Source organism: Oncorhynchus masou, chromosome 19, assembly GCF_036934945.1.
Source record: "Oncorhynchus masou masou isolate Uvic2021 chromosome 19, UVic_Omas_1.1, whole genome shotgun sequence".
NCBI lineage: Eukaryota > Metazoa > Chordata > Actinopteri > Salmoniformes > Salmonidae > Oncorhynchus > Oncorhynchus masou.
Genome location: NC_088230.1, coordinates 11,239,621 through 11,301,076, shown reverse-complemented (window position 1 = coordinate 11,301,076; position 61,456 = coordinate 11,239,621). Strand labels below are relative to the sequence as shown.

General features: G+C 44.8%; 2 protein-coding genes across 2 annotated transcripts; one reads left to right on the top strand and one right to left on the bottom strand.

Moving 5' to 3' along the window:
• Positions 1 to 5,278: 5,278 nt before the first annotated feature.
• zfp36l1b (zinc finger protein 36, C3H type-like 1b) lies at positions 5,279 to 10,871 on the bottom strand. The gene is made up of 2 exons (XM_064924942.1): positions 10,677 to 10,871; positions 5,279 to 8,261 (listed from the first exon to the last, which is right to left on the bottom strand). The coding sequence occupies exons 1-2, from the start codon at positions 10,725 to 10,727 to the stop codon at positions 7,203 to 7,205; spliced, it is 1,110 nt and encodes a 369-aa protein (XP_064781014.1). The 5' UTR covers positions 10,728 to 10,871; the 3' UTR covers positions 5,279 to 7,202.
• A 45,988-nt stretch (positions 10,872 to 56,859) lies between these two features.
• On the top strand, positions 56,860 to 61,210 carry LOC135505541 (prostaglandin E2 receptor EP2 subtype-like). Its single transcript, XM_064924609.1, has 2 exons — positions 56,860 to 57,681; positions 59,787 to 61,210. Exons 1-2 carry the CDS (start codon positions 56,887 to 56,889, stop codon positions 60,078 to 60,080), a joined length of 1,089 nt encoding a protein of 362 aa, XP_064780681.1. The 5' UTR covers positions 56,860 to 56,886; the 3' UTR covers positions 60,081 to 61,210.
• The last annotated feature ends 246 nt before the right edge of the window (positions 61,211 to 61,456 follow it).

Below are 61,456 nucleotides of genomic sequence, written 5' to 3'. Positions count from 1 at the left end.
AATCTGCAAATTATAAGAGGTGTCCACATACTCTTGTATATATAGTGTATATGCTGAACAAAACATGCAAGATTTTCAAAAATGTTAGTCAGTTCATAAGGAAATCAGTCAATTTATATAAATAAATTAGGCCCTCATCTATAGATTGGGCAGGGGGGGAGCAGGGGGGGAGCCATGGAGTTACAGGCAGTCTGTGATGTCAGTTGGACTTATTGCCAAAATCTCTGAAATGGCTTATAGTAGAGGAATTAACATTCAATTCTGTCAACAGCTCTGGTTGACCTTTCTGCAGTCAGCATGCCTATTGCACACTCCCTCAAAATTTGGGAAAAATGGCGCCGGAGGAGATGGCCGCCGTTTTACAGTCTCCTAACCAATTGTGCTATTATGTGGGGGTTTTTGCGATATTTGTAAATTATTTTGTACATAATGTTTCTGCAACCATATCTAACGGAAGAAAAGAGCTTCTGGATATCAGGACAGCGATCACTCACCTCGGATTAGACAACGATTTTTTCAACAACAACAACAAGCAGGTCTCACACGATATTCTCCAAACACCCCGCAGGGCAGACATCCCAATTATTTACATAAGGAAGCGATGCAGAGGAAGTAGAGCTGGATGCCTCGTCCGGATCCACAGAAGGCGAGTAGGAAAGCTGCTGTTACCGTCAATAATCCTCGCCAATGTGCAATCATTGGACAATAAACTACACAAGGTACGATCACGAATATCCTACCAATGGGACATCAAAAACTGTAATATCCCATGTTTCAAGGGGTTTTGGCTGAATGACGAACTAAATATTCAGCTAGCGGGATACACACTGCACCGGCAAGATAGAACAGCACACTCCGGTAAGACGAGGGGGGGGGGGGGCGGTCTGTGCATATTTGTAAACAACAGCTGGTGCACAAAATTTTAAGGAAGTCTCTAGGTTTTGCTCACCTGAAGTAGAGTATATTGTGATAAATTGCAGGCCACACTACTTGCCTAGAGAGTTCTCAGCTATACTTTTTGTGGCTGTTTATTTACCACCACAATCAGATGCGGGCACGAAGACCACACTCAGTCAGCTGTATAAGGAATAAAGCAAACCGGAAACCACTCTCCCAGAGGCGGTGCTCCTAGTGGCCGGAGACTTTAATGCAGGGGAACTTAAATCAGTTCTACCAAATCTCTATCAACATGTTAAATGTGCAACCAGAGGGATAAAATTCTAGATCACCTGTACTCCACGCACAGAGACGCGTACAAAGCTCTCCCTCGCCCTCCATTCGGTAAATCCTACCACAACTCACAACTCTTAAAGCAGGAAGCACCAGTGACTCAGTCTATAAAGAAATGGTCAGATGAAGCAGATGCTAAACTACAGGACCGTTTTGCTATCACAGACTGAAACATGTTCCGGGATTCTTCTGATGACATTGAGGAATACACCACATCAGTCACTGGCTTAAATCAATAAGTGCATTGAGGACATCGTCCCCACAGTGACTGTACGTACATACACCAACCAGAAGCCATGGATTACAGGCAACATTCGTACTGAGCTAAAGGTTAGAGCTGCCGCTTTCAAGGTGCGGGACTCTAACCCAGAAGCTTACAAGAAGTCCCGCTATGCCCTGCGACGAACCATCAAACAGGCAAAGTGTCAATACAGGGCTAAGATTGAATCATACTACACCGGCTCCGACGCTCGTCGGATGTGGCAGGGCTTGCAAACTATTACAGACTACAAAGATAAGCACAGCCGCGAGCTGCCCAGTGACACGAGCCTACCAGATGAGCTAAATCACTTCTATGCTCGCTTCGAGGCAAGCAACACTGAGGCATGCATGAGAGCATCAGCTGTTCCGGACGACTGTGTGATCATGCTCTCCGTAGCCGACGTGAATAAGACCTTTAAACGGAGTCAATCACCACCTTCCGGAGACACCTGAAACCCCACCTCTTCAAGGAATACCTAGGATAGGATAAGTAATCCTTCTCACCACCCCCCTTAATGATTTAGATGCACTATTGTAAAGTGGCTGTTCCACTGGATGTCAGTAGGTGAATTCACCAATTTGTAAGTCGCTCTGGATAAGAGCGTCTGCTAAATGACTTAAATGTAATGTAATGTAAACAGGTCAACATACACAAGGCTGCTGGGCCAGACGGATTACCAGGACGTGTGCTCCGGGCATGTGCTGACCAACTGGCAGGTGTCTTCACTGACATTTTCAACATGTCCCTGATTGAGTCTGTAATACCAACATGCTTCAAGCAGTCCACCATAGTCCCTGTGCCCAAGAACACAAAGGCAATCTGCCTAAATGACTACAGACCCGTAGCACTCAGGTCTGTAGCCATGAAATGCTTCGAAAGGTTATTAATGGCTCACATCAACACCATTATCGCAGAAACCCTAGACCCACTCCAATTTGCATACCGCCCAAACAGATCCACAGATGATGCAATCTCTATTGCACTCCACACTGCCCTTTCCAACCTGGACAAAAGGAACACCTGTGTGAGAATGCTATTCATTGACTACAGCTCAGCGTTTAACACCATAGTACCCTCAAAGCTCATCACTAAGCTGAGGAACCTGGGACTAACCACCTCCCTCTGCAACTGGATCCTGGCAGGTCACCCCCAGGTGGTGAGAGTTGGTAGCAACACATCTGCTACACTAATCCTCAACACTGGAGCTCCCCAAGGGTGCATGCTCAGTCCCCTCCTGTACTCCCTGTTCACCCATGACTGCATGGCCAGGCACGAGTCCAACACCATCATTAGGTTTGCAGACGACACAACAGTGGTAGGCCTGATCACCGACAATGACGAGACAGCCTATAGGGAGGTGGTCAGAGTCCTGACTGGGCAGTGCCAGAATAACAACCTATCCCTCAACGTAACCAAGACTCAGCTGATATCTCAAAGTGCTGTACAGAAACCCAGCCTAAAACCCCAAACAGCAAGCAATGCAGGTGTAGAGGGCACACCAAGCCTATTCCCCCTAATGAAACTAAAAAGATTTGGCATGGGTCCTGAGATCCTCAAAAGGTTCTACAGCTGCCTGGTATGGCAATTGCTCTGCCTCTGACGGCAAGGCAGTTCAGAGGGTAGTGCGTACAGCCCAATACATCACTGGGCCAAAGCTGCCTGCCATCCAAGACTTCTACACCAGGCGGTGTCAGAGGACGGCCCTAAAAATTGTCAAAGACCCCAGCCATAGACTGTTCTCTCTACTACCGCATGGCAAGCGGTACCGGAGTGCCACGGCTAGGACAAAAAGGCTTCTCAACAGTTTTTACTCCCAAGCCATAAGACTTCTGAACAGGTAACCAATGGTTACCCAGACTGTTTACATTGTGTGCCCCCCCCCAACCCCTCTTTTAAGCTGCAGCTACTCTCTGTTTATCTTATAGGCATAGTCACTTTAACCATACATTTATGTACATACTACCTCAATTGGCCCAATCAACCAGTGCTCCCGCACATTGGCTAACTGGGCTATCTGCATTGTGTCCCATCTCCCACTAACCCCTCCGTTTACACTACTGCTACTCTCTGTTCAACATATTTGCATAGTCACTTTAACCATACCTACATGTACATACTACCTCAATAAGCCTGACTAACAGGTGTCTGTATAGCCTTGCTATTTTTTATATATATATATTTTTATATATATTTTTCTTATTTTCAAATGTATTTTTACAGTTTTTTTATTTTACTTACCCATACCTTTTTTCACACTATTGGTTCGAGCCTGTAAGTAAGCATTACCTGTTGTATTTGGCGCACGTAACAAATAAACTTCGATTTGATCTGTGGCATTGTGTTGGGACAAAACTGCACATTATAAAGTTGCCTTTTGTCCCCCTGCAGAAGGTGCACCTGTGTAATGATCATGCTGTTGAATCAGCTTCTTGATATGCCACACCTGACACTTGGATGGATTATCTTGGCAAAGGAGAAATGCTCACTAACAGGGATGTAAACAAATGTGCATATGGAACATTTCTGGAGTCTTATTTCAGCACATGACACATGGGACCAACACTTTACATGCGTTTATATTGGTTGAATATATATGAAACAGGAACATTTTGACTGCGCTGGACCATTAAAGGCACAGTGATCCTCCTGCAGAAGTCTGTTCAAAGGAATGAGAAATCACTGGTGTGCTAAGGATTCGCAGCACTTGAGTATTTTACTCCTTGTACCCCAGGCAACACCCACCCACTTGTTGAAACAAGTACACTTCTCTCTAGTAAAAAGTGTCACGCCTTGGGCGTTTCAGTCATTAGCAGGTAGTGGTTTGGTTTCTAGGCTACATTCAAAAGGGTTAAGGCAGCCGGGAGAGTACTAAACCAACAAGGTCGTAGCTGGCGCATGAGGTAAGTGAAATGAGATGTTTTTTCTTAGCATACTACAATGAAAACCTGAGTACCATTCCATGCAGCCCCACTGTTTTGCTTTAAGTTTGAATTGACTTAGACTAATGGAGCAGCCGGGTTCCTAACTTGTCTCTGTGAGGAAATTGGAGATAAGTCCAGGCCTCAGGGGAACCAGCCCTGCTCTGCCTAGTGTGGAATAACAAATGAACTGAACCTGCAATTCATCAGCTGTAACAGGCCTAACTGAGGGACTGGGAGAAATCTTGGCCAAAACACATGGGAGAGTCAACACTGTAAAAGCTAGTCTCCTACCTTACAGTAACCATGGTGAAAGGCTGATCTAGGGCCTCAAGACGAGAAGTAGCAACACTGAAAGTTGTGGCTGCTGTTCCTCAGTTTCTTTAAATCACAGTAGAGCAGCACACCAACCCTCAACAATAGTTTCAGAGAGAGAAAGCACAGGAGTTAGATTTCCTGTCTTGGAAATGTTTTCCTGGAAAATGGTTTAAGTCATTTTTTGGTCTGTGTGTGTGTGTGTGTGGTGGCTTTTCAATGGGAACTTTCAAACAAAGTTCCCCAGTTTGCTGGTGTAGACTGTAGCAAGATAAGTCAAAGATATGTGGTAGGATAACAAGCAGGGCTGTTTGCTCAAGATTTCAATAGCACCGCTTCACCCACATGAACTCTATGGTTCCCCTTCAATGCCCAGCCCAAATAGAGCCAGCTTCTAGTACATGGGCCGCTTTCTCCACTGATAAATATTCTCTCACCCTCATCATGTGATGTGAGGGTTGCTGTATATGATCATTACATAAACAGTGATAATACAACAAAAATGTTGCCAACCTAGGCCTCAAACAACCCTTGTCAATCAGGAAGACAGATGTTCAATAGAAATATGGGTTTTATTAGTTAAGTTTAAACTGCAATCTGTCATTAAAAAAAATATACATGAGAACAAATAAACTAATGTAGTGAACAGCAACAGCTGCTATAAAGAATACATTCAACTGTTGCTTTTCATGTCATGTGTCAATCCTGTTAACCTTTATACTGAACTACAAGTTTGGGCTTAAATCGGCTGTGTTATAAAACATGTGATAAAGGCACAACACTTGGGGATACCTGGAATGTATTCGATAGGCACTTATGGGAACGAGTGGTCCAACAAGACATCAACTAAAAGTGCTAGTAAATGTATGCATGGTATTGCAGAATAGGTGAGCATCCATAACTAATTAAAATAAGAGCTTTCCATTTGTTGTTTTCAGCATAACTGCTGGTTATATAGGCTAAGTGACTTCTTAAATACTAAAATGTATATTTTTTCCCCAGTCAAAGGGACAGTGAATTAACAGGAAGAGGACTGTTACTCAACTTCGTCTACATTCTAGAGGGCCTTCGAGAGCTGCTGCAGCCCACAACTGGAAGAGAAATTAAGACATCAAAATAGAGAACCTGAAAACCACAGTCCAATATCAGGGAAGAGGAAAAACAATAAATATAAACGCAAAAACATTTGCATTTTTGTATTTAAATTAAGATTCACTTTCAAAATAAATCAAAGTGTAGTTACAAAACAAAAAATGTCATTGCAGTATAATATATTACCTGTAAAAAAAAAAAAAAAAAAAAAAGTCTTCACAATCTTACGATTAATACGGAAGATCATAATTTAACATAAAAGAAAATATATTCTATCGTTTCATTATCCAGATAAATACAAAATAAAAAAAATGCTTTAAGATCAGCAATAAATACATTTTGATAAGTTAAATAAGCAGTGACAAGCAAACCTTCCGTTTGAAGGTTTTACAAAACAATATAGTTGAACAAGGTGGAATCAATGGGAGAGCTTGGCGCTCATGTGATTTTCGACAGCGGTGACTGAGGTGTCATCTCAGTCAGCTATTGAGCCGATTGGGGGCTAGGAGAACGGGGGGGCAGGCCAAGCTCACATATGAATGTTTAACGACCAGTTTACATTGATGAACAGTCCTACTCCTTCCACACAACTAAAGAAACCAAACAGACCAGTAGACATTTACTAAGGATTCTTAGTAGCGCCAAAAGAAAATGAAAAACTCTTCCAGCCCTGATTCTAAATTTTTTTTTTTAAACATCTGTGTTTTAGTCCTCATAATATATTTTTTTTAATCAAAAAAAATATATTTTTTGCAATCATTAGGACGTGGAAAAAGTAACAATTGTAGTCCCGCACATTGATCGGACAACACCAAGGCACTTCATTTAATCTGGTCGTCCAATCATTTTTTTTAATGGTTTAACTTTAAGAGAAATGTGACCCTTTTTAAAAATGGAGCACGAATTTGTCACAAGTCCTCTTGAGATGTAAAAGTATGGGATGTTTGAAGATAGCTGTGGCACAGGCAGCAATGGCAAAGTGAAGATATGCAGCACCGCTACACACAAAACGACAGGGAAATCCTGCCTTGGGACATAATGAAACTTCCCACAGACCTTATCCATCCCCTCTGAGTTCTACTGTTCACCGTTATTGTAGCACTTCACCCAGGGCCAACTTGCTACTCACGATTCTTGAGTGACCACTTGGCTGAATGATTGTTTGGGTAAAACAAAAACACCTTGATTGGGTAATTGGAGGCATCTGAGATGGAGGGGAGGGTAGCTGAGTTTTCTGATTGGACTCAGTGGCTACAACACTGCTACACAGAATCATGTCCACTTCTGGGTTGTAAACAAGGCCAGGAGACGAGGGGGACAGGACCGTGGGGAGACAGGCACTCACTTTCTCACTCCATGCATCCATCCCAGGGGGTGTAGGCTCTCTAATCATCAGATATGGAGAGCCTGCTGAAGATGGGCAGGCGGCGCGAGGCATCCAGGCTGGGGGATTCGGAACCGCTTTGACTGCCCAGGCTGCTCTGGTAGCCCTCCTGGTCGGAGAGAGAGTCCGGGGGGCTGGGGGGACACTCCGACATGGGCCGGAAGAAGCAGGGGGTAGTGGGGGAGTGCGGCGCCGGGGCCAGCAGGTTGGGCTCCAAGACAGGGGGCCCCCCTACTAGGCTCGGGCCAAACAGATTGACCAACTCCTGGCTGGAGTAGGTGAAGGGGTTGCTGGGCCACTCGCCCAGGTCCTCTGTGGAGAAAATGGGCGGCGGGGTGACCGAGGTGGGGCTGTCCTGTAGACCGCCCTGGCTGGGGAAACCGGCGAAGCTGAAGCTGTGCTGGAGGCGGGGGCGCTCCATCTTGTTGAAAGTGGAGAACGGTGGCGGCGGGCCGCGGCGTTCCTCTGCGTTGTGGATGAAGTGGCAGCGCGGGCCGTAGGGGCAGAAGCCGATGGTGTGGAAGGTGCGGCACAGCTCCGTCTTGTACTTTGGGTGGCGGCTCAGGCTACGCAGCTCGTGCATGCCGTGGGCAAACTGGCACTTGTCGCCGTACTTGCAAGTGCCGTTCTCCTCGAAGGGCCGGCACAGCTCCGTCTTGTAGCGGCTGGAGTTGACCTGCTGCTGCTGCTGGCCCTGCCCGCCGCCAAGACACTGGAGCTGGCTGCCTGGCTTGAGGCGATCCCCGGTCTCGGAGAAGGAGCGGTCCCGGAAGCGGTTCTCCTTGTTGTTACTGCCACCACCAATCAGGAGCGAGGAGGGGTCAGCCTTGAGACTGTTGATGAACTGATTCTGGTTGAATTTGGTGTTGGGGAGGGTGACCGAGTGGCGGCGCTGGAACAGCCCACTGCCCCCTGCAGAGGGGGCCCCCACTACCTTCCTGTCCAGCAGGGAACCAGTGGGGGGGCAAGAGGGAGAGTTGTTGGCACCAGTGCAGACTGGGACAGATGTGGAGTGGGGCCCACCGAAAGTATTGTTGTTGTAGTTAAACATCTTATTGTTCTGCAAAGAAAAGAAGTCATGCTTAATAACAGTGTCAATCATTACTGGAAAAAATAAAAAACAAAAAAAATAAAAAAATCCTCCCAAAAAGTTTGGAGCTAGCCGTGTTAGTTTTACAGTCCAGACCCATTACAAAAGCAGAGCCAGGATCTTAATGACATACTTACTAGTTCAACAGCACTATAGAAAGACTGGTCTCCAAAGTCACAAGTTAAAGATAATTGTGCAATCCATTTACTCTAACAAGCTGCCAATCGAATAAAAAGCACTGCCAAACAATTATGGCCATAGGATGTTGGCGCAACAGTGATAGTACAGACCGCAAACCCTCAGGCTGCTGCACAGATGCTATAGGGGCTCTAGTCTAAAGCACCCAGATAAATTGTGATTGAGAGCACTCCCCCCCCAACACTCTAAATGGTTAAATGAGTGACAATGTCATTGTTGCAACAGTTGGAGTAGGAAACATACTATCATCTTAAATTGACATGTTGAATTATTCTGACATATGAAATGATTTTATATTGTGCCAATGTCCCCTAATGTGGACGGTTTGTTTTACTACCTTAAACAAGCTTGCAATTTCACCCAATTAAATTGAGTGGAATTATACATCCTTTTTTACCTTAGATTAGTAGGTGTTATACCGGCGTATTTGGAAATAGCCACGGGATGGTTTTTCCAATACTGTTGAAACATACACATCTATTTTTATCTACTTTAAGTAAATACCTGTAGTCAACGTGTGCAATACCTTGAGATTGCACATTTCACAGGTCACAATTTTTCATTATAAAGTAAACAGGTCCCCAGTCTCTTGAGTCACTCACTGTTGTGCAGCCAGGTGATCTAGTTACCTTGTAGAATTCAAACCAAAATCGTTACAAGCTAGATATCTTGTAACTTAAGTTACTGCCTAAAATGTGCTAAATGCTCTGCAGTTCAGCATTTGGTTAGCTAATTTAGAAGATAGTTATCCATCTTGCTAAGTGGTTAGCTTCTTCCAATGTCAAGTCAATCAACATCAGACATTCCAAAAGTTCTCACTAACCAACCATGTATAGGTTATTCCATGATTCGGTGTGGCCATTGAAGTGTTAATTTAAACAGCACTACACTCCAAAACGTTGATTTCTATTGATTTCAGCATAATATCGATGGAAGTAATTAACAACAAGTGATGTACACATTATTTCCAGATTACGAGTGGCTTTTTGAGCTGTGTTAGTTTTAACAGGACGTGAAACCTCATCTTCCCTCTAGCTAATTGATTTGAAACATGACAATCGATAGGAGTATTGACAACAGTGTTGGGTTTCTTTTGTTTTGGTGACGTCTATCAAAAATGCAACATTCAGGTTGTCCTCTAACCAGTGATAAGGTGCTCGTTTAAAAAAAAAAGACATGTAATATTATTACTATGGTTTCACGTGTAGATAAACATAGTACTTTGTTTCACCTTTTCTGCATACTGGTTATTGATTTGGACATTAAAAAAACATTGACATTGGGCTATTTATCAAAATGTGTTTTTTGAAGCAGCGACACCATTTCAAGTTAAGTTAAGAATATAAACATGACCTTTCATCATGAATTTCCAGTCGTATTGTACTTCAATCAGGTAATAGCTGCTGAATGTCCAAAAACGCTGTGCTGTGATTGATTTATTTTGATGAGAAGAATCAGTAAAACTGGTATGCCCAAAACTGGTAGGCACCAATGCCTTTTACATAGTTCGACATCTTAGATAATACAATAGATTCAAAACGATAACCAGTAAACCTCGGGTAATCTAATTCAAAAGCCAGAGATACACAGTAGTCAAATGCGGACATGTAACCTTTGTAGACAATATTTTTGGTACTTACGCATAACTGTTTACAATTCGTACTGTGTATGTCAGATTTCCATAACGTTATCCGTGCGAGACAGCACAGTTTGCACACAAAAGCGCGTAAATTGTTGCAAGACAACTAGTAGCAGCTAGGGTTGAATCCGCCTGTTGCTCATTTTCAACCAAAATAGCTGGCATGCCATGCGATGTGAACTCAGCTACGTGTTGCATTTTCAACGATTCATTTTTGCGATCACTTAGTTAATAAATAACCAGAAACTAACATTTAAAATAAATGATAAATTCGCGACGCTAACTACTCAAGAACATGTGACAGAAGCAGCGATAACTTACGTTGCCTGGTCAGATAGCTAATTATTAAAGTGCTGAATTGTTAGCGGCCAGTAAACACTTTACTTTGTCATCAGTTTGTCACTTACGATCCAAAACGTGTAAACACTCGCTAACGTTTGCTGAACAACCCCGAAAAAAAAGTTAAATGAACTAGGCGAAGCTAACCAAGTTAGCTAGCTAGCAATTAGCTAGCCCTCAGCTCGAAGCAAGCAATACACATTCATTACCTTGTTCATTTCGTTGTAGTCGAAGAAAGGAGAAGCGATACTTGCAGTCATTTTTGCTGAGTGGATACTGTAAAGTAAATATAAAATAATTTATCTAACGCACAGGGCTGGTGGTAAGTCCAGATTGAAGTGTTCTTTCTGCCCTGCAGAGAGCCCCCTCTGTCCTGCAACAGTTGTGCGCAGTTCCTTCCCTTTTAAAAGCTCTATGCATGGTTATGTCTGCTGGGAGGGGCCTGAGTGTGATTGACACAAGTAACTGTCTGCCCTCACCACTTATTTCTTGCTTGTCAGAGCAGCCCTTTTTCAAAAAAATTTGGGCCCAGGGACCAGCAAGGCATGGCCTTATTCCTCTGGGGACCGCTTTGGTAAAATATTATGGAAACTCGCTTTTTCTTTATAAAAATTAATGAATTATGTATTTACTTGGCTTCCTCTTTGTTTGTCTGTCTATATTTTTGCCTGCCTGTGTCTGTCTGTGTTGTAGTCATGGACAGCGTCGCTCTCTGTGCTTTCTTCATGGGCGGTCTTCAGGGGCTCTGTGTATGGGCTGCGTTCTGGGGCTGTCTGTTTATAAATGACAAGACCGTACAGAAATAACTGAGTCGTTATACACAATCATATTACCTGTGCTGTCAATAAAAACAATGTAACAACTGAATCTTTATAAACAAATACATCTTTCCTTCTATCGATATATACCAACGGTGAAAAAAATAGAATAGTACAAGATGTTTGACTCACCTAATCATTGAGACGGGTGTGTCTGTCTCCTGGAAACCAACAGTTCAAACCTCGGGGAAAGGAGAGGGACACTCAAGGTGTTTTTAACAGCCAGTCTGCTGCGATATTTATATTTTTTTTGCAGCAAGAGGGAGGAAGCTGGTCTCACGTAAGTAGGTAGAATAAAAGGGGATTAACGTCTTCACTGCCAACTCGCTGAGTTTCGGGTAGACTAAAAACGAGGGGATCAACAAGGGTTCTTCTAAGATCCTCAAAGTTCTTCAAAGAACCTTAGGATTCTTGGCACTGAAAATTGCCCCCAATAGGTTCTTCCAAGAACCCCACAGGAGGTGGGATTAATCGAAAAAACCTCCTTAGTTGGTGGGGGTTCTTGCAAGAACCTAACTACTCAACTGAAAAATGTGGATTTGAAAGGACAGTAGGTCTGGCACTTAAATGAAATGCAGTGGGGCTAAAAAGTATTTAGTCAGCCACCAATTGTGCAAGTTCTCCCGCTTAAAAAGATGAGAGAGGCCTGTAATTTTCAACATAGGTACACGTCAACTATGACAGACAAAATGAGGGGGAAAAAAATCCAGAAAATCACATTGTAGGATTTGTAATGAATTTATTTGTAAATTATGGTTGAAAAGCCTTTAAAAAATCTTATGTTACATCCCTACATGTCAGTCCCTTTCAGACGATCCTCCTATCACTGTTGGTTCTCCTCAGTGTCCTCACGTACGGCTGAGGATTTTAACTTTCCTCTTGAGAATTAGTGTAGAGTAAGAAGAGCAGTCGTATAGCTCATCACAATACTTCACCTCTTCGGGCATGTAGTACCCTAGATTGTCCTGATCATCTAGTTGAGCATTCCAGATAACTCCTCCATCCCAGCAGAAATCCCGATCTACATAGCAGGATAGTAAATGTGCAGATAGACCGAAGCCCAGTCCATTTTACCGTTACTATAGTCAAGTCTGTGAGTTATGGTATTTTAGTATAGATGTTATAATTTTAGTAATCAATGTAGTTAGCTAGTAAAAGTAACTTTTTTTTGTCTTTCAGATGTGCGGACCAGATACTCAGTGACAAAACTCGGGTCTGTAGCTGTCATTTCCCGGCGGGAAAGAGAAATGATCAACCACACCCTCAGCAAGTATGCTGGATGTGATGTACTCTCTCACTCTGAGGGAAAGACATAATTTAATCGTCACAGATTTAAATTCCCACTGTGCCCATGATAGAATACAATGTGAATTGTTTTGTACTACTGAATGAAACTGAGATGCACTCAGACCAGCCTGTGTGGTTGAACTTACATTACTTTAGTTGGATGCTTTGAGCAAAACTTGTATGGAATATAACCTATTCTGGGAGCCTAGTGTGTGTGTATGAACTATGGAATATTTTTGGACCATTGTCTTCCCTGAAAACGGTTACTGACAAGAGGAGCAATATGAATCTGTCAGATGTCATCACACCAGATGGTGATGGAAGCTTTGGTGGTACACACAACGAAGAAGCAGATGTCCCTTCCAGTGATGTGGAGCTGACCTTGGACCTGGCGCCAGTAAGGATGGTCTTCAGAGGCTGTAAGACCCTCCGTCCTTGAAATAGAAATTCTTCGACTTTACTGCCTCTTCAATGGTAAGGTACCTTGCACCATAGGGGCACTTGAAATCCACCACTGCTGTGTTGTCCAACAGACCATCCTGCGAGGCCCATGGGATCCAAGACCCCGTGACCCAAATCCCTGACTCCTGCACATCCGTCTATGTGGTCATTTGCCGTGATGCCTCACTGGATGGTCTGGTGCCCTTCTCTTCATTATCTGTGCTCCACTTTACAGACAACACCTCATCCAACGACTGATCTAAGGACCCTTTTTAGCAGCGAAGCAGTAACACGCTTGGCCCTAACCACTGTTCCATAATTGCTGGCCGTCAACCTCCCTTTCCTCTTGGTGTGCCAGTTGGGGTTGGTGCTCTGTCCAACTGTTATCTGCCCTATAGCCTCCTGCTTCTCCACCGACAGCATCATGCCAGCCAGGATGCCTCCATGCCTCAGGTGCCCTTGTTTTTTTAACTATGTCCGGTACAGACAATGATGACAGAGAGGGTAGAGGTTGTTGTGGCTCAGGTTCAAGGAGACATGATATTCCACTGAACCTGCCCCGGAGACGGTTCCTTAGCCACTGAAGATCCTCCTCTGTGGGCTCGGAACAGAGGGTTGTAGTCTTCAGCGGGTGCAGGTCCTTCACGAACTGACTGCACCTGGTTGGCCATGGTTGGCTTCCTCCACTCGCACTCCACATTCGTACGGCTGATATTGGGTACTGCCAAAATTGGCTGCATGGCTAAACTGATGAGCTTCACGGAGGCATTCCCATGTGGTAGAGAGAATCCCCTGTTCACCAATAGTTGCCTGCCAAGAGGAAGGATGTTAAGTGCCACATGCCTTTCCATGCATGACTTTGAACACCTTGAAATGCATTCGTTGTAAGAAATGCGCTGTATAAATAAAGTTGGATTTGGTTGATGACATTACAGCTGTAGAATATTTAATCAACTGTAATTTTCACATGAGGACAAGTGCAGTTTTTTCTTTTAATTTGTTTATTGATAACTTGGGATTTTACCACTTGACTATATCAATCATATAGTGGGAAGGATCCTATAAATCAAGACTGTGTGACTGCATGTACCACTCAGAAAATATAAATACTGTGCCTTTGAAGATTTGTTTCTGGTCATGTAACAGTACAGGCTGGATGTCAAAACAAAGTAAATTCTGAATGTCAATAGATTTTTAGATTCATTCTCCTCAATGATACCGTTCAAGAGCTGAGTTATCACTCATCAAAGTCTGGTATCCGGGGTAATCTGGTTAATGATTATATAATTGATTAAGTGGCTATTTTCTTATAGAATGTTGACAGCTGTATAGAACACATTGTATTGCTAAGATGCTCAAACTTAACAGCTACATTCACTGACACGGGATAAACTTTATCCCTCATGCTGGCCCTGACCAAACTGGTAAGATTCCCTTCACTATAGCTGCACTTCTCCACATGGCCAGACTTAGTGGTCTTATCCCCTTTTAAAGCTCTTATGCTCATCCTTGAAAAATGCCATAAGGTCTAAAATAGACAGACACCTTCACCTCTCCCGAGTCACTATGGGAATTGCAGTGATGGTACAAGACTGACTTGGGGAAAAAATAGAAAAGAGGTTTATAATCAGATATCTTTTGTATCTCGATTGTAAAACCTCTTCTCTTTTTAGTGGTAGATATGGCTAGCTACTAAACAGCAAGCTACAATGTTTACAACCATCCACCTAAAGCTAGGTTTACCAGCAAACGTTAGCGTATGACTGGAGTTGGCTTGCTAGAGTTGACTAGCCTGGAGCCTGCTAACTTGTTATGCACCACGCCTTGTATCCAGTGGTGGAAAAAATACCGAATTGTCATACTTGAGTAAAAGTAAAGACACCTTCATAAAAAAATGACTCAAGTGAAAATCACCCAGTAAAATACTACTTGAGTAAAAGTCTAAAAGTATATGGTTTATAATCTACTTAAGTATCAAAATTAAATGTAATTTCTAAAATGTACTTAAGTATCAGAAGTAAAAGTATAAATAATTTGAAATTCCTTATATTAAAACAGACAGCATGATTTTCTGTTTTTATTTTCTATTTACGGATGGCCAGGGGCACACCAAAACTGTCACATCATTTACAAACTAAGCATTTGTGTTTAGTGAGTCTGCCAGATCAGAGGCAGTTGTCACGTTCTGACCTTTATTTCCTTTGTTTTGTCTTTATTTAGTATGGTCAGGGCGTGAGTTGGGGTGGGCAGTCTATGTTTGTTTTTCTATGATTTGGGTATTTCTATGTTTCAGCCTAGTATGGTTCTCAATCAGAGGCAGGTGTCATTAGTTGTCTCTGATTGAGAATCATACTTAGGTAGCCTGGGTTTCACTGTGTGTTTGTGAGTGATTGTTCCTGTCTCTTCACCAGATAGGACGGTTTGGGGTCTTTCACATTTCTTGTTTTTGTAGTCAGTTGTTCATGTGTACCTTTACGTATTAAAAAGAACCACGGACACTTACCACGCCGCATATTGGTCCTCTGATCCATTTTGCCTCTCCTCTTCGGAAGAAGAAATCCCTCACAGCAGTAGGGATGACCAGACATGTTCTCTTGATAAGTGCAGAAATGTGTTTATTCTGGAATGTAGTAGAGTAAAAGTACAGATACCCCAAAGAACGACTTAAGGAGTACTTTTACTTAAGTACTTTACACCACTGCTCGTATCTGTAACTTGTTAGCAAACAGGTATAACATCAGCAACTGTAAATAATTTTACTAGCTAGCTATGTAACACAATTGACGAGGGTTGACATCAGTTATGATTATGAACTTGGATGCATTTCAATCTCACAGAATCATAGGCATGACTGTCTGCATACCTACCTACAATATGCTCATTTGTACGGTCTTTTCATTGTTCAATTGTTGAGGGTTATGCCATATTTCTTTATAACGAGTGCGCTGAGAGTCGGCAAGCAAGTTCAGGGAGTGTGTGTTTAAATAAATCATAATACAAAATAAGAAACACGAACAACGCACAGACATGACACAGGATCAGAAACGATAACGCCTGGGAAAGGAACCAAAGGGAGTGACATATATAGGGAAGGTAATCAGGGAAGTGATGGAGTACAGGTGAGTCTGATGACACGCAGGTGCGCATAACGATGGTGACAAGTGTGAGCCACAACGAGCAGCCTGGTGACTTAGAGGCCAGAGAGGGAGCACACGTGACAGTAAAAAACCAAGAACCACGAACAGACATGACACTGGAACAGAAACAATAACGCCTGGGGAAGGAACCTAAGGGAGTGACATATATGGGGAAGGTAATCAGGGAAGTGATGGAGTCCAGGTGAGTCTGATGATGCACAGGTGCACGAGCAGCCTGGTGTCCTAGAGGCCGGAGTGGGAGCACACGTGACACTATTAGGCTAGATATTGTTGTAAATGTAATCTCTGTGCCTGTCACATCTGCTCCTGCACCGCCCTCTACTTCTCATCCTGTGTCTCCTTGACCTGCCTCCACTCCCCCAGTACCCTCTCCCTCTCTCTCTGTGTGTGTGATTGTGTGGGCGGAGACAGTTGTGCTGGAGTCAGAGCAGATCACCACCAGCTGCAACCTGTTCCATAATCAAGACCTCTACAGATACTCAGTGGGGTGGCCAGTCCTCTTCTGGCTGTGCCGGGTGGAGATTATAACAGAACATGTCCAAGATGTTCAAATGTTCATAAATGACCAGCATGGTCCAATAATAATAAGGCAGAACAGTTGAAACTGTACCAGCAGCACGGCCAGGTGGACTGGGGACAGCAAGGAGTCATCATGTCAGGTAGTCCTGAGGCATGGTCCTAGGGCTCAGTTCCTCTGAGAGAGAGAAAGAAAGAGAAAATTAGAAAGGGCACACTTAAATTCACACAGGACACCGAATAGGACAGGAGAAGTACTCCAGATATAACAAATTGACCCTAGCCCCCGACACAAACTACTGCAGCATAAATACTGGAGGCTGAGACAGGAGGGGTCAGGAGACACTGTGGCCCCATCCAAGGACACTCCCGGACAGGGCCAAACAGGAAGGATATAACCACAACCACTTTGCCAAAGCACAGCCCCCACACCACTAGAGGGATACCTTCAACCACCAACTTACCATCCTGAGACAAGGCCGAGTATAGCCCACAAAGATCTCCGCCACGGCACAACCCAAGGGGGGGGAGCACCAACCCAGACAGGAAGATCACATCAGTGACTCAACCCACTCAAGTGACGTAGGGACGGTATGAAAGAGCCCCAGCAAGCCAGTGACTCAGCCCCTGTAATATGGTTAGAGGCAGAGAATCCCAGTGGAAAGAGGGGAACCGGCCAGGCAGAGACAGCAAGGGCGGTCCGTTGCTCCAGAGCCTTTCCGTTCACCTTCTCACTCCTGGGCCAGACTACACTCAATCATATAACCCACTGAAGAGATGAGTCTTCAGTAAAGACTTAAAGGTTGAGACCGGGTTTGCGTCTCTTACATGGGTAGGCAGACCATTCCATAAAAATGGAGCTCTATAGGAGAAAGCCCTGCCTCCAGCTGTTTAGAAATTCTAGGGACAATTAGGAGGCCTGCGTCTTGTGACCGAAGCGTACGTATAGGTATGTACGGCAGGACCAAATCAGAGAGATGGGTAGGAGCAAGCCCATGTAATGCTTTGTAGGTTAGCAGTAAAACCTTGAAATCAGCCCTTGCCTTGACAGGAAGCCAGTGTAGGGAGGCTAGCACTGGAGTAATATGATCAAATGTTTTGGTTCTAGTCAGGATTCTAGCAGCCGTATTTAGCACTAACTGAAGCTTATTTAGTGCTTTATCCGGGTAGCCGGAATGTAGAGCATTGCAGTAGTCTAACCTAGAAGTGACAAAAGCATGGATGAATTTTTCTGCATCATTTTTGGACAGAAAGTTTCTGATTTTTGCAATGTTACGTAGATGGAAAAAAGCTGTCCTTGAAATGGTCTTGATATGTTCTTCAAAAGAGAGATCAGGGTCCAGACTAACACCGAGGTCCTTCACAGTTTTATTTGAGACGACTGTACAACCATTAAGATTAATTGTCAGATTCAATAGAAGATCTCTTTGTTTCTTGGGACCTAGAACAAGCATCTCTGTTTTGTCCGAGTTTAAAAGTAGAACGTTTCCAGCCATCCACTTCCTTATGTCTGAAACACATGCTTCTAGCGAGGGCAATTTTGGGGCTTCACCATGTTTCATTGAAATGTACAGCTGTGTGTCATCCGCATAGCAGTGAAAGTTAACATTATGTTTTCGAATGACATCCCGAAGAGGTAAAATATATAGTGAAAACAATAGTGGTCCTAAAACGGAACCTTAAGGAACACTGAAATTTACAGTTGTTTTGTCAGTCAGTCTAAGGTTCTAGCCGTTTGTTACTATTCAGATCCTGTTATCCTGTTGTGCCTGTTTTTCTTGTCTGACGCTGTTTTCCTCTCCGCTACAGTACTTCCCGGTCTACCTCTGGTCCCTGTCTCATCATCTTGCTACTCTGTCCTGGATTCCCCACTCTACTACTCCCTTGGATTCCCCTCCGGACCTGCTTACCCTGTCTCAACCCCTCTCGCTCCAGCCTCAGCCTCCGCACCTGGTTTCCAGCAAGTTGCCCAAACTTCCCCTAACCTGCACTCCATCTCCCCCCTGTGTTTCAATGAATACCTTGTTTACTTCATCCCAGTCTCCTCGTCTGAGTCTGCTCTTGGGTTCCCCTGTTCCACTCCGCGTAACAGTGCCTGTGCAGATGTATGCATGTTCAACTAGTTTACCCTAATGTTGATGTTACACTGTAGAATAGAGTATAATTTATTTAGTTTTTTGTCTTTAAGGCAATATCATGTGGTGCCTGGGCTTCTTCCTGCATTAGATTCTAGATACAGAAACAGAATTCCTTTGCCTGTGTGTCATTGTAGCAGGACTGTATCCCATGAAATGTATCCCACTCAAGCAGATTACACATGAGAAGCTGAATGGCAGCACTACCATAACACTCCTCCCACAGTTTTAGAAGTATTCCCTGAACTTACTGTGTTTTTTTCGAATGACAATTTCATTATGACCTCTTCCATCATCTGCTGATCACCAGTTATCGTAGTTAAAGATTCTTACACCAGATTTAACCAAAGATTTTTGGTATCCATTACTGGGATTTACAAGATAGGTACTGTTTGGTGTAGCACAGAGAATTTTCAACCAACCTTACTGATGTCGTCTTTGTCTTAATTCAGGGAAACAGGAGTCTCATAAAATGTCTGTGTCCAGTTGCAGGGCGTCAGTTTGAATTGCTCCGTTATTAAAACAAAAATGGTTTTGCTCCATAAGTAATCCAACAATATGTGCGCCGCCACCATCATGTGTATTTCGAGTCTTCTCACTCAATGATCGAGACTAAGTCTCTGCCATCATGACACAAAGCACTTTGAGGAGGACACCCACATGTCTCAATCAATGAGAGAAGACTTGAAATAGACAAGATGCCTGCAAAAATATTTGGGTAAATAACATTACCTCATGTAACCAGGGGTGAAAGTAAGGTGGTATGGTAAAACGTCAGCCTATCACAATTAATACAACATGCCCCAAAACACTAGAGGCTTTTATACCATTATTTAACATTACTGCATGTCTGCCACATGAAACATCTTTGAATTAACAGGGTTGTATATGCTCCAAATTGGGTTGTGGTTTGAGGAGAACACTTCCATTTTATCAAGGCGGAGATGAGTGGCCGACAAGGCAGAGATGAGTGGCCGAGACCGAGGCTGTGAACAACAGTGGATACATTAATTCAGGCTGCAAGTGACAATCGCAAAATTTCATTACAATTCATGTTGGTGTTTAGGAACAGATGTCTCTTTCCATTCATCAAATTGCTAGTGCACTGTTGGGGTTTGTATGCTGAAATTATTTTGTGAGTGGACGATTGTGCGTAGGTAGCCTACAGGAGTGCCTTTGTTAAAGGATGGTCTGATAATGAGATGAAAACATCTTGAATGGTTGTGTTTATGCCACATTAAAAGGCATGTGACGTGTCCATAAGTCTAGGGGAAAGTAAATTGAATTGGCAAAATTATATTGCAGTGAATTATAAAATTAAAATCAAAATTATATCGCAGTGCTTGCTGCAAATACCAAATAGATTGCATTTATTTATTTATTTCACCTTTATTTAACCAGGTAGGCAAGTTGAGAACAAGTTCTCATTTACAATTGTGACCTGGCCAAGATAAAGCAAAGCAGTTCGACACATACAACGACACAGAGTTACACATGGAGTAAAACAAACATACAGTCAATAATACAATATAAACAAGTCTATATACGATGTGAGCAAATGAGGTGAGATAAGGGAGGTAAAGGCAAAAAAAGGCCATGGTGGCAAAGTAAATACAATATAGCAAGTAAAACACTGGAATGGTAGATTTGCAATGGAAGAATGTGCAAAGTAGAAATAAAAAATAATGGGGTGCAAAATAAATACATTTATTAAATACAGTAGGGAAAGAGGTAGTTGTTTGGGCTAAATTATAGGTGGGCTATGTACAGGTGCAGTAATCTGTGAGCTGCTCTGACAGTTGGTGCTTAAAGCTAGTGAGGGAGATAAGTGTTTCCAGTTTCAGAGATTTTTGTAGTTCATTCCAGTCATTGGCAGCAGAGAACTGGAAGGAGAGGCGGCCAAAGAAATAATTGGTTTTGGGGGTGACTAGAGAGATATACCTGCTGGAGCGTGTGCTACAGGTGGGAGATGCTATGGTGACCAGCGAGCTGAGATAAGGCGGGACTTTACCTAGCAGGGTCTTGTAGATGACATGGAGCCAGTGGGTTTGGCGACGAGTAGGAAGCGAGGGCCAGCCAACGAGAGCGTACGGGTCGCAATGGTGGGTAGTATATGGGGCTTTGGTGACAAAACGGATTGCACTGTGATAGACTGCATCCAATTTGTTGAGTAGGGTATTGGAGGCTATTTTGTAAATGACATCGCCAAAGTCAAGGATTGGAAGGATGGTCAGTTTTACAAGGGTATGTTTGGCAGCATGAGTGAAGGATGCTTTGTTGCGAAATAGGAAGCCAATTCTAGATTTAACTTTGGATTGGAGATGTTTGATATGGGTCTGGAAGGAGAGTTTACAGTCTAACCAGACACCTAAGTATTTGTAGTTGTCCACGTATTCTAAGTCAGAGCCGTCCAGAGTAGTGATGTTGGACAGGCGGGCAGGTGCAGGTAGCGATCGGTTGAAGAGCATGCATTTAGTTTTACTTGTATTTAAGAGCAATTGGAGGCCACAGAAGGAGAGTTGTATGGCATTGAAGCTTGCCTGGAGGGTTGTTAATGCAGTGTCCAAAGAAGGGCCAGAAGTATACAGAATGGTGTCGTCTGTGTAGAGGTGGATCAGAGACTCACCAGCAGCAAGAGCAACCTTATTGATGTATACAGAGAAGAGAAGTCGGTCCATGAATTGAACCCTGTGGCACCCCCATAGAGATTGCCAGAGGTCCGGACAGCAGACCCTCCGATTTGACACACTGAACTCTATCAGAGAAGTAGTTGGTGAACCAGGCAAGGCAATCATTTGAGAAACCAAGGCTGTCGAGTCTGCCGATGAGGATGTGGTGATTGACAGAGTCGAAAGCCTTGGCCAGATCAATGAATACGGCTGCACAGTAATTTTTCTTATCGATGGCGGTTAAGATATCATTTAGGACCTTGAGCGTGGCTGAGGTGCTCCCATGACCAGCTCTGAAACCAGATTGCATAGCAGAGAAGGTATGGTGAGATTCGAAATGGTCTGTAATCTGTTTGTTGACTTGGCTTTCGAAGACCTTAGAAAGGCATGGTAGGATAGATATAGGTCTGTAGCAGTTTGGGTCAAGAGTGTCCCCCCCTTTGAAGAGGGGGATGACCGCAGCTGCTTTCCAATCTTTGGGAATCTCAGACGACACGAAAGAGAGGTTGAACAGGCTAGTAATAGGGGTGGCAACATTTTCGCCTGATCATTTTAGAAAGAAAGGGTCCAGATTGTCTAGCCCGGCTGATTTGTAGGGGTCCAGATTTTGCAGCTCTTTCAGAACATCAGCTGAACGGATTTGGGAGAAGGAGAAATGGGAAAGGCTTGGGCGAGTTGCTGTGGGGGGTGCAGTGCTGTTGACCGGGGTAGGAGTAGCCAGGTGGAAAGCATGGCCAGCCGTAGAAAAATGCTTATTGAAATTCTCAATTATGGTGGATTTATCAGTGGTGACAGTGTTTCCTATCTTCAGTGCAGTGGGCAGCTGGGATGAGGTGTTCTTATTCTCCATGGACTTTACATTGTCCCAGAACTTTTTTTAGTTAGTGTTGCAGGAAGCAAATTTCTGCTTGAAAAAGCTGGCCATAGCTTTTCTAACTGCCTGTGTATAATGGTTTCTAGCTTCCCTGAACAGCTGCATATCACGGGGGCTGTTCGATGCTAATGCAGAATGCCATAGGATGTTTTTGTGTTGGCTATGTGCAGTCAGGTCTGGGGAGAACCAAGGGCTATATCTGTTCCTGGTTCTAAATGTCTTGAATGGGGCATGTTTATTTAAGATGGTTAGGAAGGCATTTAAAAAAATATCCAGGCATCCTCTACTGACGGGATGAGATCAATATCCTTCCAGGATCCCCGCCAGGTCGATTAGAAAGGCCTGCTCGCTGAAGTGTTTCAGGGAGCGTTTGACAGTGATGAGTGGAGGTCGTTTGACCGCTGACCCATTACGGATGCAGGCAATGAGGCAGTGATTGCTGAGATCTTGGTTGAAGACAGCAGAGGTGTATTTAGAGGGCAAGTTGGTTTGGATGATATCTATGAGGGTGCCCGTGTTTAAGGCTTTGGGGAGGTACCTGGTAGGTTCATTGATAATTTGTGTGAGATTGAGGGCATCAAGTTTAGATTGTAGGATGGTTGGGGTGTTAAGCATGTTCCAGTTTAGGTCGCCAAGCAGCACGAGCTCTGAAGATAGATGGCGGGCAATCAGTTCACATATGGTGTCCAGAGCATAGCTGGGGGCAGAGGGTGGTCTGTAGCATTGGTGAGAGACTTGTTTTTAGAGAGGTTGATTTTTAAAAGTAGAAGTTCAAATTGTTTGGGTACAGACCTGGATAGGAGGACAGAACTCTGCAGGCTATCTTTGCAGTAGATTGCAACACCGCCCCCTTTGGCAGTTCTATCTTGTCTGAAAATGTTGTAGTTTGGGATTAAAATGTCAGAATTTTTGGTGGTCTCCCTAAGCCAGGATTCAGACACAGCTAGAACATCCGGGTTGGCAGAGTGTGCTAAAGCAGTGAATAGAACAAACTTAGGGAGGAGGCTTCTAATGTTAACATGCATGAAACCAATGCTATTACGGTTACAGAAGTAATCAAAAGAGAGCACCTGGGGAATAGGAGTGGAGCTAGGCACTGCATGGCCTGGATTCACCTCTTCGTCGCCAGAGGAACAGAGGAGGAGTAAAATAAGGGTACGACTAAAAGCAATAGAAATTGGTCGTCTAGAACGTCTGGAACAGAGAGTAAAGGGAGGTTTCTGGGGGTGATGAAATAGCATCAAGGTATAATGTACAGACAAAGGTATGGTAGGATGTGAATACAGTGGAGGTAAACCTAGGTATTGAGTGATGAAGAGAGAGATATTGTCTCTAGAAACATCATTGAAACCAGGAGATGTCATTGCATGTGTGGGTGGTGGAACTAATAAGTTGGATAAGGTATAGTGAGCAGGACGAGAGGCTCTACAGTGAAATAAGCCAATAAACACTAACCAGAACAGCAATGGACAAGGCATATTGACATTAAGGAGAGGCATGCTTAGTCGAGTGATCAAAAGGGTCCAGTGAGTAGAGAGGTTGGCTGGGGGTCACGGCGATTTAGACAGCTAGCCAGGCCATTGGTAGCAAGCTAGCATAGGATGGAGGTCTGTCATTAGTCACCTCTTGCGTTCCGTCAGTAGATTAGTGGGGTTCCGTGTGGTAGAGGGCATTAATCCATATCACACAACAACAACAAAAAAACAATAGATATAGTTATAGAGGCCCAAGAAGAAAATAATAATAATAATAATAATAATAATAATACAAATAAATAAATAAATTGTCTGATTGTCTATTCAGATAGCAGCCGGTAAGACAGCTAACGGTTAGCGGGCCACAGATGGGCGTTCAGGTAACGTCGCGATGGAGGAGCCAGCCGGATAACTCCTTCGGGTAGACAACGTCGGCAGTCCAGTTGTGAAGGCCCGGTGGGGCTCCGCGTAGGCAGCAAAACGGGTCCGGATAGGTTATTGTAGCCCAGGAGTGATTGATGGAACTCTTCAGCTGGCTAGCTCCGGAATAATTGATGTATGCTCCGGAATCGTTGAAAGCCGATAGTCACACGGATAGCAGCTACCTAGCTGTGAGATCCAGGTATGAATGTCCAGAGTTAGCGGTTGAAATCCAGGGACATGGAGAGAAAAATTGGTCCGGTATGTTCCGAGCCGCGCTGCACCGTACAAAACTGGCGATAAATTTTCGAGCTAAAGGATAGCTGATGACCACAAACCGTGGTTAGCTGAATACTAACGATTAGCCAGTAAAGAAGCTAATTAGCTTCTGATTAGCTTCTGATTAGCTTCTGATTAGCTTCTGGATTAGCTTCTGGCTAGCTTCTGGCTAGCTTCTTGCTAGCTTCTTGGAGGATTACAGATTTGAGGTAAATAATACTTTTTTTATATATATAAATTGGTGAGGCGGGTTGCTGGAGAGTGTTTTGAAGATGAGTTTATGGAAAATTAAAAAATATATATAAAAAGGTATGTGAAAAAAAGTTGTAAATATATATATATATATACGGGACACGACAAGACGAGGACAAAAGACGTCTGAACTGCTATGCCATCTTGAATATCTTTGGAAGATGAGTGTTGAGTTGCGACTGTCAGTGAAAAGCAGAGACCCTACCAGGCATATCGCAATATTTAAAAATACAATTACGAAAACTGTTTGAAAAGCAAATGGCTATTGCTGTAAGAGTTGACATGAAAAGACTACATTTTGTCTTTTAGTTATCAAAATTCGTAATTTAATTCAGCCTATCTTGTTGGCACCAGGGGAGAACATCGGCCGTATCTCCAGTGAGTGTACATATTCACTGTCTTTATCATTGGGTCAGTGCCACTTTTGTTTGTTTGTGGGCAATAATTTCCTCCTCCAGGTTAGATGGACGTCATATTGTATTTGTGTCACCCCTTTTCATAGGACCATTATATGGATCAGACAACATTGTTTTTAATGATCTGTTTGTCAGTGTCAGCAGCGTAGGCTACCCTGTAATATTTGTAGTATTAAAAAAAGAATAATCCGTACAGTTGGGTGTCCCATACCGGAAACAAATGTAATCTACTTTCACCCCTGGGTGTAACAATATGTAACTACTGTTCTCTGCACTTGTCTGTCTACACCTGAGACACACTCCGGCACACTGAACTGTACTACACTGTTCATAAAAAAATGTGTATGTTAGTTTTACCACATAGCATTGTTGTTGAATACCCAGTTCTCTTGAGTTAGCATTAAATAGTGTACCCACTCCTGTATTTTAGATCTAGACAAATAAACAAACATTCTTTGCGTATCTGAATGTCTAGCATCTGTTTGATGCCACAGAGTGCTGTAAAGCTTATATACGTATATTCTGTGAATCCACAAGGGCAGACAAATAAAGAACATTGATAGAAAATATGCATATTTTTTGAATGATGGTTCTACATCAAGCCTCTGCAACCCTGTTCGTTCCTGGCGAGCTTCCGTCCTGTAGGTTTTCACTCCAACCCTGTTCCTGGCGAGCTACCGTCCTGTAGGTTTTCACTCCAACCCTGTTCCTGGCGAGCTACCGTCCTGTAGGTTTCCACTCCAACCCTGTTCCTGGGGAGCTACCGTCCTGTAGGTTTTCACTCCAACCCTATTCATGGAGAGCAACCGTCCTGTAGATTTTCACTCCAACCCTATTCATGGAGAGCTACAGTCCTTTAGGTTTTCACTCCTACCCTGTTCCTGGGGAGCTACCGTCCTGTAGGTTTTCACTCCAACCCTGTTCCCGGAGAGCTACCATCCTGTAGGTTTTCACACCAACCCTGTTCCCGGCGAGCTACTGTCCTGTAGGTTTTCACTCCAACCCTGTTCCTGGCTAGCTACCGTCCTGTAGGTTTTCACTCCAACCCTGTTCCTGGCGAGCTACCTTCCTGTAGGTTTTCACTCCAACCCTGTTCCTGGAGAGCTACCGTCCTGTAGGTTTTCACTCTAGCCCTGTTCCTGGAGAGCTACCGTCCTGTAGGTTTTCACTCCAACCCTGTTCCTGGAGAGCTACCCTCCTGTAGGTTTTCACTCCAACCCTAATCTAGCACACCTGATTCTAATAATTAGCTGGTTGATATGCTGAACCAGATGTTACAACTGGGGTTGGAGCGAAAACCTACAGGACATAGTTCTCCAGGAACACAGTTGGAGACCCCTGTTCTTCATGGTATTATGCTGAGCCACACTTGCTGTGTTTACACAAGCAGCCCAATTCTACTATTTTTCCCATTAATTGGTCTTAAGCACATCATATCTTTTTCAGAAGTGATCTGATTGGTCAAAAGACCAATTAGTGAAAAAAATGTCAGAATTGGCTGCCTGTGTGAACGCATCCATAGTCCTTTATCTGGCTTCGGTACACTGGCAATGGTGGGCTGAGGATGCTGAGACTCTTTGTACTGAAAGTGGTGTAGAGCTTCTTAACCACCAACTGTTTGTTCCTCTTGCAGAAGATTTGCTGGTACTGCACATCTCCTGGAAAGACATGATTGTGGTCTTAGCATTTTCTACTTTTTGTGGAAGGGACATAGGGCAACACGCCTTTGTTGTTAAAGGTATCAACTGAATGGGACCAGCTAGTGTAGGGTTTAGGGACAATGAGGGGGCAATGGGAGCTGCTTTTGAGAGGAATGATCAGTCAACAAAGTGAATGGGCTTTGGGGGGGGGTAAAGAAGGTGTTAAAAGTCCTAGGAAGGCAGTACTTACACAGTATGAATGGTTGTGTATGGGAGATTGAGGAGAAATGGCACTTCAATTGCTCTCATACACAACGATATATTTACTATCTAAGCACAACTCTGCACGACCAAAGTACTGTCTTTAAACCTCCCCCAGCCAATTGACTTTGACAGATCATCCTCTCTCAAAGAGTGCGTGTGTATAAAGTCAGGAAATCTGCTGTCTCAGCCACTAACCTGTCACCGAGGGAGTACTCCAAGGCTCAATCCTAGGCCCAACACTCTTCTCAATTTACATCAACAACATAGCTTAGGCAGTAGGAAGCTCTCTCACCCATTTATATGCAGATGATACAGTTTTATACTCCTCAGCTGGCCCCTCCCCGGATGTTGTGCTAAATGCTCTACAACAAAGCTTTCTTGGTGTTTCTCTACACTCTAGCTTTCTCTACACTTAACCTTGTTCTGAACACCTCAAAAACAAAGGTCATGTGGTTTGGTAAGAAGGTCATGTGGTTTAGCCCCTTTTTCCACAGATGGTATTACTACCTCTGAGGGTTTAGAGCTTGAGGTAGTCACCTCATACAAGTACTTGGGAGTATGGCGAGATGGTGCGCTGTCCTTCTCTCAGCACATATCAAAGCTGCATGCGAAAGCTACATCTAGACTTGGTTTCCTCTATCGTAATCGCTCCTCTTTCACCCCATCTGCCAAACTAACCCTGATTCAGATCCTACCCATGCTAGATTATGGAGACATAATTTATAGATCAGCAGGTAAGGGTGCTGTCGAGTGGCTAGACGTTCTTTACCATTTGGCCATCAGATTTGCAGACAAACTCCTTATATGACACATCACTGCACTCTATACTCCTCTGTAAACTGCTCATCTCTAAATACCCATCGCAAGACGCACTGGTTGATGCTTATTTATAAAAACCCTCTTAGGCCTCACGCTCTTCTTTTCGCTCTTCTGAGATATCTACTGCAGCCCTCATTCTCCACATACAACAACCATTCTGCCAGTCACATTCTGTTAAAGGTTCCTAAAGCACACACATCCCTGGGTCGCTCTTCTTTTCAGTTCCTGCAGCTAGAGACTGGAACGAGCTGCAGCAAACACTCAAACTGGACAATTTTATATCAATCTCTTCATTCAAAGATTCAATCATGGACATTCTTACTGACAGTTGTGGCTGCTTTGTGTGATGTATTGTTGTCTCTACCTTCTTTGTAACGTTCTGAGTGTAGTGGGTGAGAAGTCAGGCGCAGGAAGCAGAGAGTTCAGGGGAGTGCTACTTTAATGCACCAAAACGGCGAACATAAGCCAACCTCACGAAAATACAGGGCGTATAACAAAACAAACACCCCAAACAGGGGGACTTAAACTGTCCAGCAAAACCCACGAAATGGGAAAACACTTAACCCACAGACGTGCACACAAGTTTCACAAAACAGAAGGTCACAATAATTAATCCCGCACAAGGAACCAGGTGGGCCAGCTGACTAATAAAGCCTCACTAATTATACCCAACTCAAAACAGGTGCACTCAATAAACACATAAGGAGGGGGAGGAAATAATCAGTGGCAGCTAGTAGGACGACGACCGCCGAGCTCCACCCAAACGGGAAGGGGAGCCACCTTCGGTCGGAGTCGTGACAGTACCCCCCTCCCTCCCCCTTGATGCGCGGCTCCCGTAGCGCAGGGCGATCCGGATGGAGGCGATGGAAATCCCTCAACATTGACGGATCTAAAATGTCCCCCACCGGTACCCAGCACCTCTCCTCCGGACAGTACCCCTCCCAGTCCACGAGGTACTGCAGGCCCCTCACCCGGCGTTTCGAGTCCAGAATGGCCCGTATCGTATACGCCGGGGAGGGACCTCCGGCACCTCACCGTCCTGTAGGGGACCAGCTACCACCGGCCTGAGGAGAGACACATGAAACGAGGGGTTAATACGATAATAGGAAGGGAGTTGTAATCGATAACACACCTCGTTTATTCTCTTTGGGACTTTGAAAGGCCCTACACACTGCGGCCCAAGCTTCCGGCAGGGCAAGCGGAGGGGCAGGTTTCGGGTCAAACACGGGGGCCTCACTGCGGTGGCGGTCAGCACTCCTTTTCTGCCGTCCACTAGCTTGTTGAAGGGATTCCTGGACAGCCCTCCAGGTATCTTTGGAGCGCTGCACCCATTCCTCCACCGCAGGAGCCTCGGTCTGGCTCGGATGCCACGGTGCCAGGACCGGCTGGTACCCCAACACACACTGAAAGGGGGACACATTAGTAGAGGAGTGGCGTAGTGAGTTACTCTCTCCACCTGCCCATTACTTTCGGGGTGATAACCGCAGGTCAGGCTGACCGAGACCCCCAGACACTCCATGAACGCCCTCCATACTCGGGACGTGAACTGGGGGCCCCGATCAGAAACGATGTCCTCCGGCACCCCGTAGTGCCGGAAGACGTGGGTGAATAATGCCTCCGCAGTCTGTAGGGCTGTAGGGATACTGGGCAACGGGAGGAGATGGCAGGACTTAGGGAACCGATCCACAATCACCAGAACCGTGGTGTTCCCCTGAGACGGGGAAGATCGGTCAGGAAATCTACGGATAGATGTGACCATGGCCGTTGTAACTTCCCTCTAGGAAGGTGCCTAGGAGCCTTACTCTGGGCGCATACCGAACAGGAGGAGACATAAACCTTAACGTCCCTAGCCAAGGTAGGCCACCAATACCTCCCCCGAAGGCTCCCCACTGTCCTACTCACCCCAGGGTGACCCGAGGAGGGTAGGACGTGAGCCCACCGAATCAGTTGGTCCCGAACACCAAGCGGCACGTACTTCCACCCCGCCGGACACTGAGGAGGCGCGGGTTCAGCCCGTAACGCCCACTCGATGTCCGAGTCCACCTCCCATACCACTGGTGCTATCAGCCTGGAGGCGGGAAGGATGGGAGTAGGTTCGGTGGACCTATCCTCCGTGTCGTAAAGGCGGGACAGTGCGTCCGCCTTCACGTTCTGGGAGCCCGGTCTATACGATAAAGTGAACCGGAATCGGGTGAAAAATATGGCCCACCTTGCCTGACGCGGGTTCAGTCTCTTAGCTGCCCGAATATACTCCAGATTTTGGTGGTCGGTCCAGATGAGAAAGGGGTGCTTAGCCCCCTCAAGCCAGTGTCTCCACACCTTCAGAGCCCTGACCACCGCCAACAACTCCCGGTCCCCCACATCATAGTTACGCTCCGCTGGGCTGAGTTTCCTCGAGAAGAAAGCGCAGGGGCGGAGTTTTGGTGGCGTACCCGAGCGCTGTGATAGCACGGCACCCACCCCAGCCTCGGATGCGTCCACCTCCACTGTGAATGCTAGAGAGGGGTCCGGATGTGCCAACACGGGTGCATCCGTGAACAGCGCCTTCAACTTGTTGAAAGCTCCGTCCGCCTCTGCTGACCACCGCAACCGCACCGGGCCCCCCTTCAGCAGTGAGGTAATTGGAGCCGCTATCTGGCCAAAACCCCGGATAAACCTCCGGTAGTAGTTGGCAAAACCCAAAAACCGCTGCACCTCTTTAACCGTGGTCGGAGTCGGCCAATTACGCACGGCCTTACTGCGGTCACCCTCCATCTCCACCCCCAAGGTGGAAATACGATAACCCAGAAAGGAGACGGCTCGTTTGGAGAACGCACACTTCTCAGCCTTAACGTATAGGTCATGCTCCAGCAGTCTACCAAGCACCATGCATAACAGGGACACATGCGCGGCGTGAGTGGCTGAGTAGATCAGAATGTCATCGATATAAACAACCACTCACTGCCCGTGCAGGTCCCTGAGAATCTCGTCTACAAAGGATTGGAAAACGGCTGGAGCATTCTTTAACCCATACGGCATGACGCAGTACTCATAGTGGCCCGATGTGGTACTAAATGCGGTTTTCCACTCGTCTCCCTTATAATACGCACCAGGCTATACGCGCTCCTGAGATCCAATTTTGTGAAGAACTGTGCTCCCTGAAATGATTCCACTGCCGTAGCAATGAGAGGTAGTGGGTAGCTGAACCCCACTGTGATGGCATTTAGACCTCTATAATCAATACACGGACGCAAACCTCCCTCCTTTTTCTTCACAAAAAAGAAACTCGAGGAGACGGGTGAGATGGCGGACCGAATGTACCCCTGTCCCAGAGACTCCGTGATATATGTCTCCATAGCTAACGTCTCCTCTTGGGACAATGGGTACACGTGACTCTTGGGAAGCGCAGCGTTTACCTGGAGATCTATCGCACAATCCCTTCCCGGTCGATGTGGTGGTAATTTAGTCACCTTCTTTTTACTGAAAGCGATTGCCAAATCGGCATACTCGGGGGGAATGCACACCGTGGGACCCTGGTCTGGACTCTCCACCGACGTGGCACCGATGGAAACTCCCAGACACCTTCCAGAACACTCCTCTGACCACCCCTGGAGAACCCCATCTCCACAAAATTTTAGGATTGTGCCGGGCCAGCCAGGGAATCCCTAGCACCACTGGAAACGCAGGCGAATCAATAATATAGAGACTGATACGCTCCCTATGATTCCCCTGCGTTACCATGTCCAGTGGAACCATGGTCTCCCTGACCACCCCTGACCCTAATGGCCGGCTATCTAGGGAGTGCACGGGAAAGGGAGAATCTATCGGCACAAGCGGAACACCTAATTTAATAGCGAGTCCGCGATCCATAAAGTTCCCAGCTGCGCCTGAATCGACTAGCGCCCTATGCTGGGAAGAGGGGAAAATTTTAAGGAAAAAAATCAAGACAAACATGTGACCAACAGGGGGTTCTGGGTGAGTTTGGTGCTGACTCACCTGGGGTGATCAAGAAATATTCTGCCTGCCATCTCGACTCCCAGACGGACCCCCCCAGCACCGATCGGTGGTGTGTCCTCTCCGACCACAGCTGGTGCAGAGGGAGCCTCCTCCTCCGGTACCCCTCGGCACAGTCCCTCCCAACTCCATCGGAATGGGAGTGGAGGTGCTGGAACACACAGGACCCTCTCCGAACGCCCGTGGGCAGCCAGCAGATTGTCCAGTTGGATGGACATGTCAATCAGCTCATCCAGGAAAAGAGCGGTGTCCCGACACGCTAGCTCCCTGCGGACGTCCTCCCGGGAAGACTACACCGGTAGTGGTCGATAAGGGCCCTGTCGTTCCACCCAGATCCTGCTGCCAAGGTCCGGAACGCCAACGCGTAATCCCGGGCGCTCCTCTTCTCCTGCCGGAGATGGAATAGTCGTTCTCCCACCGCTCGGCCATCTGGAGGGTGGTCAAACACGGCGCGGAAGCGGCGGGAAAACTCTGGGTAGTGCTCCTTCGCTGAGTCTGGGCCATTCCAGACCGCGTTTGCCCACTCCAGAGCACGACCCGTGAGGCAGGAGATGAGGACACTCACCCTCTCCGCTCCCGAGGGAGTGGGTCTGACGGTGGCCAGGTACAGTTCCAGCTGGAGTAAGAACCCCTGGCACCCCACCGCCGCTCCATCATAGACCCTCGGGAGCGTAAGACGGAGGGTGCTGGAGTCGGGAGATGGGGAGTCCTGAGGGGGGGGGGGGGGCGAAGTTGGAGAGAGGGGACCCCTTCTCTCCCATCGGTCCATTCTCTCCATCACCTGATCCATAGCCGTTCCAATCCGATGGACAACGGTGGTATGATGTAGAACCCTTTCCTCCATCGATGGGAGGGGTTTGGCTGTTGCTCCTGCTGACTCCATTCCTCAGGGTGCGGGATTCTGTAACGTTCTGAGTGTAGTGGGTGAGAAGTCAGGCGCAGGAAGCAGAGAGTTCAGGGGAGTGCTACTTTAATGCACCAAAACGGCAAACATAAGCCAACCCCACGAAAACACAGGGCGTATAACAAAACAAACGCCCCAAATAGGGGGACTTAAACTGTCCAGCAAAACCCACGAAATGGGAAAACACGTAACCCACAGACGTGCACACAAGTTACACAAAACAGAAGGTCGCAATAATTAATCCCGCACAAGGAACCAGGCGGGCCAGCTGACTAATAAAGCCTCACTAATTATACCCAATTCAAAACAGGTGCACTCAATAAACACATAAGGAGGGGGAGGAAATAATCAGTGGCAGCTAGTAGGTCGGCGACGACGACCGCCGAGCGCCACCCGAACGGGAAGGGGAGCCACCTTCGGTCGGAGTCGTGACATTCTTGATCTTTGTGCTGTTGACTGTGCCCAATAATGTTTGTACCATGTTTTGTGCTGCTACCATGTTGTGTTGTCATGTGTTGCTACTTTGTTATGTTGCTGTCTTAGGACTCTCTTTATGTAGTGTTGTGTTGTCTATCTTGTTGTGACGTGGGATTTGTCCTATATTGATATTGCATTTATTTATTTAAATTTTAATACCAGGACCCCGTCCGCGCAGGAGGCCTTTTGCCTTTTGGTAGGCCGTCATTGTAAGTAAGAATTTGTTCTTAACTGACTTGCCGAGTTAAATAAAGGTTAAAGAAAGAAAGAAAGAAAACATCCTTGTCAATAGTAGCCCTTTGCAGTGGAATTTTGTAGACGTGTTTTTGTATTGTGTTTGGAAGATCTGCAGAGAAAATAGTGAGGTGGTTGTGCCATTACTGTTGTAGTCTTGATTTTATACCTTTCAGTGTCACTTGCTGGTTTCTGTCCCATTGTGCTCCATAACTGATCCTCCTCTCCACCCTCTCCGAGTTGGGCATCTCCGGTGCGGCCCACGCTTGGATTGCGTCCTACCTGACAGGTCGCTCCTACCAGGTGGCGTGGCGAGAATCTGTCTCCTCGCCACGCGCTCTCACCACTGGTGTCCCCCAGGGCTCTGTTCTAGGCCCTCTCCTATTCTCGCTATACACCAAGTCACTTGGCTCTGTCATAACCTCACATGGTCTCTCCTATCATTGCTATGCAGACGACACACAATTAATCTTCTCCTTTCCCCCTTCTGATGACCAGGTGGCGAATCGCATCTCTGCATGTCTGGCAGACATATCAGTGTGGATGACGGATCACCACCTCAAGCTGAACCTCGGCAAGACGGAGCTGCTCTTCCTCCCGGGGAAGGACTGCCCGTTCCATGATCTCGCCATCACGGTTGACAACTCCATTGTTTCCTCCTCCCAGAGCGCTAAGAACCTTGGCGTGATCCTGGACAACACCCTGTCGTTCTCAACTAACATCAAGGCGGTGGCCCGTTCCTGTAGGTTCATGCTCTACAACATCCGCAGAGTACGCCCCTGCCTCACACAGGAAGCGGCGTAGGTCCTAATCCAGGCACTTGTCATCTCCCGTCTGGATTACTGCAACTCGCTGTTGGCTGGGCTCCCTGCCTGTGCCATTAAACCCCTACAACTCATCCAGAACGCCGCAGCCCGTCTGGTGTTCAACCTTCCCAAGTTCTCTCACGTCACCCCGCTCCTCCGCTCTCTCCACTGGCTTCCAGTTGAAGCTCGCATCCGCTACAAGACCATGGTGCTTGCCTACGGAGCTGTGAGGGGAACGGCACCGCAGTACCTCCAGGCTCTGATCAGGCCCTACACCCAAACAAGGGCACTGCGTTCATCCACCTCTGGCCTGCTCGCCTCCCTACCACTGAGGAAGTACAGTTCCCGCTCAGCCCAGTCAAAACTGTTCGCTGCTCTGGCCCCCCAATGGTGGAACAAACTCCCTCACGACGCCAGGACAGCGGAGTCAATCACCACCTTCCGGAGACACCTGAAACCCCACCTCTTCAAGGAATACCTAGGATCGGATAAAGCAATCCTTCTCACCCCCCCCTTAAATGATTTAGATGCACTATTGTAAAGTGGCTGTTCCACTGATGTCAGAAGGTGAATTCACCAATTTGTAAGTCGCTCTGGATAAGAGCGTCTGCTAAATGACTTAAATGTAAATGTAAATAACTGTGTCCGCTCCCTCATGCTTGTGCACTCAAAAGGCCCCCGCTTTGGGGCACCGCGGAATGACTCCAGATAACCTGAGTTGTACAAATAGAAAAGGTAAGAAGAGAAGAGGGGTAGACTAAATTGGTCTGGAAGATACTCTGTGGTCCTCTGGCTACCTCGAACCAACTGTAACCCCACAACACAAACCATAGAAACACTACCCAATTAATGTTTATACCATGCTTACTCTAAATTGAGCTGTCTTAGCCATCAGTTTGTACATATTTGGCCAACTTAACTTCATATTGAGCAGAGCCAGTGGTTGGAAGTGCATGTTGGTGGAATCAGATTCTGTAGCACCTACAACAAAATACACAACAATACACAATTGAACCACCCCACTAATTGTATTGACCTCTATTAAACTGGCTAGCTAAGCATTCCTAACATGGACATTTCAATATCGTCAGCTTGCTGTTAGCTAACTAGCATCACTAAATTGGCAGCAAGATTGCTAGCCAGCTGAGACTGGCTGAGAACCAACTAACCAACCATAGACGATTTATACACATTCATCAATGCAAAATCTGATTGATTGAATTATCCATGTTGTCTATATTAAATGGCACTTCATTTAACATAACAGGCTTTTTAAATTCAATATTGTTGTACAATTTCTACTTAAAATATCAAAGGCACTAATTTCACATACAAGCCCGCACACACACACACACACACACACACACACACATTTTTGTGTGTTGGTCGTTCATAGTAAACAATGCCATTATTGACGTTTTTGGGCACCCCCCCTCTACCTAGCGGGCAGTATCAGCATTCACTATAAGTGCTGGACTTTGTGGTTCATCAGGGAGTCGAAACTTCCAGATTCTACCAGTAAAATGAAAATGTGCAAGTTCTAGCAGGTGGTTTAGATAATTGTGATGTTTATGATAAAAACGTATATTATTAATATAGTAATGACTAAACGTCGTGGCAGAGCCAGGGTGAAATTCCCCTTTAAGGCCTTGTACATTATAATCCGTTCAAAACACGCACTGGTTGAATCAACGTTGTTTCCACGTCATTTCAATAAAATGACCTTGAACCAACATGGAAGAGACGCTGTATTGAAACCTGTGCCTAGTGGGAAAGCCTGTTCAAAATGTTTCCTAACCTCCAAAGTAGTATGAGATAAGAAAAGTAATCAAGTGATTATACAAACTAAGTTTCCATCTAAATAAAATTTGAACTGACATTCAAAGTGATTAGTAATAGTAAACGGATGAAAACGAGCTATGGCAACACACAGAGATGACCATCAGGTCATGATGGAGGAAGCTAGCTTGTTGGTTTGCTCGGGGCCCTAAGGAAATATGTCATGTAATGTGTTACTTCCTTTTTCCACTACCATTTCATTGTCTCTCTCCGGGTGAGACTGGAGACCAATTCATGGGTGGTTTCACCAATTCGGTGCCTTTTGAGAAGTGTAACTTGTAGTAAAAAAAAGGCAATGTTTGATTTCACTTATTTCAACATTCTGTTATAAAGAACACATATTTAACTCCATTAAAAAAAACACGTTTTCATCTTAAATCAGCCATAAATCCCCTTGTGACAGGGGGAATAGAAGCTTGTTGTGTGCAACAGGGTGTGGCAATTGAACGAAAACTTCACAAAAACATTTAAATTGTTTAAACATTTCCACCACTAAACACCAGAAAATGGCCAAAAAGAGTAGAACCAGCTCACCTGCATTTACACCAGGATTTGACTATTAGATGCTCAATGTTTCTTCAGAAAACAATATTTGAATTTTTTTTTTGTTTCACCATATTAAAACAAGAGTTCAGTTCACGTAACAGGGTTGACCTTAAAAATGAGGGACAGACATACGTGAATCACTAATCACATGAAATAAATCATCATCTTCTGTAATAACTGTCAAAGCAACAAAATAACTAGGGCTTTATATTGAAAACCTGGAGAAATGTTGGGGTTCAGTGGGTTAAAATCTTCCTAGATGTCACAGATGGGGCACGGATGAACATGTCAAAATGCTGAATCTTGCCACTTCAGCAATTCTTTATTCATATTAAAAATCGGATTGATTGAATTCTCCATGTTGTATATATTAAATGGAACTTCATCTAACATAACAGGCTTTCATTTCTTCTTAAAATATCAAAGGCACTAATTTCACACACAAGCCCGCACACAAACACACACACACACTGGTGCTGGGTGAAGTGTACGCTCAGAGGGAAGGAGTCATTCTCAAGCAATGTGGGCGACTGACTCCTTCAACTATTTAGATTCCGTTTTGTAAAAAATAAAACACTGTCCAGAACATAGGAAGGCAAAGAAGATCTGATGTGGAGATGGAACGTGACGGCCAAGTCAAATGGATCACTGTATGCTCTTTAGTCGGACGACCCAATGGACTTGGCTAGTTATGGTGGTGAACTTGGGCCAGAGTTATTAACTGGTCCTCATCAAGTCACAAAAAAAACAGGCATCAGGAAAAATACATTATGTCAATTTGGATGATTAATTACACAGGTTATGCAATTACCTTCAGAGAAATGGATGTAGGACCGACACTTTCTCCTCCATGGGGATGAGAGTTTAAAAACATACCAAAAGACTTACTGCACAAGATAAAAGTAACAAAGAGCCCCCAAAACAGGATGTACAGATTATACCAAGAGAGGGAGTTAGGGAGGACAAAGGAGGGTAGAAAGCATAAACAATACAGTTAATATTGCTGTTCTGGTAGCTGAGGAATATATGGGAACAGCTTCAGCTACAGTGTACTCCTTTTATCTGAACGTTGTTCCACAAAGCTTTCAATGTGCAGATTTGGAAGCAGCAATCCAATTGTAAACCATCTTTCTCTCTCCTCCTCTCTCTCTCTCTTCTTCCTATTTCTCTCCATTTCTCCTTACAGTCTCTGTTCCAATCTCCCATGGCAATCTTTCGACCAGCATGTTTTTCTCCACCAGAGCCCAGAGACCTTGGCGCGGAGTGTTGGACGCCTGACACTGTTGACACGGTGCTGTTTTGCAATACAAAGCGGACTGTGGTTTATTTTCGGAAAACAATATTTTCTTTCTACCATGTTGCAACTTATTTTCCCAATTTCATTATTTGTTATTGCTAGTGGTGGATTAACGTCTATGCGCTGTTGATTGGGGGAGAGGGAGAGAAAGCGAGTGAAGGAGAGCAGGGAGGAGAGGAACGCGGTGGGGAATCTGTTGGAAGAACACGTCTGTGATTTCTTTGAGTTCATACATGGTATGTTATTTCACAAGAGGCTCGTGGTAAGATAAGAGCTCCCCATTCAAATCCAGGTTTGATCAAGTCTCTCCACCGTCATGTTTACTGGATTAAATGCAAAGCTTTCGCTTAGCCTTTGAGACAACCCTTCCTTGTGCGCGGAGAGATTTCTTCTCTTTTTTTTTGACTCTCTCATTTGTCCCGCCAAATGAAGGAGAGATGATCGAAAGTCAGGAAAGAGCCCGTTAAATGATTATGCAAGGATGTTTTTTCTTGGTGTCAAGTCTTAGCCTAATAATAAAAGGGTGAGATTTCTTATTGTCGGGTTGACTGACATTGAATGCCGTACAAAAGCCATGTTTGCGTAGGGAGAGGCCCCAATCACAGCTGGAAAGAAGGCCTGACAAGGGGCTCAGAGCCTCAGATGAACGGACACATCTGGAGTTGTGTGGTCTATGTCACGGTTGGTTCTGTTTGCTTACGCTCAGACCACTCAAACAAAACAGAGCTTTCCACCCCCTGAGGAAGACGACACATGCAACAATTTGAAAGTTTGAAATAATAAACAACAATCACAGAAGGCGGGCAGTTCTCCACGGAGGCATTTTCCACTAGCGAAGTCAATTTGTGGGCACGTAAACAGGGATAACATGCCTCTGACCACTCGGGTTTAGATGGCTCCTCCCCTCCCCCCCCCCCCGCATTCACTCGCTTCACATCAAGCCCAATTCGTTTTAGTCTCTCTGCCCTTCACCCCCCCCCCCTCCGCACACACATACAGAACAGAACAGCTGTGTGTAAGATTAATGCTATTTCACGGTGTGCTTGAAAAAAAGGAGGAAATTAATTTGGAGATACCAGAGAAGCATGATAAATTCTGAGGACGACAAAAAGAGGAGAAGACCAGCGATGCAAAAAGATAAAAGGAGAAAGTGAAATAGAAGGTCTTGAGTGCAATGAGTCAAAGAAAAAGAGTTGTATGGAGAGAGTGTGTGGGGCGAAAATGCTCTGTCATGCCTCAGGAATGTTGTGGGTGCGCTTGCCGGTGTGACTAAACCATTTTTCACAGCAGTAATCTGAGGAAGCCATCCGTGTGTTGGCAGCGTGGGCTGCATGGTTGAGCCTGGGAGGTGAGAGGAGGAGGTAGGGATGGAGGGAGATAGCGGAGGATAGGAAAGGGGGGGAGAAGGAGTCACATGTAGACCCAGTTTTAAATTCTCTCCTTCTCCCTCAGTCTCTCCGATTCAGAAAGGAGTTGTAAACAAGCTCTGAGGATTTACAGGCCTGCTGAAATAGAGTGTTGACCCCTGCATTCCTCTGAGCAATGTATTCTGGAAGAATCAACACTGGGCCTGAGGTGGACCTCTCTCTCTCTCCCCCCTGTCTACTCTGTTCTCACCCCTCCTCTCGTTTTTCTGTAACATATTTATCTGACCACCGAATGAAGGAAGGCCTCTCCGGGGGGGGGGGGGGGGGGTAGTCAGCCCCCTCCCACCTGCACACTTGTGACTGTCATTGGTTTGACTGATCACCTCGAATCCGCGAGCAGATGGTTGGATGAGGGTCAGCGATATTACATAAGCCACATTGTTCCTCTGGCGAAGCCAAGAGCGTTGGGCTCATGGGTCTCATCATCTAGAATTATATCTGGGAAGGAACATCGCCATTAGGTTTCAAACTGAACCAGAACACTGTCGAAATGTCAAGATAATAATCAGGCTATTAACTCAGGGATACATGATAAAGAGAGAGAGTGATGATATGTGTACAATTATGTAATGAAATGTATACTATTACAATCCTATATTATATAAGACAGTTTTGATAAAAAATGTTAGCGAATAATATTAGAATGACTCATATGAGTATATAATTATGCCATAGCATATCTAATTTATGTAATCATTCAGTTTCAGTTCACTTTGATCTTTCATGCTTCGATGATAATATATACTGTACCTGTTATCTAGAATACTGCATGTGATCTAACTAGGCATCATTACTGTGTACATTTCTGTCATAACCCTTGGCTTGCTAGCTAGCAAACAGCACAACATCCAACTGACGTGAAGAATATGTAGAGTTGAAAAACAATAATGGCCCTCTCTTTCCATCTACGTCTCAAATTGCACCCTATTCCATATTTAGTGCACTAAATTTGACCAGGCCCCATAGGGCTCCATAGGTCTCTGGTCATAAGTAGCACACTATGCTGTATAGGGTGCCATTTGGGACACAATAATCATTTTCTTTGTAAAGCGGTTATCAATACAAGTTGCAAAGCGCTTCGCAGTACTGACGAAGAAACAAGAACTAGAGGAAGGAGAAGAAAAAGCTCATGAAAATCATACATTGAAATAACTCTTTAAAATCACCTTTATGAAAGTGTCTTCAGCAGTGATATAATGACGCAGCCCATGTCTGGGCTCATTTGTATTGGCGTAGTCTAATAAATATATATATCTGTTCATAGTGAAGGATGAATATCCAATAACCAGAAACCCTGGTTCACATTCCCCAACCGTTGTCTCACATAGCAAAGTGAGAAGGGACAGATGTTTATGAGGAACATGCTTGTACACACACACACACACACACACACACACACACACACACACACACACACACACACACACACACACACACACACACACACACAAACACCGAGTTCGAGTTAGCTATGAAACTAAACCCATGGTGGGGCCTCCTAGGGCATCTTGAAGTGAGCTAACATTGCTTTTAGGATTTGTGAGGAAGTACGGCAAGCTATGTTTTGAGCTCTGTGGTCTGTGGTGAAGATGTCATACTTGGCTCAGAGCCCTGCTTATCACCTGATGTGAATGACATAATGTTTATCTGATTATCATCATCTGATAGAGGGATATGCTTTCAACTTCCAACCCAGACTGTTGGCGAATGGTCATAACATTCTCCTGTTGAGCTCTCCATATGTAGCCTGATCTCAGATCTGTTTGTGTTGTCTTGTCAACTCCTAAGGTCAATGTCATTCCAAACAAGTTGGCTATACAGCAGCACAAACAGATCTGGGTCCAGGCTACAGGGTGCAGTTTCATAGTTCCCTCCACTTCCCTGAGAGAATAGCTTGGGTGTCTGCTATTACCACCACAGTCACCTCTACTTGCAATATGATACCTGTCCACCCCCAGGGTTTGTATTTTGAGGTCAGTGGCCCATAGCCTTAGGATGGGCAGGAAGAGATGTGACATTCTGGGGACTTGAGGAGAAGTGATATATTATCTGTCACCATTATTGTCCCCCCTGCATCACTGTCTAGAGCTTGAAACTGGAGGTGACATCAAACCATACGACTGGAAGCTGACTCGACCGTCTCACCCAGCATGTGTGGTTAGAGATGCCGGTTCAGTAACGGTCTGGGTTACGGTCGCCTCATTGTCAACCGTGAACATGTCAGAAATAGTCTGTCATGTCGCGTGAAGACAAAGGTCCTTTGTGCTGGGGAGTCAGGACATGGTTCATAGCCACAGAGATTGAAGAATACTATTGAAGCACGCTGAAAAAATAAAGTGGTTATGTCCTCCACTTTTTCTAGGAAAATTAGACTATTTTACAACAGATTGTTTCCAGTGCCTGCTCTGAGAAGGAGGGCATTTTTGTAATTGTACATTCTGATTGGTATGGTAAAACTCATTTTTCAAAATGAAATGACGGAGGAGGGCGAGCTCAAGCTCTAGCGCTCTCTCTCTCTCTCTCTCTCTCTCTCTCTCTCTCTCTCTCTCTCTCTCCTTGGCAGTCTCAAACCCCAAAGTAATACAGTGGACCTTGCACTGTGGCTGGGCTGCCAAATCAAACACTCGACATTTCACAATGCATCTGTCCCTTTGCTTCAAAACTTGATAAACACACAGTCAACTGACGTATCTGAATTACAGCTTTCAAGTGAACCCTCCATAATGAATCATGCCCATCATAGCTTTGCTGTGCTTCAGCACTTGACCGAAGATGACAGAATGGTGAAGTTAGCTTTAGCCTGCCTCTCCCGTGTCCATTTAATTGTACTCTCCTAAGTGTTCAAAGCCGTAAAGGCAATGGGCAGCGCTTGTGTCAAGTGTCAACTCCATGTCATTGTACGGTTTTGTTGATGTTAACCCACCTCACTGAGAGCACATATGACCTCAATTTAAACTTGGTGGCGCAGCCTAGTGGTTAGAACGTTGGGCCAGTAACTGAAAGGTTGCTGGATCGAATCCCTGAGCTGACAAGGTTCTGCCCCGTTCTGCCCCTGAACAAGGCAATTAACCCACTGTTACCCGGTAGGACGTCATTCTAAATAAGAATTTGTTCTTAACTGACTTGCCTGGTTAAATAAGAATAAACTTCCTGTACTTTCTGCTCGATCTGAGGCGAGTAGTGATGAGGTCATCATAACAAATTACATATTGGTCACTATGGACAATTGCCATAGAGACTTGAGGAGGTGTTATGTGAGTTACAATGAAAGAGGTGCTCAGGGCTGTTAGTACAGAGTGAATACACAAATGGGGCTTGTTTCTTTCTTCCCTCCTTTCCACTGCTTTATGTTATCTCAGGGGTTCCGAGGAATGCTATTGCCTTAAATAACGTCACAGACCATGTCAGAGCTAGAACATTAGGGAGACACATATTTCAGCCTCTGAAGCTTTCCATATTTCACGAACTTATGCAACAGCACTCCACAGATCGTGAATTCCTTAATGTTTATTTGTGGCACCCTGTATTTTATTCAAGGTCTTTAATTTGTAATGAATAATGGTGACGCCTCTAGTGTGTGCGTGTGTGTGTGTGTGTGTGTGTGTGTGTGTGTGTGTGTGTGTGTGTGTGTGTGTGTGTGTGTGTGTGTGTGTGTGTGTGTGTGTGTGTGTGTGTGTGTGTGTGTGTGTTTGTGTGTGTCTAACCTACGTGATTGTGGCAGCAGTGTTGCCAGTACCTTTCCTAGAAGCAACAGAAATGGGTCAGTGTGTATGAGGAGGGAATGTTTTCCTGCACACAACACCTGTCCACCATGCTTTTGTTCTAAGTTCGCGAGTAAGACACACACACACACACAAACACACTCCATTCCCCCCTCACTCAATGCCAGAAAAGAGGCCAGAAAGAGCAGCTTTTACAACTTTTAATGTCACGTCTGTGTAGGCTACCTGTGAACGATCACGCACTCTGTCTGCAAGGTCAGACAAGCTGCTAACGATTGAGACCTGACAAACAAACAGGAGTGTTGATTACAAATCCATCAGGATGTCACCACACCTAAAGACAACAGACAACAGCACACAGAGGGCTGTAAATTATAGCAGGAGAGCAGGTCAAAGTGCAGGGCTGCAGGGAGCTGGTCTGTTAGGTCCCTCATTTACTTCACAGTCTAATGAACCCATCCTACAAACAGCCATGTACAGGGCCCATATTCCTAAAGCATCTCAGACTAGGAGTTCTGATCTTGGATCAGTTTAGCCTTTTAGATCATAATGAATAACACTAGCTGTCATGATTGTCGTTGTAAGCATACTCAGACCAAAGCGCAGCGTGAAATCGGTTCGACATCTTTTTATTTAAGTGAACCGCACAAAAAATAATAAAGAATACACAAAACATGATGTTCTGTAGTGCTCACAGGCCTCAACACAAAAACAAGATCCCACCAAACACAGTGGGGAAATGGCTGCCTAAATATGATCCCCAATCAGAGACAATGATAAACAGCTGCCTCGTTTTGGGAACCATACCAGGCCAACAGAAATAAAACACCTAGATAAGAACACACCCCGACCTAAGCAAAATAGAGAATAAAAAAACTCTCTATGGTCAGGGCATGACACTAGCTTTCTAGATCACCACTCTTTCCCTGAGACGCTTTAGGAATACGGGCGCTGAGAAATAGAACTCCCAAAATCATAGATTTGGTAAAAAGGATTTAAGTTTGCCTGCATTAAAGTTCCCGGCTACTAGGAGCACCGCCTCTGGATGAGCGTTTTCTTGTTTGCTTATGGCGAAATACAGCTCATTCAATGCTGTCTTAGTGCCAGCCTCTGACTGTGGTGGTATGTAAACAGCTACAAAGAATACAGATGAAATCTCTCTCGGTGGGTAGTGTGGTCTACAGCTTATCATGCTCAACTCTACCTCAGGCAAGCAATAGCTCGAGACTTCATTAGATATCGTGCACCAGCAGTTGATTACAAAAAGACATAGAACGCCGTCCCTTGTCTTATCAGATGCAGCTGTTCCATCCTGCCGGCACATCGTATAACCAGCCAGCTGTATGTTGATGTTATCGTCGTTCAGCCACGACTCCGCGAAGCATAAGATGTTATAGTTTTTAATGTCCCGTTGGTAGTTTAATCGTCCACGTAACTCTTCAATTTTATTGTCCAAAGATTGCATGTTTGCTATTAGAATGGAGGGAAGTGGGGGTTTATTCCATCACCTGCGAAATCTCAGAAGGCAGCAGGACCTTCGGCCCCTCTTCCTCCACGTCCTTTTGACGCAGATCACGGGGATCAGGACCTGTTCCCGAGGAAGCAGCGTATCCTTCGCGTCAGAGTCAGAGTCGTGAAAGGAATAGAGGATTCTGCTAGTCCATGGTGAGTAATCGCAGTCCTGATGTCTAGAAGTTATTTTCGGTCATAAGAGACGGTAGTGGCAACATTATGTACAAAATAAGTTGAAAAAAAACAAGTTACAAACAACGCAAATAAGCGAATAAAAATCACACAATTGGCTGGGGGCACGTAAAATGTCTGCCATCTTCTCCGGCGCCATTTGAAGGGTTGTCTCAGTCACCAGATCACAACCCAATTGAACACTTATGGGAGATTCTGGAGCATAGCCTGAGACAATGTTTTCCACCACCATCAACAAAACACCAAATGATGGAATTTCTCGTAAAAGAATGGTGTCCCATTAAGACACTATGTTGGTGTTTCCTTTATTTTGGCAGTTACCTGTACCTGTACTGACAAGCTAAGGAAACTTTACACACGTGAAATTTGAACAGTTACTGTACGTTTTACAGTAAACATCCTCCAGAGATTGTGCTCATTTTGCCCCTGTGTTTTTTTTTTGCAGCCTGGTTTCTGCCAGTTCTTGATTTTCTTCTCTCAATTCTTCTACCAGTTCCAGGATTTATTTTCATGAAAACAACTGCCAAGTGAATGAAGGATTGGGAAACAAAGTGTCCAGAGTAAGGCACAATATAAAGTATAGAAAACATCCTGTATGGATTCCTGGTGCGTTATTTGTATCCTTCCTGTTCATGGCATTTGACGTCAGATAACACAATAGCTCTTTTGTATGAAATGTTTGTACTTTTTAGACAGGGAACTGGGTTTTTGTCTTTTAAATGTCAAATTAATAATAATGTAATGGAGGAAATTGAGGATTGAGGCTGTTTTGGGGTTGTGTGTGTGTGTGTGTGTGTGTGTGTGTGTGTGTGTGTGTGTGTGTGTGTGTGTGTGTGTGTGTGTGTGTGTTTACAGTCGTGCTCATATCATACTGTAGCTGCTGTGCCACAGATTCCATACTCAACTCCGACTGTACTAGGATGCTAGTGGGGTTAGGCTGGGAGGGCCGGGAGGGCTGGGAGGGCTTGGGGCCTGAAGGGCTGTGTTGTCAGGTCTGGAGAGATGTAGAAAAGTGGCCCATTTCCCTAGGCCTAGATCTGTCCTCCTCCTGAAATACCTGTGGATTTATGGACCAGTTCAGGATACATCTCTCTTCCTGTGAGTGGGGGTCCACCCCACCCACCACATCTAGCTGCATTACAAATCAACCTTTCTCTCCTCCATAATCACCAACGGGAGAGCAGCAAGGTATGACGGAAAACAAAATTTACACTAGGATGTGTCCAATGTAAATTCAGGAAAATGACTTGCGTGTTCCAGTAAGTGTAAGACACATACTGTCGTAGGCCAAAGTTTCGTTCTCTGTCAGACATCTTCCCTCTGTTTTGGATCCAGATCAAACCAGTCTAACTACTTCCATCCATCTAGAATGTATGAGCTGTTCAGTCTGTTGCCAACAACAGCCCCCAGTTTCAGCCCACAGAGAGCACACTAACATTACATAGGGTTTGAGTTTCTCCGGCTGTTTGTTAATCATAAACTTTTGACGGTGCAGCGAGACAGTTTCCCGGAATCAGCTGTCATTCCCAATTGCCCGGTTGTAATGGGAAGAGGGGGAATGTGGGGGGGGGGGGTTCCTGTGAATGTAATGGCCACATCAGTGAGTCCTGAGGCTGAGACAGACCCTGCCCGTATCGACGTAGTGATGCCGATACACACACACATGCTAAAACACACATACAGGCTTGCTCTTTTGCTTTGTTGCTGGCTCGAACCAAACATACATACCCGCCCTGGCCCTAACCTCTCTGAGAAGGCATGGTCCTGAGCGTGTTCCGAGGGAGCAGTGTTCCAATCCAAGCCCAGTCCTGTGTCTCCGGCCTGGGCTTCGATAGTTTCCACATGTGGGGCGGAGACACGGCTCGCTGGAGCCCCAACATCGTCCAGGGATTCAACCAACGGCATGGGAAGTGACACGCCAGGCCAGGGATGACATTTAATAATAGCAGGTTAATGTTTTGGATGGAAAAGGTAGATCCACGGTAAAGCTCTTCTAGTATTGGACTGGTACCAGTTTGAGAAACGGAGCTGGAGTGACAGGAGATTTGGTTCCAATTAGCATGACATTAGCAGAGGTTGGGACCTCTGCCAGAGTAGACAGTTAGTGCACTGTTCAAATGTTTTTCTTTGGGACGGTGCCATCCAAAGGTTCAAACGACACCAGTACAACCCTGTTTCCATTGCTCTTGCTCATGGTTATTAGACAAATACATGTACGGAGAAACACCCTTTCCACGACTGACTGTTGCATTCTTTCTCACGGACGCGCCGCAAGTCTTTACAAGTTACTGAGTATGACATCTACTCAACTCAGCAAGTGAGTCAACAACATGAATGAAAAACATTTTGATTCTGTCGGTCCTAACTGAGGTGTAGAGTGCAGTCGTCTCGAGAGGAGCCACGATAACTGTGACGTGAACCTTTCTCTTTTCTCCCCCCCTCTCTCTCTCTCCCTCCCCCCCCCCCACTCCCCCCCCTCTCTCTCTAGCTCTCTCTATTTATCTTTCGGGCTCTCTCTCTTTCTCTCTCTCACACACACATCCTAACCCACAAGATCCCCCATGACACACAACCACACACACACAAACACACACACACACACACACACACACTGTGCCCTCCCCACCCACACAAGCCTCCTCTCTGTGGGCCAGAGTTTAATTGCAGACACATAACATGCTCTGGAGCCTCTCCAGGATCCAACTGAGAAAAGACCAATTAATAAGCAGACTGCATCAGAGCCAAGTGTCCAGCACTAATCAGAGGAGGGGGAGGGACAGGAAAGACTGTCATTTGTGTGTTTGTGTGTGTCATTCACCACTTTCCCAGGACGCAACTTAATCCTGCAGAGCCAGAGAGAAACCGTTAGACAGGAAAGAGTTTTAAAACCCAACCAGAAACAGAGTGCTCTGGCTTCAAGACCATTTTAATGAATGCCTTATTGTTTTTGTCTGTCTTAGTCATACAGACAAAACTGATGATTAATATGATATCAAATGAATGTTGTTTTGTTTTTCAACAAACAAGTCTTAAGCCATGCAGACAATGTTGATTGGGATTTAAAGGTATGCTTCACTCAAGCAATCAGTATGATAGAATGATTTTAGGGCTGTTTTGGCTTAGCTGGATACCGAGTTCAGTTCATGTAGGATTTTAGGATGAGTAGAGCTTCGGTCTAATGATGAGGGTGATCGAGAAATGGAGTTTGTGAGCCTTATTGGGGTTGGCGTGGTTGGTTTTCATCAGTGCGACAGAAGATAGAGGGAGAGAAGGAGGGATCCAGAGAGAGAGAGAGAGAGAGAGAGAGAGAGAGATGATGAGAACAAGGGGGGTTAAGTGGATCACCATGGGACTGGGAACTTCTCATTCTGTCTTTTCCAGTGGGGGAACAGAGGAACAGAGAGAGGGAGATTCTCTTACAGCCATAAGTGCCTCTCTCTGCTCTCCCTGGCAGTTTCTCTCTCATGTGGCTTCCTGTCACAGGAGACTGACACTGCAGGCCGCAGGCATCAGTTGCACGAGTTTGTTGTTCTGACTGGAGAAGGAAGAGAGGATGAGGGGAAGGAGGGTGGGGATTCCAGGGGGGTTGGCTTGGGGGGGGGGCTGTGTAGAGGTTTTGTGGGGAGTCATCAGAGGATGGGGGGGGGGGTCCATGTAGACAGTTCCTCTCCAGGAGATAGTCAAGGCCTGGTTCCAATAAGAGAGATGGTGATAGGAGGCTTGGTTCCCATCATGCTTCCACCACCACAACTCCCAAAGCCTCCAGCCCTGCAGCCCCCAGGCCCCAGTTAAGACCTGTCATTAAGTCAGTTTGAGGAAGGGGATTTGCCCCATGGTAAACAGACAATTGTACACAGACATACAGTACATAAACGTAGACATACAGTCACGCACGCGCACCAGTGGAGGCTGCTGATGGGAGTACGGCTCATAATAATGGCTGGGACGAAGTCAATGAAAACCACGAGCCCGTCCTCCCCAATTAAGGTGCCACCAACCTCCTGTGACACACACACCACACCACACACCCTCTCTCCTCCCCCATACACTCTCTCGGGCCTCCTCCGTTTTTACTATCTCAAACACAGCATGACAACCTTGTCTGGCACAGATATGAGCAGACAGTCATTGCCACACTACTCCACTGCAACCCTGATAAACAGAGCTCTGATCTTCAACTTTGAGTCATATCATGTCTTTAGTACTTTACAAGGGGTTAACGGGCGCAAATACACACAGATGAATAGAACTAAATGAGTCAATAGACTTTCCAGTTTTATTCCAATCAAGTGTCAATATGATTTCATGATAAGAGAAAAGGGAGGTACTGACATAGTTTGCTATCATTACAACCAATAAAACATAATAAGTCAATTGTTCTTCAGCCACTGGGGAAAGTGCACCAATTGCTTGTGAAAAAACGGAATTGCAGTGTATGTTTGACATTACACAGGTGGGCTCTCATAACGATGATATTATCAGGGCGGAACCCATGCCGCCTCTGTGAAATCACGTAAAGCGGGCCCCTATGAGTGACATCTCCCAAACCTCCAAGACCAATGATGAGTTTAGCAGACAAAGCCCCCTCACGTCTGAAGTCCTACCTCCCCCTCTCCTCTTCCTGCCGTCCTCCCGTCCTCCTTACATGTTTCAGCTCCAGTCCTCCTGTCCAAAGTCCCAATACTGTACGAGGTGGATATACAACTCTACCACTGGTCTGTTTACTCCGACAGAATGGAACAGAAGTTTGGACTCAAACAAAATAGACTTGTGCCATGCCAAACACAATGTCACTGAAAAGTGTCCACACTAGGGCCAAAGCAAATTGACACTCACTCTCAGTCTCAGTCTCAGTCTCACTCTCAGTGTTACAGTTCTCAGAAATACAGTACATATCATTTAAAATACACAGTATCAAAACTCCAGGTATCAACAGGAGCCCTATGGTCCTTTGAACCCTGGCCAAAAGTAGTGCATATATAGGAAATAGGGTGCCATTTCAGAATTAACCACACTATCTAGTTGAGAGGGGAAACAGGTGGTTTCACTTGTGTTCACTTGTGTTGCTAGATTAAGTCTAATGCCTGGTGTTCTTGAACACCAACATGGTTCAACATGGTTTCTGATTCTCCACCATCCACCATCCCCCTCCTCCCCTCTCCTCCGTGTTATGTACGCTTTAGAGGAGAGGAGGAGGGTGGAGCGGTATGATGAACACTCATGGGGTTATCCAACCATGGCTCCAGCAGCGAACAGACCATCAGCCATGACATGGCCAGAGACAAAGTCCAGAAGGGTTATGTAACATGTGAGGCGGGGCGGTAGGATACTCACTTCATTACATTTCAGTCATTCAACAGACGTATTCGGTTGTGCAACTTGACTAGGTATCTCCTTTTCCTCTCCCTTCCCTTATCCAGAGCGACTTACAGTGTGTGTTTTCCTCTTACGGTCGTTACCTAAGACCATGTTTCAACTTTTAGGAAACGTTCTGTTAAAGTAATGAAATATCAAGAAGATAATGTCAAGCTCCTTAAATATGCTGAGAATGTTCCAAAGCCAAGCAACTATCCTGCACCGTTGCCAGAAAGTTCTTGGAAGGTTGTATGCAAAATAACCAAAGGACAACCGAGCTCTCACCAAGCTATGGTTCTCAGAACCTTATGTGCTAACTGGGCAGTCTGTGTGTATGAGTGGGTGTGTGAGTTTTTGTGTGATTAATTGTATTGATAGTATGGCGGATATACAGTCTTCTTTTCACGAGTTGCTTATGACCCAACTTTATTTCAACCACACCCCTAACAGTCACACTCACATGCTGACACACACACACACGCACACACACACATACACGCGCGTGCGTGCGCGCACACACACACACACACACGAGTTGAGTTGTGTACAGCTAATGACTCTGGGCCTGGAAAGAGTATTGTTTCACTTTTTGGCCGCAAGCCAACATTTCACACAGGTAAAAGTTGACTAAATCATGATGGAAACCATCCAGCCTCCACTTTTCTTTTCCTTATTCTTTCTTTTCCTTCAATTTCACTGCAGTCTGTGGTGATGAATAGAATGAGACAGGGTCGGGTGGAGAGGTGTGAGGGGGGGGGTAGGACTACAAATAAAAGAGGTCATATTTTTGCGGTTGTGAATGCAGAGAATAAATAAGAATAGAAGGGGGTAAAGAAATAGAAGAGGGAGAAGAGGGGAACAGAGGAGGGGAATAGCGAAGGGGAGCACTGTGGGGTATAGGGGCGTAGTTGCGGTATAAGAGCCACTCCTCCTGCCGTTTGTAACAGGGTGGATGGGTGACATGTGAGAACTGTGGCTGCAGGGCCATTGTGAGGGTATCTGACTGATGTTTTTCCTCACCGTCAGGCACACACACACACACACACACACACACACACACACACACACACGCACACGCACACGCACTCACATTCCCAGCCTCTGGCTGTACTCTACCCTCTCACACTACATGAACAGATTACCACCGGGGCTCATGACACATAGATTGAGCTGTTCAATGACTGCCTGAAGGCATCTCTATCTTGCACATAGATAAGCTGTAAGTTATCCAAGGAGCTGTTATGGAGATAGATGTTATAACAGTAAGTCCTGATCAGGTGACAAAGGTGAATACATTCAACTAATCTAGTCTAATAATGTCCCAGGTAATATAGTAAAAAGGACTACACACAAAACAAATATAGCAGTCAATATTAGCATGAAATTCTCTCTTTCTCCCTCCCTCCCTCCCTTCCTTCCTCCCTCCCTCGCGCTCTCTCTCTCTCTCTCACTCACTCTCTCCCTCTTTCTTCTCTTCTCTTCTCTTCTCTTCTCTTCTCTCTCCCTCTCTCCCTCTCTCATTTGTTTTTATTCTCTTCTTTTCTTTTCTCTTTTCTTATCTTCTCTCTTCTCTCCCTCTCTTTCTATGTGTCTGTCCATCTTAAGTGCTCACCCATTGGTTCAGGGGCAGGCTGCAGGGGTCAAAGGTCATTCATGTGATGGTCTGGAGGTCGGCTCAGCTTAGGCCTGCTGAAATTAACCTGTGTCAGGAGTAGGAGTAGGAGTAGACATTCTAAGCAAATCTACTACACTTGAGTCAGTGTTTGAAGGCCCAGTACAGTCAAAACTGTGGATTTACCTGTGTTCATATATATTTTCACACTATAAGGTTGGAGTAATACTGTGAAATTTAGAAAATTATGATAATGCCCTTTTAGTGTAAAAGCTGTCAGAAAAGACCGCCTGAAACTTCATCCTGTTTTGGTGGGATGGAGTTTTGGACCGCCGGTAAATGAGTTAATAGACCAATAAGAAATAGAGTTTGAAACCTCTCTGCCAATAACATCTAGTTTTCAGTTTCCCCCTCCCCACCCAGACCACTCCTAGACAGTCCTAGCAAAATTCTTGATTGATGAATTGCTCTTTGCTTGGGAGCATTTTCTCCCCTACTTTTTGCCCATTTTAATTGAAAACAATCACAGTAAGGCACTTAATTGTTACCCCGAAGTGATTTCATATATAGGTAAAAACGGCTACATTTGATCTTTAATGCGCGTTGGGTCAGTGTAAAGCAGTGTTCTAGGAAATACCCATTCTTATCCAGAGCTGGTTAAAACCGATGAAGAACAAAATGGAAAAGGCAGAAAAAACACAATATGCTCTTAAGTGATCAGTGATCACACTGGGCACTTGACCAGCCAGCGGTCACATAGTGTTCAACCTCTGTGACCGTGACCAGGCAAGTGTTTAGGCCAAGCCCCACTCCAGAGAGTGACCGCTGCATTGAGCAATCTTGGCTGAACTTGCTGAACCGCTTGCGTGCGGTCGGAGTGGAATTCGTTTGTTCTGTGGTCATCACACACTCCCACTGCAGAGCACCCTGGGTAATAGCAGGCTCATTCTCTTTCTTTCTCTCTCTCTCTCTCTCTCTCCCTCTTAGACTAGGGGGAAGGTAGGGGAGACAGAGAGGAAAGGGAGGGAGAGAGAGACAGAGGAAGACTGGGAGGTCTGGTCTCCTCGTGGTCAGTGGCTGGACCTCTCTGTGTCTTGGCAGCCGTCACGTCTTTAGCAAAGCCAACATGTTTGTTTTAGGATATCATCAGGTTTCTTATTTACAGGAACCCAACCTGTGGTCCGATAGCGTTCCCAAGTTCCTACCCCCTCAATGATGCCTCGTGAAGAGCTATTTTCATTGTCATCGAATCCTAAGGATTGTACAAACTTGAGAAACTGTAGATCCTATAACAGTATGCAACACTGTAGGATAACTCGGATCTGTTGATTCGTATATCTATTTTGGTGCAGGGAGATAGCAGAGGGGAGCATGCAGTGGATGGATAGACATACAGACAACCCAAATATGCTCTTACTTAAGGAAGTTCAGCTTTCAGATTGCAAGAAAAAAAAACTGTTTTCTCTCGCCTAGAGTCAAATCCATTTCATACACTAGTAACGCTCAACATAGACTTATATACAGCATTGTCGTGTAAAGAGATTGAAGCCTACTAATACTGAAACTCGAAGCATATTTGGGACAAAGTATGTAAATACCAGTCATTTTGGACAGGAAAAGCCCTAGTTTCCCATTCAGTGAGCAGATTTGTGGGCTTTTCTCTTCCCTACTTATTATAGGACAGCTCAACTACATAACCACATGTAATTATTTCAATGGAACAACATGCCTCTTGTCCACGCACACACACGCATACAGACACACGCACACGCACACACTGTTTGTTTGAGTCCGCATGAACTATGACTTCGGAGGAGGGTGAACCAGGGCATCTTGGGTTAAATAATAGTCTAGCTTAGGGACAGATTGTGTTCCCACTCAGTTGTCCGCAGTAACACTGACAGGGTAAACCAACACCCCCCATTTAAAACCTCAAACCTGGTCACCTAAGACCTCTCTTTCACAACATGTGTGTTTGCATAAATGCAAGAGGAGAGGAGAGAGGGAGAGAGTGTCTGAGGCCACAGTGGGTGTGTGTGTATGTGTGTGTGCGAGCGAGCGAGCGTGCGTGCGTGTGTGTGTGGGTAGGAATCCCATTCGTATTTTTATATTTATTACTGTGGTCCAGCAACATTAAGGCAGTTATTTAAAATATTACTTAACATTAAATGTAGTAACACTACCCAATACATTTAGTGTGTTCCCTCAGGCCACTACTCCACTATCATATATTTACAATACAACATCCATGTGTGTAGAGGGCGTGTCTTTTCATGTGAATGTGTGTCTGTGCCTTTGTGTGTGTCTCATCCCAATCCCCGCTGTTGCATGCAATGCATTTTTATCTATTTTTTAAAATCTGATTCTACTGCTTCCATCAGTTACCTGAAGTGGAAAAGTTCCATGTAGACATGGCTCTATGTAGTGTCTTTAGGATTGTGAAGAGACCTCTGGTGGCATGTCTTGTGGGGTATGGATGGGTGTCCAAGCTATGTTCTTGTAGTTTAAAACAGACACCTCGGTGCAGTCAGCATGTCAACACTTCTAGTCAAAACAAGACATGTTGAAATCAATATCTCCTCCACTTTGAGCCATGTGAGATTCACATGCATATTATTAATGTTAGCTCTCTGTGTACGTTTAAGGGCCAGCCGTGCTGCCCTGTTCTGAGCCAATTGCAAATTTCTGAGGTCCTTCTTTGTGGCACCACACGACTGAACAGTAGTCCAGAGTTTTGGACTAGAAACCGGAAGGTTGCAAGTTCAAACCCCTGAGCTGACAAGGTACAAATATGTTGTTCTGCCCCTGAACAGGCAGTTAACCCATTAGTAAATTGAAAAAAAGTACAGGGCATAGAGAGCTGCCATGGGGAATTCCCAATTATATTGGAGAGGCTTCCATGAAAGAACACCCTCTGTGTTCTGTGACAGGTAGCTCTTTATCCACAGTATAGCAGGGGGTGTAAATCCATAACACATATGTTTTTCCATCAGCAGACTGATCGATAATGTCAAAAGCTGCACTGAAGTCTAACAAAACAGCTCCTACAATCTTTTTATCATCAATTTCTCTCAGCCAATCATAAGTAATTTGTGTAAGTGCCGTGCTAGTTGAATGTCCTTCCCTATAAAAGTGCTGAGTCTGTTGTCAATTTGTTTACTGTAAAATAGCATCATGTCTAGTCAAACACCATTTTTTCAAGAACATTTTTCAAAGGCAATGCCATGACGTGCCCATTTCCATCACCAATTCAAGGACCTTCTATGCTAATGGCCAGTGATATGGAGATTTTGGAACACACAGAGAAACCAGGGGTCCTGACCTCCAGGGGGCCCCCATTGATTTGTTAGTCACTCTCACTCAGATATCATTAACAAGGCATAAGTCATGGCAAATGGGTAGAATTGCAGGACATCCTCTTTAAACTGCAAAAATGAGTAGAACTGGGAACCGGCCAGAGGGAAAGAGAGAGAGAGAACCTCTGTCGCCTCTCTCCCTCCCTCTATCCCATCCACCCTCCCTTCTCTCCCTCATTCTCTCCCAGGCTACTGTGGTTCTTTAATTGCTGTGAATTATGTGGCTTCTGTTTCTGGGTGAGTGAGAAAGCACTTAAGTGTGTGCTACCATGTTTGTTGGAATGTCTCTTTGCCTTCCAGACTCGTGGTCTTAGTCAGATGTCCCATTCGTTCAACATATCAACAGAGGGGTGAATGTGCTGTAGCATGTTACATCCACTTCCATGACCATGACATGACAGAATTAGTGGTCAAAAAAGGGGGCTTCAATCTTAAATCCACAGTGATATCATCACACACAAAATACACAAAAACCTCTAGCACTACGAGTGCATATTGTAGGCCATAGCAATATCCAATGAAGTAGAACCTTTCTTGTCTGCCTTGTTATGTGTCTCTATTAGTCTTTACTGTCTTGAGTAAGCTAAAGCTGAATAGCCATAAGCATTTTGTAGTTGACAATATCCATGATAAGATCGCCATCTAGTGGAGAAAGTCCATAGCAGTCAACAGCTGAGCTGAATTCTGCTCTGAGGACAAGTCACATACCAGAAATGTAATCTGAAACACAGGCCTCTGATATATGTTTTACTATTTGGACCAGTAGTCATAAATGGTTTCAGAGTAGAAGTACTGATTTAGGATCAATTTAGATTTTTAGATGAAAATGAATAAGATTACATGGACACGGGGCAGGAACTGATCCGAGATCAGCACTTCGATGCTTGATACATACAGCCCCAGAGCTATTGGTTTGTATGGGATGGTTGACCATTGACAGCATAGATATAGAACTGATATATTGTCTGTGGTTGACAGTCTTACCTTAGGAACAGGGAGATGGGTTAACTGTGATTCCTTCCATACATGTGAAACCTCTGTCAGATTGCCGTTATCTATAATATATTAATAACAACATTTGCCATTTAGTAGATACTTTTTTCAAAGTGACTTGTGTGCTTGCCTTGTCTTCTACATTATCTTTATACTTTATCTTTATTCAGCATCTTCTTCATGAAAAAAACATCCCGGAAAGAACAGGAGGCTGGTTTGGGGAGGGCTGCTCATAGTAATGGCTAGAATGGAATGGTATCTAACACATGGAAACAATTTGTTGGATGTGTTTGATATACACGCCCAGAAATTCGTTTCCAGCCATTACTACCCTGCCACCAGCCACCTCTATTGACTTGTAGGCCTATACAAACGGAGGCTGCATCGGCCTACAAAAAATATATATTTTTAAATACAAATGAACAAAAAGCGAAAACAAATTAAGTGCACGGGGGCGCCCTCTCCATTCTGAGTGGGCTGACAGTGTGACAGTACTGCACTCTCAGCACCATAACACGCCGGAAAGATTAACATCAGTTTTTGTTGACACCAGAGGAGCCAGCATGAGCCTCATTTCTCATGGCAGTGAAAGAGTTGGATGCGGACTTAATTCCTCTTTTGTTTGCGCTGATGTGAGCAAAAGGGATATTTATCAGTTCAAGATTAGGGGAGTAGGCTATGACCAGTTGTTATGGAATACAATGATAGTATAACCTGCCATGACAGAGTCACTGTCTCGTCGGGGAATCCCTATATCTCCGCGGCAATCTTCTCTGCGGAGGTACTAGGCAATTTAATCGCCTTGGTCCTTTTGGAGATGCGGCGCCGGCGGCAAATTCCATCCTTGTTCCAGGTGCTGGTGACTGCACTGGTGACTACAGATCTACTAGGTTCCTTATCCATCAGTCCTCTTGTACTAGCCTCTTATACACAAAACAGGACCTTGGTAGATATGAGTAAAAACAGAGCAGTATGCGCCTACTTTGGTTTCAGCATGACTTTTTTCAGCCTCGCCACTTTGGCCATTCTGTGCGCCATGGCTTTGGAGCGCTACCTCTCCTTTGGACAGCCGTATTTTTACGAGCGGCACTTGACAAAGCGCTGCGGATATATCACCATTCCACTCATCTATCTGGTCTGCATCTTCTTCTGCCTAGCACCTTTTATGGGCTTTGGAGACTACGTCCAATATTGCCCGGGGACTTGGTGCTTCTTTGACATGAACCCAAACGTGACCCAACACAAAGTCTACGTCGGTGTGTATGCGTCATTGACTCTTATCATGATTTCGACGACAGTAGTTAGTAACTTATCTGTCGTCTACCATTTGATTATAATGTATCGGATGTGCAAAGCGCACCGTGGGGGAGTTACGCGACGGATACGGTTCTACCAAAAATACATCGCTATGACTGAGGAAGTGGAGCATCTTCTGCTACTGGTGTTCATAACAGTGGCTTTCGTCATCTGTTCGTTTCCTTTAGTGGTAAGTAAGATCATTCGTTTCGATAAAGCTGGTCTAAATGTGGAAAATATTGAGACAGTCACATGTGCAGTGGAGGTTTTTCTTGTGGTCTTCCACATCACCACTTCTGCTTCTGCTACATCTAGAAATAAGACATCATTTAAAATGTAACTTGCACAGAACAAAAGGCATAGCCTACATGGAGCAATACCATTGACAAAATATGATTATTTATTGATTGCATATTACCAGGGCCCAGAGGCAGACATTGATTTGGAGGCCCCAGGCAGAGACCAGTCTCAGGCCCCAATCTGAATGCACCTCATTGCTGCAGCTTAATTTAAATGAAAGTCACATTCGCAATCACATCACATGAAACAATGCATGGGAGCTCTGCCAGGGTGAAATAGTCCATTATTATGAGCCAGTCCTTGGGTAATTAATAACATTTGTTTCTACTATTATGAGAAAAATTTGGATTTTAATATTGATATGAAATATATGTATATTGATCTATTATGAATTATGAAACCTAGGAGGCTCATGGTTCTTCTCACCCCTTTCCATAGCCTTACACAGTAATTATAACTTAGGAGTATAACTTATAACTTCCGGAGGACGTCCTCCAACCTATCAGAGCTCTTGTAGCATGAACTGACATGTTGTACACCCAGTCAAAGGATCAGAGAATGAAGTACTGAAAGCATAAGCTACAGTACTGAAAGCATAAGCTACAGCTAGCAAGCAGTGCATAGAATGTGGTGAGTAGTTGACTCAAAGAGAGAGAAAGACAATAGTTAACCAGTTTTGTAAAAATGTATTTATTTGTTTCATTAGTTTAGCCTACTCAAACAGAGGGATGCTATGTTAGCTAGCTGGCTATGACTGTTCAACACAACACTGGAACTCTTACAAGTCAAGGTAAGCTTTTGGCTTGACTAATTTATTGCCATCTGGGCCCGCCGGCGTAAGTGCTAAACTGCTTATTGACACTGGAAGGTTACTGCATGATTGTAGAGGGTTTACTAAAGCGTTAGTTCTATTAGCTATGTTGACTATGACATTACTTTAGTTAATATGGTGACAACAATGTAGGCTGTGTGTAGCGGTTATGATATGGTTTTGTTTGAAAAGTTTTTTTCGCATGGTCATATACAGCTGATGTGTTGTGCATTGAAGTCCACAAGCAAAGGGAAACTCTCGTTTGCAACTGTTGGACTAATGATTACACCCTATATCAGATAGATGCAGGCAAGAGTGTGCAAGCCGGTATTGAATGTGTCACTGTTTGTCCATTTGTCACTGTCTGTCAGCTAAAAAAAATTCTGTCGACTTGTAGACTTTCATTCATTGGCTAGGGTATAGGTAAAATTTGAGTATCATATCGTAGCCTAAACCTATTGCTGATACATTGAACTGGGTGAATGGAATATGAATGACAGTTATCCAATATGCTGTAATAGAAATAAGGTCATGCTCATGAAAATAAAAAATCTTTAAAAACCTTAAAAACCTTATCTTATATGGCATCGACCGCCACTGCTGGGCACAGTGGCCAAGCAAAACCCCCCTCCCTTCCCATTTCAATTTAACTTTTGAAGCTTCCAGCTGGTTTTAAAATTATGCCCAGCTCATGAGGTGCCTTTGTGATGTGAGGCCTGAAGGTATTTACTTTTCTGCCTAATGGTAAGACCGCCACTGCCAGTCCCTTTTAATTTATATTTTATTTAACCTTTATTTAACTAGGCAAGTCAGTTAAAAACAAATTCTTATTTACAATGATGGCCTACACCAGCCAAACCCGGACGACACTGGGCCAATTGTGTGGCGCCCTTTGGGACTCCCAATCACAGCCGGTTGTGATACAGCCTGGATTCGAACCAGGGTGTCTGTAGTGATGCCTCAAGCACTGATATGCAGTGCCTTAGACCGCTGCATCCTTCTTACTGTAGTTTTCTTGCACCTGTTATCGCCTAAGCCTACTTACTACTACCAAGACTACCTGGATTGCAATAAATAAGAATGAAACATTTGGTCTGTCTTAATTGATGACCATTATATGGTTTGTTTGATTTTGAAATTCTGAATAACCGACTGTGATGCCTCTTCTCTTTTCCCCCATATAGCTCCGTGTGTATGTCAACTTTACAGGCAGGTCAAAGGAGAGCCATGCCACCGATCTCGCTGTGCTTCGCCTGCTGTCCTTCAACTCCATCATCAACCCTTGGGTCTTCATCATCCTCAGGCCATCAGTGCTGCGCTTCCTCTGGAGAAAGCTGACACTGAGTAAGGCCCAGAGGCCTCCAGAGGCCCCCACATTCCCCCAGGAAAAGTCTCTCCCAGTTGGGCCCAAACTCCCTCTGCCAAGCCCATTTATCGAGCTCCAGAACGACGATGCGAAGGGAGTGGACAAGACATAGGGCACGTTGGAGCGGATACCCTTCGTCAAGTCGTTGACCATCTTTGGTCACCGTCTTTCAAAGTGTGTTGCATTATGGTTATAAAAATGGTCCGACTTGTGACTACATGTCGACAGCATGAACTTCACAAAAATCATGTGATCAAATGTCATGCAGTTCTTGATGAAGTCGTCTTCAAGTCGCTGCAGTTGCTTCTCACCAACTACACCATGCAGCCATTACCTGCATTGTGCGAGGCACTATTTGTCAACCAATCATTCTTCAAAAAAGGAAATTGAACCACGAGCATGTGGTCAAATACATGACTGAAACAAGAATCAACTTTGAAGGATTCTAAAGTTACAGGGGATACAAATTAAAAGTTATATTTGAGATCTCTCAAGAACCAATGAATTGTACACAAGTTATGTTTCCAGTTTGTGAGTGTGTGATATGGGGGTAAGGAAAAGTGTATTTTGATATTTATTACAGACAAACTTTTATAAACAATAGCAGCTACATGTTTGTTGACACTGCCATGTTGATCTTAGCTTTGCCGTTGGAAACCACAGTGTCCGACTTTTGGCTGTCGCAGATACACCTCCCCCAACTTCACTCCACGACTTTGGTCTACAGTGGGTTGCTTTCGCCCCCTATCACTCAAACAAGCCCATAGTGTCAGGCATATTGGACTAGGGGGCCAATGACCCACTCTTGAAGGATTTAAGATAATAACCCTCTGACATCAGCAGGAGCCCAAGAGGTCACAAGAAGTGATTTGTCAGACATCCACTGACTGGTTGAAAGGACACCCGGACACTGAAGTGCAGTGTCTTCAATAATATAGGGGACATTCACTTACTGACTTCCATGTCTGACACTGTAGTTTCCAACAGCAAAGCTCAGATCAACATGGAAGTGTCAGCATACATGTAGCTGAGATTGGAATAGATCTAGGAAGAGATCAGACTTTGGGGTCAAATCAAATCGAATCAAATTTTATTGGTCACATACACGGGTTATACCCACACAATATGCATTTGGAATAGGATTTAGCATTTTAAGAATTCATTATGTGTCTATTTATATCATTGATTTATTAAAAAAGCTTTATTATCAGAACTTTATAGGACTGAAATTAAAATTTGACCAAACTACTTCTGGATGAATGGGTCGAGTATTTACTGTATTTATGAAGGTCAATGACAATCACAAGTTGGAAAATCTTAAACTGGCTGTTGATTGGAGAACCAAATATAATGTGTATGTATTGTATTGAATGTTTGCATTATGTCACACCCTGATCTGTTTCACCTGTCTTTGTGATTGTCTCCACCCCCCTCCAGGCTTTCGTCCATCTTCCCCATTATCCCCTGTGTATTTATACCTGTGTTCTC

What these genes read in the sequence shown, in the direction of transcription:
- zfp36l1b (XM_064924942.1), bottom strand. Translation starts at nt 10,727, where the DNA reads ATGACTGCAAGTATCGCTTCTCCTTTCTTCGACTACAACGAAATGAAC. An exon ending in ACTACAACGAAATGAACAAG is followed by an intron (nt 8,262 to 10,676) that starts GTAATGAATGTG and finishes TTTTCTTTGCAG; the next exon opens with AACAATAAGATGTTTAACTA.
- LOC135505541 (XM_064924609.1), top strand. Translation starts at nt 56,887, where the DNA reads ATGGAATACAATGATAGTATAACCTGCCATGACAGAGTCACTGTCTCG. An exon ending in TCTGTTCGTTTCCTTTAGTG is followed by an intron (nt 57,682 to 59,786) that starts GTAAGTAAGATC and finishes TCCCCCATATAG; the next exon opens with CTCCGTGTGTATGTCAACTT.